Source organism: Aedes aegypti, chromosome 2 (assembly GCF_002204515.2).
Source record: "Aedes aegypti strain LVP_AGWG chromosome 2, AaegL5.0 Primary Assembly, whole genome shotgun sequence".
NCBI classification, from domain to species: Eukaryota; Metazoa; Arthropoda; class Insecta; order Diptera; family Culicidae; genus Aedes; species Aedes aegypti.
The window spans coordinates 197,916,697-197,988,785 of record NC_035108.1 but is presented as its reverse complement, the minus strand read 5'-3'; the positions used below and the strand labels follow the sequence as shown (position 1 = coordinate 197,988,785).

Below are 72,089 nucleotides of genomic sequence, written 5' to 3'. Positions count from 1 at the left end.
AGTTGCTACTCCGTGATTGACCAGAACAATCGAAGTTGCACAGAGAATTAATAAATGGGGCTTGGGATTAGCTTACCATTCTTCAATGTGCACAAATCGAGAGCTCAAATTTAAAAGTCAATAACGGCGCCGGCCACGTCCTTACGGTCATCGGGGAATGGAAGGAATGTTAGTGTGACTTCCGTTGTTACTAGAGACCGAGATCACCTCTGCATCTCCACGGTTGTCATGGAGAGGATATTGGGTTAGTGGGATAAGGTAAAGATCTGGGAGTCACCAATGTTTGGTGATGCGAGCCATGATATAATCACGCCTAACCGGATTCGCGAAATAATTCGATAATCGCATTAAACGCCGAACAAGTGTTCGTCACTCGCCCACGCAAGAGCAAGCGACGCGATCAATAGATCAAACACTACTAGCGATCCGCGGCGCTTTTTCATTTCTCTGAGCGAACGACGCGCGACAAGTTTGATCCTGCCCCCACCGCCCGCCCCCGCAGGAGCAAGCGTCAAGGTCGAAGGATCAAACACTACTTACGAACCGATCACTTTTTCACCGCTTCACTACCGACGCGCGACATGTTTGATCCTGCCCTCATCACCCGCCCCAGCAGGAGCAAGTGTCAAGGTCGAAGGATCAAACACTACTCTATTCAAAAGATGTTTTTATTAATGACGAAAACTGAAAATTACATGTATATATTTTAAATTATATGAAACAGGAATAATGCCGACACTTGTAGTGACGAACTATACATAGTTTGTTTGAAAATTATATATGAGTATTACTGTGCATTTTGTCTCGATATGGTACAAGTTTTAAAAAATACGTCAACATTCACAATGTCGAACAATTCAAAAGATAATTTTTAATAACGTATAAAAGAGACAAATATATGTATATTGAAATTGTATAAGAAAAAAACATAATGCCGACACTTATAGTGACGAACCATACAAAGTTTGTTTTAAAATTACTTAAAAGTTACGCTTTCAAGAAAATATGTGTTATCACAAGAATGAAACGAACTCACCAGTTGGTAATCCATCCTCGACTGAACACAAAACTGATACTGACAGCAAAACTTCTTGGCGTCCCGAAAACAAACCGTCTTGCTTGTGCCTTCCAAATACCTACCCAGCAAGACGCTCCAAAACAGAAAAAAAAAATCTTAGGAGCCGAAAACACGCGCGAAACCGTGAGCCAAATCTATTGGACGACGCAAAACCGAACTGTCCTGCTTGGGCTTCACGAAGCACTACCCAGCAGGACGCTTGGAAACAGGAAAAAAAAAAAAAATCCGGCGACGAAAACATGCGCGAAACCGTGAGCCAAATCTATCGGACGACGCAAAACCGAACTGTCCTGCTTGGGCTTCACGAAGCACTACCCAGCAAGACGCTTGAAAACAGGAAAAAAAATCTCCGGCGACGAAAACATGCGCGAAACCGTGAGCCAAATTTTTCGGACGACGCAAAACTGAACTGTCCTGCTTGGGCTACACGAAGCACTACCCAGCAAGACGCTTGAAAACAGGAAAAAAAAAAATCTCCGGCGACGAAAACATGCGCGAAACCGTGAGCCAAATCTATCGGACGACGCAAAACCGAACTGTCCTGCTTGGGCTTCACGAAGCACTACCCAGCAAGACGCTTGAAAACAGGAAAAAAAAATCTCCGGCGACGAAAACATGCGCGAAACCGTGAGCCAAATTTATCGGACGACGCAAAACTGAACTGTCCTGCTTGGGCTTCACGAAGCACTACCCAGCAAGACGCTTGAAAACAGGGAAAAAAAAAAATCTCCGGCGACACTACCCAGCAAGACGCTTGAAAACAGGAAAAAAAATCTCCGGCGACGAAAACATGCGCGAAACCGTGAGCCAAATTTATCGGACGACGCAAAACCGAACTGTCCTGCTTGGGCTTCACGAAGCACTACCCAGCAAGACGCTTGAAAACAGGAAAAAAAAAAAATCTCCGGCGACGAAAACATGCGCGAAACCGTGAGCCAAATCTATCGGACGACGCAAAACCGAACTGTCCTGCTTGGGCTACACGAAGCACTACCCAGCAAGACGCTTGAAAACAGGAAAAAAAAATCTCCGGCGACGAAAACATGCGCGAAACCGTGAGCCAAATTTATCGGACGACGCAAAACTGAACTGTCCTGCTTGGGCTTCACGAAGCACTACCCAGCAAGACGCTTGAAAACAGGAAAAAAAAAATCGGCGACGAAAACATGCGCGAAACCGTGAGCCAAATTTATCGGACGACGCAAAACTGAACTGTCCTGCTTGGGCTTCACGAAGCACTACCCAGCAAGACGCTTGAAAACAGGAAAAAAAAAAAAAAATCTCCGGCGACGAAAACATGCGCGAAACCGTGAGCCAAATTTTTCGGACGACGCAAAACTGAACTGTCCTGCTTGGGCTTCACGAAGCACTCAATATTTCCAAACATTTTCTTGACGACAAACTCACGTAGCACATACCCTATGTCCATGAATGACGAGGGAATTAATAAATTACATATGTAATCGACCGCACGAATCTTTTTCTGCTGTAAAGATTTCCTTGTACCTTACTTCACCACTTAACTCTCTTCTACACTTCAATTTTCTTCTTTCATCATCAATTTTGGAAGATTTTCAAAAGGCCACATCTCAAGATGATAAAAAATAAGCCACAACTAGAAGGCCTCAACACATGTTAGAGTTAACAAAGGCGTCAACTCACTGGCCTCATCAGCGTCGGCCGGCGTTTATGGGCACAAATCAGAAGGGCTCAATACCTTTTGGTGAAATAAAAGCCTCATTTCCTTTGACTCGTTTTTTTATCAGGATTTTTTGCTAAAATGACAGTAATGAATATTCATTGCTATAAATCAGTTTGTTCAGCGACTTTCTGGACGATAAAATAACATGCAATGCATAAATTCAAAATATAAATTATATTTATTGTTTGACAAAACAAGATTGCGTGTTTCTCATTGTTTACTTTTTGCAGATGAGGCCTTTTGAATTGTTAGTCTTGAATTGTCAAAGAACTCCTTGTCGTAACCGGACATGGTGGATAGGCTCCTTTTTCAGTACCTGCTACTGCTGCTTCCGCTTGATCGCCGTGAAAATTATCCGATATGACTAGTGGCCCTGAAAAAGGGCTTTTTAGGATGTTTTTTTCTTAATAAATTGTAGCCCTGTTGGCAAAAAGGGCTGTTGCTTTGCAAACTGATTTCTTGAACATCGGACTAAATGACCAGAAGTTCTGAAAAGGACTGATGATTTACGTACTGTTGAATATTTTTTCTAATAACAGGCTCTGCGGCGTTGCTGCAAAACTCACTGTATCACTGATCCTCATTGTATCGCTTTTCTACTGAATTGCCGCCACCATGCTCCAACACTGTGTCACTGTGCGGGCTCAGCTCACTTTTCGCCGCTCCGCTGCTGCTATCCGCTTTCTCCTGTTCGCAGCTACTGCTGCTGCTGCTGCTGAGATGTGTCACTCACAACGTTACACTGATGAATGAGCTTGACTGATTTTTTTCTATTAAACTCATATATATTTTCATTTGAATTATTTTTCATTACAATTATTTTACCGAGGGGTCCTTCAGCTTTGATTGCAATAATTGTTTTTTGGACAGGTTGAGTTTTGTGGTTTTACCCTAGTATTGCTTGGCCTTATGGGCTCTGGTTATTTTAAAAATTAAAATTTGATAACCTAACTAATATTTAGAGTAAAAAGTTGATAACCTAAGGGGAACGAGGTCCCGGATGACGTGCTGGTCAGATTGTTGCCAACGAGCCCTGTACCCTTTTTTTTTTTTTTTTTTTTTTTTTTTTTTTTTTTTTTTTTTTTTTTTTTTTTACTGGGTTTTAACCATAATGGTCATTCGCCCAACAAAAGGAAACTTTATTTATTCTTAGATTTTATGGTGTACAATTTTAAATTTTCTTAATTAGTTCCGTATTTTTAATAAATTTCAGTACTTTCTTCTCTTCTTGTTCATTGTAGCTTAAAATTTCCCCTATTGTATTTGCTAATTCACAATCTCTTCTCTGATTTTCATATGCTCTACAATCTATGAGTATATGTGAAACAGTTAACTGTTCACCACAAGTTTCACACATATTGCTACTTCTGCTAAAAAGATGTTCATGTGTAATGCGGGTATGTCCTATTCGGAGCCGACTAAGTGCCCTTCTTTCTGTTGGTGAGTATCGATCAGGCCAGGCTGATGTAGTTGGCTTCACAATTCTCAGGAATGTGGAACTATTTCGCCATTGATTTTCCCATTGGTCTCTTAATATTTGTTTACAGCAACGCACTGCATCATTACCGGGAACGTTACAGGATAACTCCTCAGTATTGGTCACTCCTTTGGCTAAACGGTCTGCTAGCTCGTTACCAACAATGCCCACATGACCCGGAATCCAGCATAGGGTTACAGATTTATCTTTTAGTTTTTCTTCGATGTCCTGTATCCAGGCATGGTTGGACTGCCCTTTTTCTATTGCTTGTAGTACGCTGGCAGAGTCGCTGAAAATTACGCAAGGAGTTGTGTTAACAACTATATTACGCAGAGCAAACAGAATGGCCATTGCTTCAGCTGAAAAAATTGAGCACTCCTGCGGAAGTTTCTTGCTAATGGATGTGGCTTCATTGTAGATACCTAATCCTACGGAGTCAGCATTAACTGAACCATCCGTAAAAATGTGTTCAAACAAAACATATTTGGTGTGAAGTAGGTTTGAAAACAATTGCCTTGCTTTAACGGGCGGATCTCCCACTTTGAAATCCTTTTTGATTGACCAGTCTATTGTTATTTTTGGTTCGTTCCAAGATCTGTTTCTCAGTCGCGTCTGGTATGATAAAGAGGGTAGTGATTTTCCAGTTAGGTTTCTGAACATAGCCATTGCTCTCTGAGTTGATGGGAAGCTATCTCCATTTTCTTGTGTGACTGAAGTACGGTTCTGGAATAAGATGTTAGCCTTTTCCAAAAGTCGAATTGCTTTACTTATCATTGTGTTAACGACCACATGATTGAACGGCAGTTGTCCAGATTCTACCATAATAGACTCTATTGGACTAGAGCGGAAAACTCCTGATGCGTTGCGGATGGCAGCGTTGTACAGAGGTTGAAGACTTTTAAGGTTGGTGCAGCTACCAGAACTCGTGAGACTTATTCCAAATAACATTTTTGGGAGTAGAACTGCTTTAGTTATTCGCAGTAGTATTTCTCTTGTCCCACCATTCATTCGATTGCCAACCGTCTTTATAAAGTTAACAATATTTTGCGTAGACTTTCTAATTTCCGCAGTGTGCCTTTTAAAATTGAGACGCTTGTCAACCTGCACTCCAAGTATTCGCGTGCATTGCAATTCTGGGATTTCTTGTTGATTTATCTTTATTGCAGGCAATTCAGGGTGTATCCGTTTCCGACATATATGCATGTAACTGGATTTTTCTGGAGATATAGTCATTTGGGTTGTGTTGGCCCAAATTCCTAGCATTGTTGCGGTTTTTTGAAGTTTCTCACGAGTCTTTTTTGCATCCTTATCGAATGCAAGAATGAGAACGTCGTCAGCATAGACGTAAATTTTAACTCCTCTTGGTATGTGTTCAAAAACTGATTCCATAAGAGTCATAAACAAGGTTACTGATAGAATTGACCCCTGAGGTACTCCAGTCTTCTGTGTCTTAAGCGTGGAAAGCGAATCTCCAACAATGACGCGGAAATTTCGCTCTGTAAGGAAGTTCTTAACAAACAGCAAAGTTTTGCCTCTAATGCCCCAGTTGACTAGCTTCGACACAATTTTTCCTCTGTTGGCCCTATCGTATGCCTTCTCAAGATCTATTGTGAGAATCTCGCTGTGTTCACCGCCGTCGAAGGGTGGACGGATTTCTCGTTCGAATGTAACTAGGTATGTATCTACTCCTCGGCCACTGCGAAACGCGAATTGGTTGTTGTTCAATAGCCGATTGTCTTCTATATACTGTACAAGCCTTCTGTTGACCATTCGCTCCATGGTTTTGCCTAAACAGCTCAAGAGTGTTATTGGACGCTGATTTCCTATCTGTTTTGGATCTTTTCCAGGTTTCGGCAAGGGTACGATGAGTCCTTCTTTCCAGGATAGTGGTATAGTTCCAGTGCTCCAGATCCGGTTAAATCCTTCCAGTAGCGTGAGCTTTATCCGATACGGTAGATGGCGTAGCATAGCGTAGCTTATATTATCGGGACCTACAGAAGTGTTGCCTCCTTTGTCTAATGCCCAGAAAAGTTCTTCGATTGTGAAATCTTGATTCAAAGTGTCGCTCGTTCCATCATGGAATGGGATTTCATCTATAGGTCCAATTGTTTCATTTGGCATCGTTGCTGCTGATATGTTTTCAAAATGGTCTGCTAGATGCTCTGCTATTAGTGACGGTTCTTCGATGGCAGAACCGTTAACAACTAACACTTGATTTGGATGGTAACGTTTCCCACTGAATGCGTTTACTTTCCTCCACAGTTCACTGGACGGGGTTTGAGAGTTGAAGCTAGATACAAAATCATCCCAGGATGTTTTCTTTGCTATACGGACGATATGTCTTGACTCGTTGCGGGCGTGTTGAAATTCTTTCAATGCTTGTTCTCTACGTGGGTCATCGTCGGCAATTCGCTTAAGATTTCGCAACTTTTTCCGCCTATTTTTGATAGCTTTATGCACATCACTGTTCCACCATGGCATTCTTTTGTTTCCGATCTTACCCGATGTTCTTGGAATGGTATTCTCGGCTGCATAGATGATATGTTCACTAAGCTGTTCTATGGATGGATCATGTTCTCTAGGAATGCGCTCTAGTAGTATAGCCTCAAATTCGTCCCAGTTAGCTTGATCGTGCATCCATCGTCTACGTCGGTGAAATTTCGGTTTTTCGAGAGGCAAGCTGATCACAATTGGAAAATGGTCGCTAGTATGAGTATCTGGTTCTGCTTTCCAAAGAAGCTTAGATGCAAGATCATGAGATATAATTGTGAGATCAATCGCTGAGGTTGTTCCGGTTCTTGGATCTAGTCTGGTGTGCTCTCCATTATTTAGTATCACAAGATTATGTTCGGTGACGAAATCTTCAATTACCTTCCCCTTTGCGTCACACTTGTTGCTACCCCATAGTTGGTTGTGTGCATTAAAATCGCCAAGAAGCATGAAAGGACGAGGCAATTGATTGATCAAGGCGTCTAATTCCTCTGCCAGCTCTCGCGGACAGGTGTGGCACTGAATATACACAGATACGTACGTTACGCTAATCGGATGGTTGACTTGGGCAGCAACTACCTGAAGAGGCGTGTTTAGCTTCAAGAACTTGCAAGATGACGACTTATGTATGGCTAAACCTACGCCGTTTTGAGAGTTTGAATTTGGCCCTGGTCGGATTGACCATACGTATTCGGCATGGTGGAAATTTTTCATTAAATCTAAGCGCGAAAGGCGAGTTTCTTGTACTGCTATCACGATGGGAAAGTATTTCGAGACAATAAGCTGTAACTCTGCGTAGCGTTCTTGGAGACCGTTCACATTCCATTGGATTGCAGCACATCGATTACTGTTGAGGTTGTTCCTTTGCCCTGTGGAGAGAATCGTTGGGTTTTGAGTATGCATCTCACTATTAGGGACACAAGGCGGGTCGCTGGAGTGATGAATACTGCGTTGGTTGTTGTTATTTCTACTTCCAATCGACGATGAGCCATCTATCTGGCTATTGTGATGGAGACAGGGCGATACTGGAGCTGGAGATGTGGAGAATAATTCTGGTTGAGGTGATGCTGGTTGCTTTTTGTGACCTTCAGGACGGCGGGGATCGCTGCCGTTTCCTATCCATCTATCGCATCGCGTCGCTGAAAATTTTGACAAAACTGCGTCGCTAGTTCTACGTATGTTGTGTGTTGTACTTGCCTGGGGGTACAGGCCCCCCACACCTACAGCCACCGGATTAACTGGAACTATCTTGGTCAGTTTCGGTGTGGGGTAAGGCCTAGGGTTGTACAAACCCATGGAATCGCTGTTGCTGATGATTGGTGGTTGCAGGATGAATGATCTAGGAACGGGGTTCAGGAAACTGGTGCTTGTCTTACGCTCGATGTTGATAAAATTTTCGGGACAGTCATAGTAATTGGTGTTGGGTCGGGTTTGACAGGCCGCACTGGGGGATTCATTGTCTACGGGTTGGGGTATGGCGTCCCGGACAAATCCTCCATCCAGTTGCGCTCCCTCCTTCGGGAGTGGTGCACAGTTAAAAATAATGAAGATTACACGTCATGTAAACTTCATTTATGCGATGTAAACATGACGTCATGTAAATTTCAGTTTGAAATCATGTAAAAATGTGTTATATGTCATGTAATCACTCAGAATCCTGCTAGATTACATGACATATAATTGAAGTTTACATGACATATCATGTAAATATCCATGATATTCCACGCTCCAATTATGTGCATTATATGTCTCAGAAATTTACACGTTTCGTTCGAACTGTGTGGGAGTACTGCACTTTCGTCACCACCAAACCTGTAGTGGTCGATGTCATTGCTGGTCGAGATGTCTTGGTAGGTTTCGGTGATGAAGGTTGGACTACTTTCGTTAAGATTGTTGGTTGTGTTGATTTCCATAAATACGTTGGATGAAAAGTTGACTAGATTCAACGACTTCATCATCCAATATCTCAAGCGTTTCCTCTTGCATCGTCATCGTGTTGTCTTCATCATCGGTTCTTATTGGTGAGAAACTGGGAATCGTTCTTTTCGGAGGCGGGCTCATTTCATTAGGATTTCGTTTATCATTTGTTGGAGCAATCAATGCAGCTTTTTTATTATTTTTCCGTTTATTCGATTGGCTGTTATTGATTGCGGAGCAGTTGGGTACATTTTCCTGCTTTGGAGCAGTGTTTTGTTGCCGGGCAACCGTTTGTGGCTTCGTCTGTTGAGAGATAGCACTTGAGACATACGATTCCATTTTGGTAAGTTTGGCTGTTAGTTGGTCTACTTCGAGGCTTTTTTGTTTCAGGCACTCCACTAATTTGGCAATTTCTTCGTCCTTTTTCTTATCCGATTCTTTCAGCGCCTCCAATTTGGTATTATCGATGAGAGATTGTGCTGTTACTTTTGCGTAGCTACCTGAACCATTTTCTAATCTTTTTCTAGCTTCAGCGTAACTTAAGTTGTGACTGACCTTCAGACGAATCACGTCGCATTCCTTTCGATATACTGGACACTTTCTGCTGCTAGGTCGATGCTCTCCCTTGCAGTTGCAGCAATGCGCAGGCTTAACACACTCTGTTCCTTCCGATGTGTCGTGCTCGTCACTACAGTTGTTGCATCTCTTGGGCCCTGGGCACCGTCTGCCTACGTGGCCGTACTGGTAGCATCCGTAGCACTGTGTCGGATTTGGGTAAAAAGGGCGCGTAGGAAAACGAAGTAGTCCTACTTTCACGTGTGCGGGATATGTAGTTGTGCCGAACGTCAATATTATTGCTGGAGTATTGACAATGTTACCGTCTTGTTTCCTAGTTATCCGTTTGACCTCTTTCACACCTTGGGCTTCGAGCTTCTCCTTCAATACTGATTCTTCGTACTTAATCAAGTCGAATGTTGAGATCACACATTTGCAACGGTTCAGCAACGGGTGGTATCGGATCGATATTTTTGTTCCATCCATCAGACTCGTCAGTGACAACAACTTTTCTACTTGAGTAGGATTACGCACTTGTAAAACGTAGCGAGATCCCTGGTTCTCGGTATATGCTGATTCGATCTGGCCTACCGCCTGCTCGATTGATGTTCCGATCAACCAATGGTCTTCGGGTAATGGAAGAAACTTTCCACCATTCACTTCTTTTCCGGTCATCTGCAGAACAAAAAGTCGTCCGAATTCATTTCTGCGGTCCATGTATTCTGGTAAACGGGGCCCTGCAGCCCCGGCAGGGTCACCCCCGCTGTTCCAGGGCATTTTTACTCCTCCCGCACTGATCTGTTCGGTAATTCAGTTCCCATATGGAAATGGGACACTTCAAGTTGGACAACAGTCACCTGTTGTCTACCCCAAGAGAGATCAGTGAAGGCGATAATCACGATTTTGTAAACAATTTGTGTTCAATTTTGGAATCAATTTCAGCTCGGGTACGATATTCACATACACAGTCTCGGTTGCCTTTAATACAATAGCGATGCTTTTTTCCGACGCGCGCGTCCGTGAAGCAAAATTGTTATTTTAACGCTCAATCCAACTCTTATGGATTTGCAATTGATGCAACTAATGCGAGATAACTATATTTTCCGTTTGTCGAAGTCACCGTGAATTATTTTATCGAAATTCACAAGAAAATTGTACCGTGAAAAACGATGATATCGAGGTATACGTTAACAATAGCTGTGTTCAACGAGCTGCGGAGCCCTGTACCTATCGATCGAGTCACCAAAGCGCTCATCGAGTTTTTTTTATCTCGGAGAGATGGTGGGCCCCAGTTGTTTTTATTCTCGGAGGACTGTCGAGGATCATCCGAGGAAATTTATTCTGGGTCATTTGGAGTCTCGGGAGACAGATTTGTTCCGCCTGAGAATGTTGATTATTCGAGTCAGTTGGTGCACGGACGGGGCTGGGGGTCTAATGGCTACCGCATCTGCTTCGTAAGCAAAAGGTCATGGGTTCAATCCCTGGCCCGTCCCTTTCCTCGTACTTTGTAGTTGTATCTTTCATTTGCTTCTATCTACCACTCTTAATATATCACAGTTCCTAGCATTTGCTAGAACCCGAGACGGACAGAAATAAACCGTTTCCCTACACTGATACAAGCGTTGCAGTAATGAGGAACATGAACAAGTTTTTAAATTTACTATTTCAACCATGATTGAGCTATGATGAACGCTTTTATTAGCGATTTGTTCCACCTCAATGGATCATTAAAGGTAGTTTTGCCAGTGCTCACCGCATCAAAACAAAGGCGACACTGTATACGGGTTTTAACATTGTGACTGCATTGCTGTTCTGTCAAACACACAAGGCTACGGTAGCGCTACCTATGCTTTCCATAGCGGCCGTTTTGGTAATTTTAATGATCCATCTAACCGCATCGCTAGCCGTACGGTAAGCGTTCGCGCCCAGCACTGTCCCAGTGAGGACGTTAATGCCAAGAAGAATAAGAAGATCTCCAACTCCACCGAGAAGTCGTTGGGAGATCGGTGTAGGTCAGCTGCATGTTCAGAGACAGCAGCTTCGTGTAGGCTAGGAATGTTTAGCTTTAGATTGTGTGAGCTGACGAAATGCCGACCTATCTCAGCAGCCTTCTCCGCAGGGGTTATCAGGCGATCCTTAGAGTGTTTTCCGGTGTTGTCTAGTGGGATCAACGGTGGAATTGGTCTGGGTTTGGTTTTAAGAATTTTGGTCATCTTCCAGAATGACCTAGCACAATCTGGGAGAGAGCGGATCTTTTTGGAAAAATCTTCTTTCCTAAGGTCCACTATTCTGGCTTTGCTGATTTAGGATAAACGATTGACTTCGCTTTTTAACGTAGGCAGACCAGTGCATTGGTACTGCCTACGTTTGGTGTAGCGAAAACGAATGAGATCTTTGGTAACTCGGTCAATAGAAAGAGTGTTGCTGACCAGATGCTGGTGCGTGCTGCTCTCGGGCCACGGAGATGGTTTCTTCGATGCTCTGCAGCTGCCGGTCGATGCCTTCAATGAACGCCAGAGGAGCCTGGTATCTAATGTTGGCGTCGACACACCGCTGAAATCGACCCCAGTCGACACGGGGGTAGTTGCGCCGGGTGACTCGATGCCGGTTGACCAGGGAACTTACTTCTGCCACCACCGGGTAGTGATCCGAGCTGAGGTCCTGATGAACGACCGGCTGGGAGATGTTGCCGTCCATGTTGGTCAGGAAGACATCGATAGTTGAGTGGGCCCCGATAGAGGTTTCCACCAGAACACCAACGGCCTCGATGACTTGCATCTAAAAGCTCCTCAGAGTAATCGCAATGTCTCCTCCTTCAGGGAGGAGTGCTGAGGCCACTTGGTCCAGGATTCCCCCATCCAGGAGGGGGTGGTTTCTGCATCGGTGGAGCAGAAGCGGCGGCCGCGAGGCGATGCTGAACGGAGGAAGCCGACTGGTGGGATGCCTTGGTGGAAGCGGTGGCAGATTGGGCACCTGGTAGCGGGGAGTTGTCAGTCAGCGGTGGGGTGGAAGGCGCTGTCGTCGCTTCTTGGTTGGTGTTTGCTGGCGGATCGCCAGGAACTCCGCTCGTTTGGGGCAATTACGGCTGCTGCTCTCGTAGTTAGAATCGCCATGGTGATGGATCCCTTCTCCAGGTGGGCCGGGTAGAGGTTGTCCCGATGAACAACGACCAATCAGAAACAAGCAGCGAATACCAATCAGAAAACAAGTTATTACACAGTTCGAACGAAACGTGTAAATTTCTGAGACATATAATGCACATAATTGGAGCGTGGAATATCATGGATATTTACATGATATGTCATGTAAACTTCAATTATATGTCATGTAATCCAGCAGGATCCTAAGTGATTACATGACATATAACACATTTTTACATTATTTCGGGCTTAAATTTACATGATTTCGTGTTTACATGGCATAAATGAAGTTTACATGACGTGTAATCTTCATTATTTTTAACTGTGTACGACCAATCAGAAGCAAGCAAAGTTAAGCAACGAAGGGAAACGAATAAAAGATATAATTCAATGTTTTCGTCCCAGAGTAATGGCATGGAGGCTTCTAACTTAAAATGATTGAGGATTCTTTCACCGGGAAAAGTATTTTAAAACATTATTTAACATTTTTCATATCTGTTTATTGCATCGCTATCTTATCCTACACTCTTACGTTTCTTCATTGGGTAATCTTCATTAATTCCTTGATATATTTCTTCAATATTTTATCTGTGTTTTGGTGTCATATTGATCCAAAATTAAGCTCGTAAAAACTTCATGGAATTTTTACAGAATTATAATTTGAGGTTTTCAAGTTATAATTTATTTATTGACGATGAACCTGGCACAATGCAAAAAAAAAATGCTGGAATGCGCGCTTTCTTTCAAAGGTGAAATGGATAATGCTGAATATTGCATCAAAATTAGTAATCATTTTAATACTTTGGACAAACTGTCTTATTAGCAAATTGTAGCTCAAGCGATTCAGGTTAGAGAGCAAAGAGCAACCTCAGGGATGTCAAAAATATTTGGTTGTGGATGCAGTGTTGCCACATTTTTCCCGATTCTTATCTGTGTTTTCGGCTGAAAAATCTTTTTTATCTTAAGTCAACCTCCAAAAAACTTGGTAAAAATCTGTGTCGCAAAAATATCCAAAATTTTTATTTTTTAGATCAGAAAGAATTTTTGCAAACGTGTTTTAGCTGTTTTCGGCATGTCAACATTTTTTTATTTGAACTAATTCATCTAAAAGTACGTTAAAAGCAGTGATGCATTTTGAACTGAAAGCGAGCCAAAAGTGAACGGATCCCGAGCCATATCTGCACTTGAACACAGTAGTCAATGAACTTACGAGCAAGAGCCTGCCGTTGCTCAAGAACGGCCCGTTCAGTTCGCAATTATGATTGGAGCTCCCATATGGGAAATTAGTTTATTAATCGGCGTAAATTATCATGAACAGAAAAAAAAATTCAGCCCTTGATATTATGTATATCAAAAATATAACTTTGACATAGATTTTTGTTGTAAATCAGCCAAAACTAATTGGGTTCAATTCTTGGCTCGCACGGGTTCATATTTTTGAACTGATCAATGTTCAAGCCTATACTTGATCGCTGCGTTCAATAAAATGATCTGGAACGCGAACTGAACGCGTTCAAATGCATCATTGGTTAAAATATTGAAATTTTGAAGTTTTTGAGAAAAACTAAACAGAGTAATGGCAATTCTGATTTACATCTTCCAAAACCGTATCATAAACTTGTGAAATATCCTAAAATCTTAAAAAACGTTTTTATCCCAAAATTCTGTGATCTGTGATCACAGATATCTGTAGGCAAGAACAGGAAAACATCTGTGTAATTACAGATAAATCTGTGCATGTGGCATCACTGCCATGAAGCAACATATCTATGGTATACCAGATCACTTTCGTTCAAAGTTTATCCCTCCCATGTTTGCAAGTAAATTCGGGCATGTCAGCGAGAACCGACAGTTCTTCACTGATGGGTCAAAAATGGATGATATCACTGGTTTCGGTGTTTACAACGTTTTTCACAGCGCCTTCTTCATGCTTCAAAGGCCATGTTCTGTATATGTTGCTGAGCTAGCAGCTATACATTACGCCTTAGAGTACATCAGTTCTCTCCCACCCGAGCACTTCTTCATTTTTTCCGACAGTCAAAGCTCTCTGGAGGCTGTTCGGTCAATGAAGCCGGTGAAGCACTCAGCGTACTTCCTGAATAGAATACACCAAGCGTTGAGTGCTTTGTCAAATCGCTCTTACACTATTACCCTAGCTTGGGTCCCTTCCCATTGCTCCATTCCGGGCAATGAGAAAGCGGACTCTCTGGCTAAGGTAGGCGCTATAGAAGGCGATGTTTACGAGCGTCAAATCGCCTTCGATGATTTTTATGCATTGGCCCGTCGGGAGACCTTGATTAGCTGGCAACAGAAATGGAGAGACGGAGAAATGGGTAAATGGCTGCATTCCATATTTCCACAGGTATCGAAAAAACCATGGTTTAAGGGGTTGGGCATGAGCCGTGATTTCATTCGTGTCATGTGTCGGCTTATGTCCAATCACTATTCGTTAAGCGCGCATACCCACCGTATTGGGCTCTCAGAAAGCAATCTCTGTGTTTGCGGCGTGGCTTACCAGGATATCGAACATGTTGTGTGGGGATGCGTTGAGCATCGTGGCGTCAGATCTGAGCTGACTGAAACTCTCCGGATCCGAGGAAAACAGCAGAAACCTGTCAGGGAAGTGTTGGCGGGCCTTGATTTAGAATATATGAATTCAATCTATCTGTTTTTGAAGCGTATCAATATCCGAGTTTGATTGTGTTCGTTCCCTGTCTTTCTTTTTCCCTTTCAAATTGTCCTCTTCACGCCGTGTCTCCCACAAACCGTTTCTGTTTAGTTTCATTACAGATCTGGACATCCTGTCCCTTCAAGCTTCATCAGCTTAGTAGTCTAAATAGCTTAAGAAATCCCAAAAAATCCTTTCCTTTCCTGTTACAAATGTATTCACTAACCTTAAAACTTCCGCATACTAACATAGTTTTTAAAATAAGTTCAAATTTCGAAAAATAAATAATGTAAAAAAAAGAAAAGATTTCGGCTCTGTTATGCCCTACGGCGCCTGAGCCTGCCAAATAAACGAGATAAAAAAAAAAGTTTTTCTGCTGTTATACGCATAACTGTCCTATGAGATTTTTGTCCATTTTGATTGTTTGCCATCCTACAGTTCATTTTTATGGATAGTTTCAGAGAACCCTTACAATAAATTTACTATGGAAACTCCATGAAAAGCGAACCAAGTGCATTAATCCCATTATTGAATTCCAACGCATAACTGTCACACTATAAAATTCAAAGCGCTGAACCCGAACAAAATATTTAGACGCAGTTTTCTATAGTCTGTCATTAAGGAATATCCTTCTGAAGATCTTTTCCTCACGTTCGCATCACATTCCATGTGAAACACAACCTGTTGTATTCGTATTCTGATGGTGCATGCATTTTAACTCTTACGTAACTCATGTTGAATTTGATTGAAATTTTCAACCCAAAAATTTTATTTCTCTTCCATTTTTTAAACAAACTTTCCTAAAATTTTTCTGGCCAATTACAAAACTCTTCTAGTTCTTTCTACAATCACGATGATCGATTCTGGAATTGCGATATATCCTCAATTATGCGGGGAGTACAGTATTTAAATAGTCAGTATAATCTTTAAGCTCCAAAAGCGGCTTGCGGAATATGAAAGGAAGATATCGAGATATAGGGGAAATGTATGCAGAATAAAGGGACCGAAGAAATCATCGACAAAGAGAGAGATATCTAGATATAGAACATCAAGATGTGGAGAGTTGACTGTATATAAATATTTATTTCGAAAGCCGTGGCGTATGAATATAACATTTAGTCGCATTGAGTCAAGGAGTGTGGGTTCGATTTTCGCTTTAGTCTGGAAATTTTTTCTTCAGGAATGTATTTCGACTGTGCCACTGGACGTTGCATACTAGTCCGTTGTCTAGCGTGGTGCTTGCTTCAAAGGGCAAATCGTCCACTGGAAGCATTAACGTGTCGATGTATTTTTAAACAACTCTATAGCATTCAGTTTTGTCCAAAGTTTGATTATACTGCTTTAAATGCATCTTTCTGCGGAAATATGCACTGTGCGTTGGTGCATGCTTGTTTGTTGTCTAGTATTTGCTCAATTACAGTTGAAATCAAAAATAAAATGTTAGTTATGTTGAACATAAAACATTATTTCAAAATAAAATATAAGTAATAGCTAGATAAATATATGATTTCTCTCGAAACTATGAAAAGATTTATATTTACATATCTAAAAATACATTTTATCACAGATACAGCTTTTCTATTGCATAAACCCGAACAATTCCCGATACATCAATGAAGTCGTTTCCAAAGGAATTTTTCCTTCCTTATTCTTTGCCGACAAATCCGCACCGTTTTCAACCAACATCTCCACCAACTCCCAATCTTCATTCATAAAGGCATAATGCAAAGCCGTGTTTCCATCGTCGTCACTACTGTTGATCTGTGCTCCATGATCCAGCAAAAGTTGTACAGATCCAACATCATGCCCGTACCATCTAGCAGATCTGAATCCATTAATCAGCACCAACAGTGCGTTTCGTCCCCATTGATTACGATGATCTAAATCCACACCTTTCTCGAGTAACTTCCTCATCAAGTGTACATTCGGACGTTCCATGTAGCTGCACAATCCAATGATCGGGGTATAATCGTAGTCATCTTTGTAATTGTAGTCCAGATCGTAATCGAACTCCAAAAATTTTTCTGTGATGAAAATGTGAGCACTTCCACAAGCTTTACAAAACAGACGAGAAGCTTCCTCTGGCGAATACTTGTACAGGGAATCAAATATGATCTTGGTGGTCTCAGGGTTACTTTCCAGGAAGGACTGGTAGTCACAACTGAAGAAGTCCCGAGTGGACGCCAAAAAACATTCCAAGTATTTATGGGCGTGGTTTTTGAATGAAGGCAGCTTGTGCATCAAAGGTAACAGTGCATTGCCCATGCAAACATTTCTATGACGCAAATGGCAGTCCAGAGCGTTGTTCCCTTCGTTGTTAACGACTTCTAGATCAACGTTATGTTTCCTAAGGATATCAAGACCTGTGCAACTGCCAATCATAAATGCGGTAGATTCGCCTTTTTCAGTGAGCTGATTGACATTTGCACCGCACTCAATGACCCTTTCCAATAAAGAACACAAGAGATTTCGATCCATTCGTAGAGAGCAAACCTTATGCAGGACTGTGTACCCCTCGGAGTTGGTTCGATGCACCAAGGATGGTCCCTCGGGATGTTTTTCGATAATAAGGTTGAACATATCTAGGCTTCGAACGTAATGGATCGGCAGATTTCCTTCGTCATCCTTGGCGTCAATGTCACAACCAGCATTCAGCAAGTCGATGAACCAAGATCTGTTGTCCTTATCAACGGCAAAATGGAGCAAAGTAAGACCTTTGATGCCTTTGATGCTACTTAGTGGTAGAGTTTTGTCCTTCCCTACGATCGAAGATTTGTTGAACTCCAAATCGAAATTATGGAATGCTACTTGAAGATCTGAAATTGATAAAGAAAAAAGTACTACTAAGTTTGGGAGAAATTGAAAACTACTTTAAATTTTGAGCAATCATTCGATGTTTTGAATCAGTATACCATGGAGTATACGTCTGGAGAATTATCAAATTCATACTTATTTACATCACCTATATTTGTTTGGGTGGCCGAGTGTTTAGAGTTCGCGGCTACAAAGCAAAGCCATGCTGAACGTGTCTGTGTTCGATTCCCGGTCATTCCAGGATCTTTTCGTAATGGAAATTTCCTTGATTTCCTTGGGCATAGAGTATCAATGACGAAGAAAGCTCTCAGTTAAATAACTATGGAATTGCTCATTGAACACTAAGCTGAGAAGCAGGCTCTGTCCTTATGAGGACGTCATGCCAAGAAGAAGAAGAAATCAGTAAAAAGTTATTTTTGATCTTATTTACTCCACTACTTCGAATATTTTGTTTACCATGAAATTTACGTCGTGTGCAATATTTCTTATTCTCGAGCTGGAGACAATATTCAAAAAAAAAAAAAAATAATTCCAAGATTCATCACCGTAGCCCTGTCCACCTCTGGCTACGTCCATAATTTCACGTAATATCAAACAACTCACCATGGCCTGGATAGATTTCTGGATCTTTCTGTTTCTCTTCTTTGATCTCCGCTGCCAGCATAGGAAAATGTTCCGCCAGTATATCCCCATTTTTCCAATAAAACTCTAGATTGTTATAACTGCAAAACACCACATTTTCCCTCAACTTGTCCAAATTGTTCAGCAAAAACTTCTTGTGGTTCTCCAAAATAAACGTCAGTGATTCAAGCCGTTCGCTGGAAAACATCTCCCTTAGGAGGTTGATTCCTCCATCGTTCTCGTAAAATTGCTTCACTTCTGGGTGTAATCGGTAAGTTTCTGGCAAATTGTCAATCTTACCCATACGAATGAGCTCGTGAAGTACTGTAGTATCATTGTACGCTATCAATCCCAAAAGTTTTGGGTTTTTACGAATTTCTGACCAACAGTAGTCTACTGCAATATTTCTACACATCAAACAGACAAGAATGGTTACATCTTTCCATTGATATGATAAATCCAGCTTATAGTGTGTGATGTACTCTGCTATTTTACCTCGCATTGGTCCATTTCGCAAATAAGTCAGGCTTGACAAGCTGCTAAGCTCTGGATTCTCGTAATGGAATATCCTCTTAAATGCTTCCGACTCAGCTTCATTATAATACTTCATTCGATAGTTTATCATTTTCTGCATTACGAAATCAATGATCTCTGTATGATTCCTTTGCATGAGGACTAAGAATGCATTCATTTGATTGGAATTTCTTTGTGTGCAATCGAAGTCGTCGAAATGTTCAGTTAACAGCCAACGGATCGTGTCCTTACGATGATTCGCACATGCGGCCAACAGAGGACAGTGATCCGGTAGACTAAGCGCTGCTCCGAATTCATACAACTTTGAGACGACGGTATTTTTTCCAAGTGAAGCTGCTAGTTCTATAAAAGTTTCACCTCTTTGGTATGGATCTTTCTTGGCGCCAGTATAGTTCCACGATAGAATGCCATTTGGAAGCAGCTCTCTTACTGTTTTACAAACTACAAGTCGATTATGCTCATCTGCATGAATAATTGCCACTTCTTCACCATCGATTGGAGTTTGCAAACAGACAAATACAGCATTTTTCATGTCATTATCCTTCCCAGAGTTCACCTCCAACTCCTTACAACGTCTGCATTGCTCTTCTCCTACCGCAATCAAATTATGCTTCCTCAGCCAAATTTTATCTCCCGCGTTCCACTGGTACTTCTTTATCAAATAGCACTTTATTTTATCGAAGTCCGTCTGATAAGCAGCCACGTATGTATCAATCAGTGATTGGTCACCTTTTCGGATAGCGCAGTGTAGATAAGTTCCTCCCTTCACCGGTTCATAGATGTTGATCGGGGTGTCATCCAATTTCCGTTGTCCCGTAGCTTCGAACGCGTCAATTTGTTTCCGGCATGGTTTTACTTCGGGATAATCATCAAACAGGCCGAATCCCATTTCCAAATCTTCTTCCTGCTCTTCCATAGTTCCGGTCGAACACAAACGGCGATTACTACTTTCCAGTGTTAATGTTTCAATGAAACTGGTTTTATTTCTAGACAACTGTTTATACTAGACACGATTTATTGGGACAAAAAATAATCAGCGTTATTTCATAACATTGCAGATGGGTACTTATTACTGATACTGGTGAAATTGAATTTCCTTGTATTGAGAAATAATCGGAATAAACGATCAATCGTAGATAAATATTATGATATTTTTTATTGTTATTTTCGTGTCCGTGTGAAAAGCAATGTTTCGTGTGTGTAAGTGTTGCCGTTCAGCGTAACTATCCCATGTATCGCATAGAACGGAGCTCATTTTGTGCTGTTCTGTATTTGTGATGCCAACAGTTGAATTTTGATCAATTCACTTAAACCGCATAAACATCTGTTATCTGTGATAAAATTAAGCTTCTATTAACGTTTTGCTAACGACCCGACCAGACGGAAGAAACAAGATTATAACAGAATGTGTTCCCCTGATATGATTTTTTTTAATATCACCAGCTCTGCCGTTATACGCATAATTGTCCCATGTTCCAAAATATGCAATTGAGAAAAACGCGTTTAAAGATTTTAACACATTTAAGCCTCGTATTGACCAGGTGTGTGGTAAATTTAATTGAAATCTTCACAATAGTATAAAGAATAGCGTGTTTATTAGAGTCAAGAGTTTGTATTATGGGAATAAAGTAAATTTAGCTACGAAATTTAAAGTGGGCCTGTTATGCCTAGAAATAGGGGGACACGGGGCAGTATGGACACCCTAAGGAATTTGCCTATTTTGACTGTATAAACATGAATATTATACTGTTTTTTATGTGCAGTCTGCTGTTTAAAGTTCTTGAGCATTTGTTAAACATGGTTACATAATCAGGAAAAAAATATTTTGTTTAAAAAAAAAGGTTTGAAAAAAGCTTATATTTGGTAGTCGCCATCAAGCTAGCGGGGCAAAGTGGACACCCCCATGGGGCAGTATGGACACCTCAATGTTTATAGGAAAATTGTCCTGCGATCGTTCTCAAAACCTCGAAAAATGAAGTACATATTCAGGATACCATAGTGACAGGTCACTGTGCCACTGAAAATATGATTAAAATCAATTTACGACATTTTTTGTACAGATGCTTTCAATATTGCCTCCAGGTTAGTTTTAATCAAGAATTGACGATTTTCAACCGATTTGTTGTTCCACTTCATAATTATTGCATTGAATGCTGAATATTTTTGGATGATTTTGAGTTTGAAGTTATATTTCTTCCTCTTTGAAGTGCCAGCTCTACTTTGCCACCCGGTGCTCCAACAGTATAAGAAATTTCCATATAAGTTTTTCAATGTCTTAAAGTACCAGAAAAAAATCTACTATATTTTTGAATATAGCATAAATAATTGAAGATTCAATCAAGAGCTACATTATAGGTCAACTTGCAGTCATTTGCTTCTGAAACCTTATTTGGTGAGGTGTGAATGTTATAATTTTCGAACCAAATAAAACCATGCTCAATTTTTTGATTTAAAATCAATGTTTTGAATTTTTTTTCTGAAATTTTAGTGGATAGTTTACTCTTCCGATAGGCAACTGAAATATTGTTTGCATTGAAAGTGTAAAAGTATTCGCCTATGCAAAAATACAGGGGGTGTCCATTCTGCCCCGGGTGTCCATACTGCCCCCGGTACCCCTACGGGGTTTTTGGTGAATTTCTACGCATAACAGTCCCACTGAGAGTAGTGATCAATAATGTGCTAAACATACTGCTGTGGATGACCGTTCTTACGTATAGATTGTACCGAATGTAGAGGACGTATATCCTCAAGACTATGTTAAGGCACCTAATGAAGGCTCAAGTGACATGTGCCATGCGGAGCCACGTGTGGAGAAGTGAAAAAAAAACGATTTTATAGTTTCCAAATTTGGGATGGAAAGCAAAGTTTTCTGTATGTGTGATAGTGAGAAAATGTATGAGTTAGTGAAAGAAAGAGTGGATGAGTAAATAAGAGAGTTTATAAGATGTAATAAACTCCTAAATCGACTCTTCCAGCTGCAGGCTTGACAGAAACTCATCTGCGAATTCAAGGTTATTCTGCCGAGTTAATATTTAACTCAAAATTCACGACACAAATCTTCACACGATTTGACATTTCTTTGGATTTTGTTTGCAATACATACCATGATATTTTTGATACATCGCAAATTAAGTTTTAGAACCAACAACATATTTGCAACTTGCACCGAAGAGCCAACTATGCGCAATAACCCAGTATGTGGCCAGGTCATCCTATTCTTCTTTTGACTTGACTTTGACTTCGTCTTGACTTCATCAAGTTTGATATGTCGCAAGATAGGTCTCAAGACCGCCAATATAATGGCTACTTCCTCTGGGGAACAGGGTATCCAAAACAACCTGGCATGTTATCAAGTCATCCAGGAACCTTTGAATTACCCTTTTTTAGCCTTGATTTGTGAATTTATGAAATTTGATGTTGCCAGCTTGGTTTCAGAACCGACAGTTTAGAGGCCATTTCCCCCAGGAAACCGGGAATTCAGAACAATCCGACATGTGGTCAAGTCATTCGAATACATTTGAACCACCTGTAGACATAATTTGCAAATTCGTGAAAATTGATATGTCGCAAGCCGATTTCAGATTCGCCAATATAATGGCCACTTCCACCAGTGAACCGGTATTCGGACCAACCCAGCATATGGCCAAGTCATCCAAAAATGGTCGAAATATTTTTATTTGGACTTGGTTTGCTAAATTATGAAGTTGATTTGTCGCAAGCCATGGACTTGAAATTAAAGTAATTACTGATTCTTCAAGTGAGATTATTTCAGTATTCCTCGTGATGAATCCAAAATTACGGTGAATTTCTAATCGATGACGGCGGTTCAAAAAAATTGAAAATAATTGTGATTGACCCTGAAAATTCAACTGAAGTTCATTAAAAAACCGATGGGAAATAATATTATTAAATTGAAAATTTCAATCAAATTTGACGTCAGACTCGCATGAAACGGGTTGTGTTCCTCATGGGATGTAAAGTCAACGTAAGAAGATGTTCAAAACGATTTTCACAAACACCACCTAATTCAAAACTCACAACTGAATATTTTGTTCAAGATTAGCGCAGCGAATTGTATAATGTGACAGTTATGCGTAGAAATACAGTAGTGGGACAGTTATGCGTGGAAATTCAACAATGGGACAAATTGACTTGGCTTGCTTTTCATTGATTTTCCGAACAAAATTAATTTTTGTTAAGTGTTTTCTAAAACTATACCTAAAAATAAACTGTTTGATGACAAAAAGTCAAAATGCACAAAAAGTAACATGGGACAATTATGCGTATAACGGCAGAGCTGTTCTAGAACATGTACCGTTATTAGTTTAAATAACAAAAATTCTAACAAAATTTGCACCAAATTAAATTCAAATATAACAAACCCTGTTACAATTATATCAAAATTATTATAGAATGTGTTACAAAGATGTTACAAAATAACAAAATTATTGCAAACTATGTTACTGTTTATGACATCGGATGCTATTTGAAACTAACTTATAAATGTGATGTCAAAAATATAGCAAATGTTGTTATAACTGTGCTACTAAAATAATAACAAGTTGAGAACAAAGCCATCTTGATAGCAGAATTTTATCAACTTCTGTTATTTTTAACTGCTGCTGATAGGAATGTGGTATAATTTTGTTATGTGGTTCTGGTCGGGGACATACTACTTAACCCTAGCAGTTTAGAATTATTACAGGTGAGTTGATTAATGAGATGAGATGAGATGGTGAATAGAAAAAAACAACGCTTTCAATAAATTTAACCTTATTTAACTTAAATATATAACACATTGGTGGTGGCAATAGATTGCAACAATTTTTGTCTAAAATTATCAATAATTTTATACGACACTTGTTCCAATGTTCCAACATTGGATATTCTTTGTAACTCATTAATACTATAACAAGGAGGGAGCTTCAGAATCATTTTCAAAATTTTATTTTGAATTCTTTGATCAGCTTTTTTCCTGGTATAACAACAGCTAGTCCATATCGGTACAGCAATGTATCGTTTTTTTTTTGTAATGTGCGTATACATTTTTATATTTGTTTATATTGGCTTGATAAAAAATTGACTTGCAAAAAACACATTGAGGGCATTGAACCTCAATGTGATAGCATGAGCCCTAGATACTCATCTTCATCTGAGCAATTAATTGAAACCCCTCTCATCGAGGCAACATATCTACTTAAAGGTTTCAAATAAAAAGCTTTTGGTTAATGTGAGAATAATATAAGTTGAGTTTTGGAAGCACGAGGAGAAATCCTCCATTTTTGCAATTATGAAGAAAAATAAATAATTTTGTTTGGAATCTTCTACAGATGACACGCAGGCTTCGTCTTTTGGTGGAGAGGCCTCTGTCAGTCGCTAACAAAGACTTTTGACATCCCTGAGGTAACTCACGTCAGTCAGATGTGAATATTTTTTTTACTGTTGAAAACGTTTATATTGCAGTTATATCTGCCCAGACAACCAGAAGTCGCATGAAAGTTTATGATGACAGTAATGACTCGTTTATTCATACAAATTACATCAAACTCGTAAAACTCGGTGGATAAAATTGTCAGACAGATGAGTTTCCTCGCATAAAACGTTATTTTATGAGTTCATCTGTACATTTTTTTCGTCCCGTTCACTCGTACAAAGTAAATCGAATCAATCCGTTGCAGCTGTCAAATCAACATTTGTTATCATAAGTTAGGGGCTGTCCATTAATTATGTAAGGGTTTATGGGGGAGGGTGGGGGGCGGTTTGAGATTTCTTACGCGCCATACAATTTATTTATAATTTGCATACAAAAAATCTTACCATGGAGGGAGGGGGGGCTGAAAACCCCCGAAAATTGTCTTACGTTATTTATGGATCGCCCCATTAAGTCGCATAAGATCGCAGGTTAGTTCGGTAGAAAAATTTTGCGCTCGCATTGTATGCTATTATTCATCACATGATATATGCACGAATATCGCCTCCACTTTTTTACGTAGAAGACCTTTTCGCGACATCTTCTTCTTCTTTCTGGCGATACGTCCCAACTGGGACAATGCCTGCTTCTCAGCTTAGTGTTCTTATGAGCACTTCCACAGTTTTTAACTGAGAGCTTTCTTTGCCGATTGACCATTTTTGCATGTGTATATCGTGTGGCAGGTACGAAGATACTCTATGCCCTGGGAATCGAGAAAATTTCCCTTACGAAAAGATCCTCGACTAGCGGGATTCGAACCCACAGCATGGTCATGCTGAATAGCTGCGCGTTTACCGCTACGGCTATCTGGGCCCCTTGTTCGCGACATCTTATAAGTAAAATTTTGCACATGCAAAGCCTTCAGGTGATTTGGTTATACGTACATTTTGGATCCAAACCTTGTAAGTACTAAGAGGACCACCTGATTATTGAGCTGAAATCGAATTCTGGTTTACTTCTGCGTCCATGAGTCCTCTCGTGGTGTAGAGGTAACTCCACTTTGAACTCCACATTGTTGTTCGTCATGTTCTTCGGGCTGACCGGTTAGATGCCGAGGTCTGTCTTGCGATTCCTTTTGTTCGGTACACAGTAGCCCCGACGACCCAAAGCCGGCGGTTCGTCGTGGTCGATACTTCTCGGCGTAGTTCCCGACGGTGAAGCAAGCCTACTCCGAAGAGGAATATCTCCCGAAGCCAGTAACGTTACGCGTTGTTCAAACTTCGTTGTTGGTCAGTAGAGTGTGGCGGTGTCTCCTCAATGTTTGGGCAATATGGCGACTCTGCGTGTCCGAATTAATGGAGATACTTTCTGAAACATCCATGACCTGATAGGAACTGTTTCAATTAGAAGTTTACCTCTTCATGCTTCCTATTCATCCACGTCGACAGGTTCGGAATGAGCCTGTGAGTTCATATTCCTTTCTCCGCGCAGTCCCACTCGTGCTGCCACCTCCCCATCATACACACATACCTTCCGACGTTGACCTCCATCTGCTGAACTGCCTTGCAGTTGCTGACTAGCAGTACCTCTGTTTCGCAGTGAGTTATCTGCAGTTTGACTTCGCTTATGCAGCCCACGATTGCGTCAATTGATTCGATAACTGACATCTCCACTTCTTCTAGCGTCTCGCCCATCACCGTTAGTGACATATCATCCGCAAAACCAACAATCTTCACCTTCCTGGGTAGCCGCAGTGTCAAGACTCCATCGTACATGCCGTTTCAAAGAGTTGAACCGAGAACCTTGAGGGTCATACGCTGTCACTTACATTGACTTCAGCTCTTTGTTTGTTTTGTACACCAAGATTCTGCTCTGGAAAAAAGCTCTTCGGGATCTTACGCAGATAGTCGGGGACCAGCATTCTGTGCAGTGCTGCGACGATGGTCTCCCAGCTGGCGCTGTTGAATGTGTTTTCCATATCTATCGTGATCACGGCACAGTATTTCGATGGTCCCTACAATATCGAGTAATGGAGAGTTGACTGCATAAGGAATCGAAATCATTCATCAAGCCATTCATGATTTTTTTTATCTAAGGTACCGCGGGGCAAGTGAGAATACGGGGTAAGTGGGGCGTTTCGTCATAGCTCAACTAGGAAAAGTTTTTCATGGGGGTATTCTTCTAGAAAGTTGAAGATACAATGACAAGGAATGTGTTTAGTACTAAACATATTGTTATTTTTATTACCATGTGGTTCATGTAACAGTTGTCAGTTCAGCGCCATTTTCAACTTGCATGACAAATTGTGACACGTTCCACGTCTTGCATTGACTCGCAAAAAATAAATGTGTTTTAAATCGAATTTCCATCAGTATGCTATAATTTTGAGTATTATTACAAGCTGCTAACGATAAACCAGTATTTTGTTTTCATTTCATATGAAATTTTCGAGGGTCTATCTTACCCCAGAATATATTTGTACCTGGGGTAAGTGGGACCTATCAAAACAAAAACCAGAATCAAAAGTTTTCGTACACGTTTCATACATTCTCCTAGAGAGTAGCACTAAAACATTCAAACAAATGATTTTTATCAAAAAAGATCAACCTCAAATTACGTAATTGCATAGGAGGGAGAAGAAAAGTGTTATTATTCTTTATTTTTAAATTTATTTTTTATTTTTGAAATACGACTTCAAAATTGAACAAACACACAGCTGAAATTTGAAATGCATCATGAGAACGATTACTTTTCTATGTTATTTGAAATTTATTTGTTATTTCTACCAAATTAAGTAGTGATGGAAAACAATTCCATCCCATAAGGTGGTTTTCTGCCATGCATATAAATAATAACAAAACATATTTATAATTTCGTCAATTATTGATTGTTTATGTTCTACATTTTAATTAACAACTTATAAATGATATATGTTGAACATGTTTAATACCTTTTTACGCTTTTATTGAGGAATTTTCAGTTAATATTAAATCTGAGGTGACATACTATTAAATAAAGGGTTTCTTCCTAAATCGTAACGTATTTTATGGTTGATCCCTTATGTACATTAAATATGTACTTAAAATTAAAAATCTATGAATTATCAAACCTATTATTGTAATGGTTGACTTACTGATGTGGATTGACGCATGAAACTGGATGTGTCCCACTTGCCCCGCTTAGCGAGGCAAGTGAGACCATTGGCTCATTCTAAAACTTTCTTCCAAGGTTTTCACAATTTCGAAATTATTCGATTAGTTTCATGCACACACCAGCAAATATGTTGCCAAAACGTGATTGTGTTGTTGGCTTTGAAAAATAGTGACATTTGAAAATTTGATTGAACAATTTGTTTGAACTATCGTTTTTTTCGTTCCCACTTGCCCCGCGGTACCTACGGTAATACGAATTTTGATCGCTGGCTAATAGGGTCCTAAATCCCTGTCTCAATTTTGGTGCCAAACGCTTAAGTTTAGGCCAAAAACACATGTTTACTCAATTTTCTAATGTTTTCCGTTGGTTTAAGCCCAAAAAACATGTTTATAGATTTTGTCACATCCTTTGTCTTAAACTCAAATTTTGAGTGTATTTTGTTTTCCGTGTCCCTTACGAAATGTCAGATAGGAACAACCCCAGTGGTCGAACTACAACCCCTGTGGTGTTTTTGTCGACTAAGCGAACGTCAAACATGATCTTAAGTGTCAAGGTTCATTTATGGACCCAATTTTTAAATTAAAGTTTAAACATGATATAGCCGTTATTTGAGCAAGAAAAATTGCTAAAGTAGTTGCAGTAAGATGCTCTTTTGTGTTATTGAATAAAAACAAGGTTTCATTAAAAATTTTAGGACCCAATTATTACTTTTGACAACAATCAAAATATTGAGATCAGTTCAAATAGGGCTCCAGGAGTATTTTAGGGACAACCTCCTTCAAAAATTCCTTCAAAAATTCTTTCGAAATTCTCCAGTGACTCTTCCAGAGATTTCTTCAGGAATTCTTTCGGAGATTTCTCCAGGAAATTTACCAAAAAATCATCCAAGATAAGCTCAATCGTAATTCCTACAGCGTTTTATCCAGGGATACTGCAGGTATAGGCTTTTGTCAGAGATTCTCAGGAAGAACTTTTGTTCACCATGGGACATTTTAGGCCAGTTCTGATAGGGCTCCAGTAATATGTTTAGCAATGCCTCCGTGAGTTCTTGCAGGAATTCGACAAGTAATTTCTCCAATAATTCCAGGGATTCTACCAAGAAAATGTATAGGGATTCCATTAGGAATTCCACCAGGTATTCTACAACTAAAGAATGCCCCAGGAATTCCTCAAGAATTACCTCCAGGTTACCTCCACAAGGAAAATCGGTACATACCTTACTTCAAAGGTTCCTGAAAACATTCTCCAGGTATTAATTCTGGGCCCCCAAAATCCTCTGGGGATTCCTTCAAGAGTTCCTCTTGAAATTCCTCCAAAGATTCTCTAATGAATTCGTGCAGGAATTACATCAGAAATTATCCTAAGAATTTCTGCTGGGATGACATTAGGAAAATCTCTTCAAAAATTCCTCCATTAAAATATCTACAAACATTTCTTTTGGAGAACATCTTCACTGATTCCTCATGAGATTTCAAGGATTGTTTCAGAGATTTCTCCATAAAAATCGCTTAAAGGAGTTTTCCACAGATTTCTCCAGGAACTCCACGTGCAAAATCTCTTCAGTGGTACTTCTTGGGATACCTCCAGAGATGCCTTCAAGAGTCTTCTCATTCTTCTTGGCATTAACGCCCCCACTGGGACAGAACCGGCTATTCAGCGTAATATTCTAATGAGCACTTCCACAGTTATTGACTGACTGCTTTCTTTGACTAAGTTGCCATCTTCGCATTCGTATATCGTGTGGCAGGTACGATGATACTTTATGCCCAGGGAAGTCAAAAAAAAATTCCATTACGAACAGATCCTGGACCGACCGGGAATCGAACCCAGACACCTTCAGCATGGCTTTCCCAGACAACCAAAATGTACGTATAACGAAATCACCTAGATGCCTTGTATGTGCAAAATTCCACTTAAATGATGTCGCGAAAAGGCCTTCTACGTACAAAAGTGGAGGCGATATACGTGCATATATCATGTGATGAAAAAAAGCATACAATGCGAGTGTATAAATTTTCTTCCAAAATAATCTGTGACCTTATGCGACTTAACATATGATAACAAATATTGATTTGACAGCTGCTACGGATCGATTCGACTTACTTTGTACAAATACCGCATAACTCATGATCTTGCCCTATAAGCCATTGGTAACCTTATGTGTAGTTTGTTGTTTCTGAGCATTTGAATGGATCTACACGTTATTTAACAACGCAAGGGCGAAGAAAGGATCATTATCTACCTGCCAGTGATGTTGGTTTAGATGCATTTTCATTAATTTGTTCAGAAACAACGAGTTACACACATGGTTACCAATGGCTTTTGGAGCGTTATCCAAGATTATGCGAGAAATGTGCGGGACGAAACATAATGCACAAATGAACTCAGAAAATTGCGTTTTATGCGAGAAACTCATCAATCTGATGATTTTTGTCCACCGTGTTTTGCGGGGTTTTTTTTTTTCACCATTCGTTTATTTATTAGGCTCATGCGGTTTTTAAAACCTTTACGGAACCGATCATCAATGCAATAATACATGAGAATTATTGAAAAAACATCATTTTTACTAAACTATCTATTGCCCTTTCGAGAACTTTCCTTCGGCGGGGCGGGGTCGACTGATCCTGAAGACGCAAACTGGGCCCGTCGCTGGCATGTCACCAGCTTTTTCTTCTGCTCCTCCATCACGGCGTTAACATTGTTCACCAATTGCGTGGCAATTTGGAATGCTATATGTTCGCTAGATGTAGTCATCGTCGATCTCCGGTTTTTGCTTATCTACTCGCTGTTTCTTTCCGATTTGTTCTTTCTCGGGTTCCGGAGGTTCTTCGAGAACTTCCTCCTCTATGACTTCCTCGATTTCATCCTCAGTTGCGTTTAATTCCTTTACCAACGATACCCGAGTTTTTCCGCAGGGCTTCTAGCATTGCGGACTCTGACTTATACTTGATGCATATGCTGCGATTTTCCGTTAGCTTGTAAACGGTTTCTACATCTAATACATCAGCGTGTATCTGCTTCACGAACTCGGCAATTTCAATCCATGACGGTCGTGGGGCATCGATCGAGAAACGAAACTCGACCGTGTTGATAAAAATCTCGCACATGCTGAACGATGTTGTGTATCTATTTGCACAGCAAGACAGCAAATCGCAAACTGAAGGAGAACAATCAACTCAAGCGAACAATAGCACCGAAAACAGTGATCCGGTTGTATAACAAAATCCAGTAGAGCTGACCTGCAGGCGCGTACGTTGTATACGACGGGCAGCGAGCAACTGTGTTTTGCGGGTTTGATGTAATTTGTGTGAATAAACGAGTTATTACGTGAACTTTCATGCGACTTCTGGTTGTCTGGGTTGCTTTGTAGCCGCGGACTTCAACCACTCAGCTAAGGAAGGCCTTCAAGAGTCCTTCAGTAATTAATTAAATTAAAAAAGTTAATAATTCTTCAGTAATTCCTACAGGAGTTTCTCCAGGGACTCCTCCGGGATTTCTCTAGGAAAATCTCTACACGGAATTCTATATAAATTGTTCCAAGGATGAGCTGGTAGAGAATCGACTGTATATTTTAAAGAAATATGCATTTCGTCCACGCAAATTTTATTATTAAAAACACGTTGAAACAAACACAAAACTGCGTAGCCGAAAACCATATATTCCAGGGATTTTTTAGGAACTCCTACAAAGATTTTCTTGAGAATCCCTCCATAAGCCCCTGCAAGGTTTTCTGCTGAGCTTCTCACAGGAATTTAACCGCGGATTCCTCTAGGGATTACTTTAGATTTTTTCTAGAGGTTCCTCCATGTGCAAATTTATGTTAGGAACCTATCCAAAGATTGCTTAAAAAAACTCCTTCACGAAATGATTTCCTGCAGTAATTCCTAAGAGAATCATGAGAGGACTCCCTGAGGAATTTCTGGAGAAATCACTAGTGAAATATCTGAGGTAAACCTTGAAGCAATAGTTTGTGTAACTTGGAGAAATCCTTGAAGACATCAAAATGCCTGGACGAATTACTGAAGTTATTTCTGATATCCTGTCGGCACCGGCCTAGAAAATCTGGTAGCGAACAAAAGTTCTTCCTCGAGGTATCTCTAGGAAAACCCTGACGGAATTGCTGAGGAAATTACGGTAGAGCTCATCTTCGAAAATTACCTGGTTAAAATTCCAAGAGGAATCGCTGGAAGAGTCTTTAGAGATATTTCTTGAATTTTTGAAGAAAGGTTTTCTTGGAAGATTTACTGGAGCCCTGTTTGGGCTGGTCCCAAACATTCGATTTCTAACAAAAGTTATAATTTGTCAGCGGTAAAATGTATTTTTACTCATAGGTTACTATGAATTATGACAAGCCGAATGACACCGATAGTTATAATTATTTCATGTTTGGGAGGCCCATATAGCCGTAACGGTAAACTTGCAGCTTTTCAGCAACACCAAACTGAGAGGCATGGATTCGAATCCCACCGGTCGAGCATCTTTTTGGATTGGAAACATTCTCGACTTATTAGAGCATAGAGTATCTTCGTACCAATCACACGATAACACATGTACATTAGAGTGATGTTTTCTCCCCTATGCTTAAACGATTTTAATTATGGAAAATATCATCCTCCCAAAGTTTGAAGTGATTCGAAAAAAAAAATTGACTATGCACACGCCATTTGAAGCTTATATGGAGATTACTATGCTAAACGCCAATCTTTTGTGTTCATCCCTCTATAACTTCGTCATAATATTTTATGGAAAAGTGAACAAATTCTTCTAATGTGAAATTCTCCCAGCTACAACTTTGCCGAAGACCACTTTTTGATTGGGCCTCAGGATAAATTGTTATTCATCATCATAAAGTTGGTTTGCATGTAGCATGTTTCACCAACTGTTCAGCAGGCAACAGTGGTGCTCCTGGCGGGAAGAATAGATCAAAGTAATCCGGGCTACTATGTTCTACAGAAAAATAGCAGTGTTGCTCTGAAAGTAATTGAATGATCATCTCTGCATGATATAGGCAGTGCTGGGAATGGTAATAGTAGTAGGCTTGACTTTTCGCGAAAATCACGTGGCTCTCCCAGTACACTAGTTCAAAAACGTGAATCTCATCAAGTAGCCTCTGTTGGGTGCACGATTTTTCTAAATCATGAGTGTCATTGAAGGCTCTAAATGCGGGAAATGCAGCGGGAAATAGAACATTTTTCTACAGTAATTTCGGGTTGCCCTTAGCAACGGGTGTTTTGCAATTTTCAAGGCATTTGCCTACAGCAGCGATGGGCGTGAGTTTCACTGGCTTCGCTGACTGTGATTGGCTTTGTTTGGCTACTGTAGAGTGAGTTTCAGATTTTTTCCCAACCCTGGATATAGGCTTTGTTATCAAAAACAACAAATTATCCTTACGTTCCATCGAAATGTGGTCTTCGGCAAAATTGTAGCTGGGAAGTTTTCACATGAGATGAGTGTGTTCACTTTTCCATAGATTATTATGACGAGCAGTTAGAGGACTGAACACAAAAGGTTTGCCTTTGCCATAGTAATTTCCATATATACTTCAAATAGCGTGTGCACAACCAAATTTCTTCCGAATCACTTCAAATATAGGGAGGATCATTTTCATCATAATTGACATCGTTTAAGCATAGGGGAGCAAAAACTTCAAAATTTTCATCAGTCTAATGTACATGTACACACGTTAAAATAGTCAATCATTAAACGAAGCTCTCAGTAAACAACTGAAGACGTTCTTATAAAATACTAAGCTGAGAAGCAGGTTCTATTCCGCTTGAGACGTAATGCAAGAAACAAGAAGCAGAATGTTTGATTTTTGGTATGGTATCTTTTTAAATCTGGATGAAAAATCATGACTTTTGACCTGTCGCATGATATAACTATATGATGTCCACTTGGAAAACGTCCACATTACACCCAACCGAAACCAGTTCCGGAACACTCCGACCAAATCCGTCCAAATCTAATTGTTGATCCTATCGATACATGAAATTCTGAATACAATATGCCCCAGTTCCTTCTGAAACAGGTTCCAGGTGCCCTTGAGCCCTTGTGTGCAGAATGGCCATGCTAACAAAAAATTGTCAAGAATTCCATTTTAGTGTTTCATATCTTCTATATAAAGTTAAAAGAACAAAATCAGTTCAAAAATAGATTTTTAGAGCATTTCAATGGATCATTTTTTCAACCCTTAACGAATAATGTGTCACTTTTTGTAGCACCTCTTCTAGAGGTCGCTGAAAGACTCTCATGGCGTGAAAATGCCCGTTTTCAGAAGTAAGGAAAAGTCAGGCATATACCTTTTTTTTACAAAGTTACAACTCCTTTACCAAAAAATGACCCCAATGCATAAAAAAAGATTAACCATTACTAAGATCTTGACCGATTCCGTCCAGAAGTTTCTGAAACTTTGGTTCCAAATGACGAGAAAGTTAATGTTTAATTCGCCCATGAATGCTTATCGCACCTGCATCAAAAAATCGTGCGTGCAACCTTTCGTTAACTGCTTTTAAATAATCCAACATCACTAAAAATCGCTCATTCCAGTTGGATCAACACATATAACTTTCCCACTAACTTCTCTCATTTCCTGGCAGGGATGATCAGTGCAAGTGAAAAAATAAACTCATACTATTACAAGCTAAGTCAATGCACGTGCAGTACTCACCAAAGAGCCAATCGTCTAACTTCATGGATACACTCGAGCTCGAGCAGAATGAAATGATGTTATGAAATGAAAATTCACATCCTATCACAAATACTACTCTTCACCTACATATTCAAACACCTTGATAAAATCCACCCTCACCGAATGTATAAGAATGATTTTGGAAGAATTGGATTCAAATTGCAATTTAAAGTTGGCACTGCAACAACGTGAGTGAGAATTTGCAAAAACTGAAAATGGAAAGTTGGGATTTCTCACATTTTGACGATTACATTCTCGACGAAGAACAAAGTGAAAGTGAAGAAACTTGTAAAATTGTGGTGCCCAGGATATTGGCCGATTGCTACCGAATAGGATCAACAGGCAACGTTTTCCACCGAGCCATCCGAAAAGGCAACGAGAGAGAAATTCAAGCAGTGCTGGACGTTTACAATGCAGATTTTGACAAGATTAGCAATTATTTGGTGAAAAATATCAATGGGATCGGGATGATAATATTTGGATGAGGAAAACTAATTTGATAGCAATAGACGAAGACAGTTGTCGAAAGTGTAAGGTCCTGGAAGAGAGTTCAGTTGATGTTGGCCAAGATTTGGAGTGCGCAATTTTCGTTGTGCTGAAGTGTCCCATCAACGATGAAGAAGTTGCTGTTTTGCATCCCACTGAGGAAAATCGGATCGATTTGTTTCGATTGGTTCGAGAGCTTCTTCCCAATGGATGTCTTTCGTGGGATTATCCCGGACTGCAGACGGATCCGAATGGGAAAAATGAAACATACGTCGAGACGGCTGCTTCTTGTGGAAAGCATGATTTGATAACACGATTGTACGAGCTTGGAGCTGCACTTGGTGTGCCAGGACACAATGCGTTGGTGGCTGCTTGTAAAACGCATCAAGCCCAAACAATTCGCTGGCTGCTGACTGAGCATTTCGATCATTTCGATTTCACGCAAAGAAACGAATCCCAAATAAATGGATTTCACATTCTTCTGGAAAGGAACAAACACGAAATGGTAGATTTTGTGTTGCAGAAAATGATCGACTACAGGAAGAAGCATCTCAACGAAACAGAATCGCAAGCATTCAATAACATTTTTCACTACGAAGAGTACGACAGTTCATCGACGCTAACTCTGGTGAGAGCGGGTCCAGCTCGTAAAATAGTTGAAGAGTATATTGTGAGGTACAAACTAGATTTATCCTACCAGTTCAAAAATGTGACAATCTTACGTTGTCTACTGAGTAGAAACTTGGCTTTGGACTATTGTTGGGAAACGATTCGGAGTAATCCAAAGCTCTTGGGGCTGTCTGTGAATGAAGAATCCACAATGGTACACGTGTGCATTGAATATGGACACTTGGACATCCTAAAAGAAATGTACGAGGCCCATCCGGAAGTTAAACGGTATTTTGAAACCGATGGCAGTTTTGGTTGTCTACAAGCGCGGTGTTTCGAAAAGCGCCACGAAGCAGTTGTGTTTATACTAGAGAACCATAATAGATTTTTCCTGAAAGATTTGAACAAAATGAAAGAACTGATTTCAAACATCCACTATAATCAGGATGTTTATGATATTGCTAAAGAATTATTGATTACTTATTTGCCATCGCTTCGAGCTGAATTGGATGAGGAAAAGGAGAGAGAACCGGTGTTTTATCCTGGAGATGGTAAGTATTTATTACTTCTTCCCTTCTATGGAAGTTTGCTTTGGAAATTTTCTATATTTTCCAGGATCCTAGCGGTGGTAATCCTTCTTTAAAAAAAAAAAAAAACAGAACGGACACCGTCTTCAGCCATTTAGCTGCACAGACTGTAACTTAACACTAGACAACGGACAAGCATGCTCCAGTGGCACAACCGTGAACCATTCCTGGCGAAAAGTTTCAAAGGCTGAAGCGGGAATCGAACCCGCACCCCATGACACGATGCGATTAAATGCCTGACGACACTAACCGCACGGCCACGATGCCCACCGTCTTGGACACCGTCTTGGGAAAAAACCTCTTAGGAAGTCACGTCTTCTTCCGTTTATTAACTTAACATGGTATCAACAACAAACAAAAGGAAGGGTGAATCTCTGAATTCACAACTTCCTTCCAAAAAAGTGGGATTTAAAATTGTCACTAAACGTGGCAAGAATGGAAGAAACCCGGGTAGAGGAGAATAGCAAAAGAATAACAAAATTTACCATTAAAATAGAATGTTTGAATAGCAAAATTGAAATAAGAGATAAAATAACAAAAATAATAACTAAGTTTGTATGGCATAAAAACTAAATAATATCATACTTTGCCATTGTAATAACAAAATAATAGCAAACATTTGGGCAACCGTTATTATTATGTTATTATTTTGATATTGATAACAAAATAATAGCTAAATAAGCTATTCACGCGTAGATCAAAACAACGGTAATTTTGATTCTTTGATTTTAATATCTAATTTTAGCATTATTAAAAATAAACTTCTCGCTTTCCTGCTAAATTTTTTTAGCTTTTTGAAGCTTTAATGAATATCATACGAATAGTAAAATGAGCTATTTTATGGCAAAATTTGATATTGGTTTGTTCTCATGAATTATTTAAATAATGTTTTCAAATATCAAAATAATGACATGTTTTACTATGATGGTGATGTTTGCTATTCTTTAGATATTTAATGTTTTTAGTATTTTTGCACAAATAACAAGTTTTACCATGGAAGTACATTTTGTTATTGATTAGTTATTACATAAATTTCAAGTATAACATATCAATGACAAATTTTGCTATGATCTTATATTTTGCTATTGTTGAGATATTTGATGTCATATATTAAAAACATAATAATGGTTAAACTAGATATGATTGCAAAATTTGTTTTTTTTTTACCATTATTTTGTTATTCACCTCTACCCGGGAAGGACGTTTCTCCGGAATGCGAACTTTCTTCCAAGGGTGAAATGAATAATTGTATCGAAATGAGCAATCAGTTCGATGCTCTTGACAAATTTTCCGAACACCAAATCGAAGCAGCCTCTAGCCCAGGCTCTTTGATTCAAGTGAGGAAGCAAAGAGTGCCGCCTATCGTGGTCAGTTGTTCCGAATTTGGGGGATTTAGGCAGGAGATCTTGAACTCCATTATGGGAATCAAGGTTTCCTTCCAAATCGCAAAGAAAGGAGACTGTCGCGTTTTGTCGGAAAATCATAAAGATCGCGAATTTCTTCTCAAGCATCTTGAAGAGAAGAAGCACATTTTTTTTTGCTTATGACGACAAAACTGAACGTTTGTTCAAAATCGTCTTGAAAGGTCTCTCAAGTGACTATAAGTCACCTGAAGAGATCAAAAATGGAATTAATGATTTACTTGGTTTTTCCCCAGTCCAAGTAAACATTATGAAAAAGAGAACCCAATCTGGCATTGCTCGGAAACGGCTTTCTCAAGAATATTATTTAGTTCACTTTAACAAAAAAGAACTAAATAATATTAAAGCTTTAGAAAAAGCATGTTCGATGTCCGTGTGACATGGGAACATTTCTAGAAACCTGGAAGAAATTACCAGAACCTCACTCAGTGCCGTTGGTGCCAAAAGTGGGGTCATGGTACAAACAATTGTCGCATGGATGCTAAATGCATGATTTGTGGAGGTTCTTCTCACGCCAAGGACGTCTGTCCAGTGAAGGAAGATACCACCAAGTTCATGTGCTCTAGTTGTGGGGCTAATCATAAGTCCAATTTTTGGAATTGCCCTTCACGCAAAAGAGTCATTGAGGCTCGTACCAGGCAGATAAAAGATAATATCCGTTACGATAACGGTCGTTTCCGGAATTTGCCTGGTAGAGTATCGAACAATGCTCATTTTTCAGTTAACGATCGCTTGATTAGGAATCGTACCCATCAGGAAGATCATAATCATGCTCATTCACAAACTAATTTAAATCCGCCGGGTAGCCGTTCGAATCTTTCAACTTCGAATGTATCTACCCACGGAAAATTCTTTGCCAATATCGTAGCAAGTAATTTGAACTCCTCCCCTATTCGTTCCATGAGTACACAGCTAAAAATATGTTGTAAATTTAAGTTTATTTTCATGCACATATTTGGAGCATCAAAATAAACCTAAATTTCAACGAACAATCCATTATTTTTCAATCGAATTCACTTTAAATTTACACGATCATGTAATATTCAACCATTTAAAGTTGAAAATTGAATGTATATTCATTTAAATTTACATGATGCTGTAACAACACACGAATTTGAATTATTTTTACAGTAGACTTCAATTTACATCACATTAAAAATTAAATATTTTTTTCTGTGTACCCATTCTACTTGTTTCAAATCAAATGGATAAAAACCCTACCGCCACAGGTAACTCCTACTCAGCTTCTTCGTATACCGAAAATTCTAATGGGAAATCATCAAATGTGCCCACTTCAAGTGATATGTCTGCCTCAGATTTTAATTTTCTAACTGAACAATTGAATCTAATGGTTGATGCAATGTTCAAAGCCACCACTATGACTGAAGCAGTCCAAGTTGGTGTAAAATTTACAAATCAAATTGTTATTGGATTCCGTTTTTCTAATGGATCCTAATAAAAATTTAAATATTTTAAATTGGAATGCTCTTTCTCTGAATGGTAAAGAGGACGAGCTGTTTAATTTTCTTACAGTTAATAACGTGCATATAGCAGTTATTACCGAAACGTATTTAAAACCTGGATCTAAACTCAAAAGAGATCCTAACTTTTTTGTTTATCGTAATGATCAACTTGATATGGCATGTGGGGGAGTTGCAATCATCATTCATAGGCGTATAACACATCAACTGTTTTCGTCATTTGAAACTAAAGTTTTTTAAACTTTAGGTGTTTCTGTTGAAACACAGTCTAGTAATTATACTTTCATAGCTGCCTATTTGTCTTTTCAATGCTCTGGGCAGCAAATTAATTTGCTCCAAACTGACTTGCAAAAATTGACTCGCAATAAGTCAAATTTTGTTGTCATTGGTGACTTTAATGCCAAACATCGGTCATGGAATAATTCTCAAAGTAATTCCAACGGCAGAATTTTATTTGATGAGTGCTCTTCAGGATATTTCTCAATTCAATACCCTGATAGCCCTACATGTTATTCCTCTTCTAGAAATCCATCTACGATTGAGGTGAAGCCCAAGCAGGACAATTCGTTTTTGCGTCGTCCGATACATTTTGCTCACAATTTCGCGCGCGTTTTCGTCGCCGGAGATTTTTTTTTCCTGTTTCGGAGCGTCTTGCTGGGTAGTGCTTCATGAAGCCCAAGCAGGACGGTTCAATTTTGCGTCGTCATATAGGTTTTGCTCACGGTTTCGCGCGTGGTTTCGTCTCCGAAGAATTTTTTTCTGTTTTGGAGCGTCTTGCTGGGTAGGTATTTGGGAAGGCCCAAGCAAGACGGTTTGTTTTCGGGACGCCAAGAAGTTTTGTGTTCAGTCGAGGATGGATTACCAACTGGTGAGTTTGTTTCATGCTTGTGGTAACGCATTTTTTCTTGAAAGCGTAACTTTTAAGTAATATTATAACAAACTTTGTATGGTTCGTCACTATAAGTGTCGGCATTATGCTTTTTTCTTATACAATTTCAATATACATATATTTTTCTCTTTTTTACATTATTAAAAATTATCTTTTGAATTGTTCAACATTGTGAATGTTGACGTATTTTTCAAAAACTTCTACCAAATCGAGACAAAATGCACAGTAATACTCATATGTAATTTTCAAACAAACAATGTATAGTTCGTCACTACAAGTGTCGGCATTATTCGTGTTTCATAAAATTTAAAAAATATACACGTACTTTTCAGTTTTCGTCATTAATAAAAACATTTTTTGAATTGTTCGACATTATAGATGTTGACGTATTTTTAAAAGCTTCTACCAAAAACTTCTCGAGACAAAAATACAAAACTAGCTTTAAATATAAGTCGTTTATTTCCCCCTTGTCCATGGATCGCATCATCGACCAGAGGTGACTCCCAGATCTTTTCCTCCCTCACTAATAAACACCCTTCCCGTGGTGATTGTGGAGATGCAGAGGTATTCTAGGTCTCTAGAAGAACAATTATTACACCCTAACATTCTTTCCCCATCCCAACCCCAAATCAACAGAAAAGTTTAAAATATACATAAAAAAAATAAAAAAGTGCATAAAAAAAACAAAATTTTCCATAAATAAAATAATTTTGAGCAATAAATAGATTGAAAAGTGCAATAGAATCGACAATAATCTTACTAAAAAATATTGAATTTTACATTTAAAAACCTCAAAATGACCCTATTTTCTTCACAAAAAGCAAGAAATAATTATAAATTTTCCACAAAAAAAGCCAAAATTTGCAATAAATAAGGGGCCGTCCATAAATGACGTAGCATTTTTTCACTGATTTTTCACACCCGCATCCCCCCTCGTAGCATTTCGTCACAAATGCTGGTACTCCCCCCTGGAAAATACGTAGCATATCAAGCACCCCCTATTATTTGTTTTAATTGTTTTCCTTAGTGACTGGGTTGAAACAAAAAATTGGAACTGAAAAGTTTAATACACCCGATTCTGTTTTTGCACGGGGGATGCGTACCGTGCAAAATAAGTTTTCAGTTCAAAATTTCAAAAACCGTGTAAAAAAAGTAACACAATTTCTCGGCGTTTCATGCAAAAATAAGGTTTTGATGGAAAAAAATGTATGGAAACTTTTTTTGCACGGCCGTGTAATAAAATCCGTGCAAAAACAGAATCGGGTGTACAAAGTTTGATATTAATTACTGACTGAAATGGAAGGATAATCTAATCTAACAGTTTCATATACAGTAGCGCTGAAAAGTAATTTGGAAAAGTTTTAAATAAACATTTTCCTTGGTTTTGGTTTCCAGTTTCATATAGGCTAAATTATATTACTTTTGCTGTTCTTACTATAAAAAACAAGTTTACTATAAAATATGTGAAAAAAAATTTGATTAGATTGATGAAGCTCGTTACTGTCGAGTTAGGGTCCAATATATTTTGTAATATATTGAACAAAAATTTCGTTATATTAGAGGATAATTTTTTAATAATTAGGTGTTAGGAAATAGATTTCAATAAAGATGATCAAGAACATATATTAATTTGAAAAGAGTCATCGTTAATATTATCCAATTTCAAATCATTTTTGCAAACAGTGGCCAGATACATAAAAGATTACACTTGAAATATTTGGAATGTTTAGAAATTTTTAACGATTATTATAAAAAAAAATAATCTCTATTTAGATTTGAGTTGAATTTCATTATCGTTTCCATACTGAAACAATCTTACACAACCTATAATTAAACAGTTAAATAATAAAAATTCTTCAAATTAACAAGTTATTAAGAAAATTTAATGATATGGCAAATTTGATAACATTCGAATCTATTATCCTCATCAATATTCAGGCTATTCCAGCAAGAGTATTGATATATCAAAACAAATGATGAGTTGATTTGGTGGAGATCTTCTGCAACATTGAAGGCATAATTCACGGAATAAATATTTGCCAAGAATAGTTTTATTTTCTTGTAATACTAAAACGACTGACTTTAGGTCATGTTAACAAATGGCAAAAAAATATACTCCAAGTAGATAGAGCATTGATTTTTAATCAATTTAATAAACTTTTATTTTGTTTATTTATAAATTTATTAATCATAATTTGATAACCCAAGTTTAAAAGTAAAAAAAAGAAATTTGATAAAAAATAATTGTATGCATTTTTTTCAGCGCCTTTCTTTTTACGGACTTGATTCAAAATGCTACGTCCACTAGCTAGGACCCCTCCCTCCCCCTCGTCACACTTCGTCACAAATTAGGAAATACCCCCTCCCCCCCATAAAAAGCTACGTCATTTACGGACGACAATCAATACATGGAAATGTTGTAGAAAATTCCAATATTTAAGTAAAACTTTCCATCAAAATAACGTAATTTTCCAATAATGAGTACTGTGCAACTGAGTTCATGCAACTACGTCAGTAGCCTAACAACACTTAGCGCGCTCGGCAAAGTTCCATCATGCCGCATAAAGTGTTGCCACAAATGATGCTTAGTTTGTAAACACCAGCTCCCTGGCTGGTGGGGCATGAGAGTATAAGCTTCTACCATCAATGTAGTTGGACATAACCCAAGCAGTGACATAAGTGTTCCTAATATTGGAAGATTAGATATCCCATGTTCCATGTGTCCGAAATAATTAAAATTGTAGCGCCTAACGATGGGGTGTATTAAAAAACATTTTTTTGTGATTTTTCGAAACCTCGCCTCCCCTCCATTTATGATTTTTTGTATAAAACATTATTTTTTTCTATATGGCAAGAAATATTTTTTTAAACAAGGCCAATCTCCCCACTCTCCCCTCCCCTAAATTCTTACGTAAATAATTATCGAACTCTAAAATGCAATTACTACATCTACACACAACGACTAATTAGCTCCAATTGTGAAAACAATGCTTCAGTTTGACTGAAAATTTATGAAATCCATTACACACATTATTACTCATTATTGGAAAATAACGTTATTTTTATGGAATGTTTTACTTAAATATTGGAATTTTCTACAACATTTTCATGTATTGATTGTCATTTTGAATTGCTCAGTTGGGTTTGTTTATTGCAACTTTGCATTTACTGCTACTGCTCTTTTTGGTTTTTTGAATGGAAATTTTTGATTTATTGTGGGCGAATTATTATTTATTTATTGCAAATTTTGGCTTTTTTTGTGGAAAATTTATAATTATTTCTTGTTTTTTGTGAAGAAAATAGGGACATTTTGAGGTTTTTAAATGTAAAATTCGATATTTTTTAGTGAGATTATTGTCGATTCTACTGCACTTTTGAATCTATTTATTGCTCAATTTTTTTATTTATGGTAAATTTTGTTTTTTCTATGCACTTCTTTATTTTTTTATGAAATTTTTTAACTTTTCTGTTGATTTTACCCTTGTTTCTTTAATGGCAAATTTTGAATTTTTTATGGAAACTTTATATTTTTTTATGGGACGTTTATATTTTAGCCAATCTTAATCCTATTAGCTCCACTTTCATTTATTTTCGTGCCGACTGGAATAGATATGAAACATATATTGATTCTAATCTTGATGGTAATATTCCCTTACAAACAAAACTTGATATTGACAATTCTCTTGAAACTTTAACAAATTCCATTGTTGAAGCCCGGAGCAAGAAACGTTTTTCACAATTAAGAAACAAAAATTTTGAAAATAAGATTTCTCAATTGGACCCTGGCTCTAAGCCCTTTTGGAAATTATCTTAAATCTTGAAAAAACCTCAGAAGCCTATACCGGCACTAATTGCGAAAAAGCTCAAAAACTTGCTATGCAGTTTGAAAGCGCGCACAATTTTGATTTAGGACTTACTAGTCCAATTGAAAATCAAGTTACTGAGGACTTCGAAAATATTCTCAATCAAGAGAACGTTTTCGAAAATGCCTGGGAGACTGATTTGGAAGAAGTGAGAACTATTATTAAAAAATTCAAAAATATGAAAGCTCCTGGCGATGATGGAATTTTCTACATCCTTATCAAGAAACTTCCAGAAAGTAGCTTATCATTTTTAGTTGATATAATTAACAAATGTTTTCAATTAGTATATTTTCCTGACAAATGGAAAAATGCTAAGGTTGTTCCAATTTTAAAACCAGACAAAAATCCTGCAGAAGCTTCTAGCTATCATCCAATCAGTTTGCTTTCCTCCATCAGTAAACTTTTTGAAAAGATCATTTTGAACAGAATGATGGTCCACATCAACGAAAATTCAATTTTTGCAAATGAACAGTTCGGATTCCGCCATGGACATTCGACTACTCATCAACTTTTACGTGTAACAAATTTGATCCGTTCCAACAAATCTGAAGGCTATTCTACTGGTCTTGCTCTACTAGACATAGAAAAAGCATTCGACAGTGTTTGACATGAAAATTTGATTGTAAAATTAAAAAACTTTAATTCTCCAATGTTAGAATAATTCAAAGTTATCTGTCAAATCGTACACTTCAGGTCAATTATCAGAACTCCAGATCTGAAAGACTTCCTGTAAGAGCTGGTGTTCTCCAAGGCAGCATTTTGGGACCAATATTATACAATATTTTCACATCTGACTTACCTGTGTTACCTCAGGGATGTCAAAAATCTTTGTTTGTGGATGACACAGGCCTCTCCGCCAAAGGACGAAGTCTGCGTGTCATCTGTAGTCGATTGCAAAAAAGGTTGGATATTTTTTCTTCATACTTGCAGAAATGCAAGATTTCTCCTAATGCTCTCAAAACTGAACTAATAATGTTCCCACATAAACCCAAAGCTCTTTATTTGAAACCTTAAAGTAGACATGTTGTCACGATGAGAGGGGTTCCAATAAATTGGTCAGATGAAGTTAAGTATCTAGGGCTCATGCTAGATAAGAATTTAACTTTCAAAACTCACATTGAGGGCATTCAAGCCAAATGTTACAAATATGTCAAATGTCTCTATCCACTTATTAATAGAAAATCAAAACTTTGTCTTAAGAACAAGCTTTTGATATTCAAACAAATTTTCAGGCCAGCCATGTTGTATGCTGTACCAATATGGACTAGCTGTTATAATACCAGGAAGAAAGCTCTGTAGATAATTAAAATAAAATTTTGAAAATGATTCTGAAGCTTCCTCCCTGGTATAGTACCAATGAGTTACATAGAATATCCAATGTTCAAACATTGGAACAAATGTCAAATAAAATAATTAATAATTTCAGGCAAAAATCGTTACAATCTTCTATTGCCACGATTAATGCGTTATATGTTTAGGTTATGTTAGGTTAAGTACATTAAAAACGTTTTTTTTTCTCTTATAAGCAGGTGAAATCAACTCACCTGTAAAAAATCTGAACTGCTACGGCAAATGAAATATAATATGTTGTTAACAAAATGTTAATAACATCTTAAATTTGTTTTACCAAATTAGGATGATAGTGTTGTCTAATAACACAGAACACCTAGATATAAGAAATGAATGTAATGTTTGTAATGATACTAATAAAGAAATTAAAAAAAAAATTAGTTATCCGAACAGATTAGTGTGCTATTCATGATAGCTTTGGGGGTAGTACAGCCTCCTGACGAAAAATTGTACGGAGTTTGTCACATTCAAGATATATAGACAACTGGTGCGGCCCGCGGGCCACCACGGATTTACATGATGCATATACCAAAGTCATAGATAATGTGAATTTAAGTCTTTAAAAATGAGAAATCGGGTTTTATATTTATATTTTACGGAATGTAGGGTAACGTATATAACTTGGACATGCATATAATTTGGACAGGCTAGTCGTTGTATGCTCATTCCCAATGAGATGGTGAGGAATATATGTACGGGAAATCATGTATTGCATTATTAATATACTATGCTGCTTATTAATGATGACCATTCCCATAACAATTACAAATTGGCTTCATAAATATCAAAATTGTAAATTGTATCAACGGAACATCTGTGAAACCTACGAATGCAAGAGGATGTACATTTCATGAACATACATTAAATGCAATAATAGCGCTCAGAATTGGCATTCATAAAAAGTTTAAAAGTGGCAACATGATAAAATATGTCTAAAATTTAAGCTAAGTTCATCTAAAATCTTAACATGAGTATATAAGGCATAAATCAGATGATGTCCAAAATATATTATGGTTTTTGTTCAGTTGATATAGGGTCAGGAGGGGCAAGATGAGCACCCTAAGGATAAGCGCGATTTAAGCCTACTTAAACGTTATTATTTTGGTAAAATTGGTAACAATCCTCATCTTTTACATTATTACTTTGACCTCCAACCATTAAAAGTTTTAAAAAGTGATAAATAGTTTTCCAAATAACACTTTAAAAAATAGCTTTTTTATCATCGGTCAAAAAAACTGCGGGGCAAGATGGGCACCCCCATAAAAAGATGCAATTTACTAAAGAAAACTATTATTTTTCAATGCTTGCAATATCCCAAGATATTATCTTTAATATCTGATAATATTTATCTTCAACTAGCTTAGTTTTTAAAACTTTTATCAGAAAATAAATAACTTTTCATAAATTGCTAAGATTTTACTTGAAAAACGATTAAATTTGTTGTTTGTTTGTATATTTTTTAGAAAAATTGTTTTGTGCAAAGAAGATACCGTAAGTCAAGCTCACAGCTAAATGTGGTTCTATAATTCCACACTTTTACTTAATTTTGAACATGGTGCTCATCTTGCCCCAAGTGTGTAAATTTATTAATATAATCAAAACAATTGAAATATTTTTTAAATTTGATAAAAAGTTTTGCTCCTGATTATCTGCAGAAGATTATTCTATAACTATACGGCCAAAAACGTATGAATTAATTTGTTTACGCAACAAAAATATCTCTTTTAAATGAACAAATCTTATATGAAAAGGTAAATTTTTGGACTTCTATGTATTTTGGACAATATTTACGTTGTGCTGTTGATTTTTCAGCTGAAATTTATGGCCATCATATCAATTTAATGATATTCATCAGAACCCCAAATAATGTATTGAAAAAAAATCGGTAGGAACGACACAAACTAGGGGTGCCCATCTTGCCCCGGGTGCTCATCTTGCCCCACATTCCCCTAATTTAGCCATCTGATGAAACACACTGGAATGTTACACGCATGCATACTTGCAGGCGTTTTTCGTGGATCTGATGATATTTGCTTGCATTACATGAAATTATTGATTATCACTAATATACAGATCCGATAAGCGATAAAATACATAAGTCACATGTAAACTCTTAAAATTTTATGATATGATCGTCTTTTTAAGAAACCATTGCATGGATATTGAGATAACGCCCCTGTCCAAATTATATTCACATGAGGGTGTCCAAAATGTATATTTGGTGTCCGAAATGTATAACAGACAGGTCGCCAAAAAACGCTATTTTGGAAGCTAATACTACAGTTTGTAAGCTTTTGCTCCCCAGAAACTCAAAGTACAATGGGACATTAAGCATGTAAGTAACATAAGGTAATAATATATTAATATATAATACAGTTAATCAATCGTCGTTTCCAGACATATCCTTAGCCTGTCCAAAATACATAATTTACCCTAGCATGTGACATAAGGAAATTGACACAAAAGTTCTACGTTTTTGTGAAAATAGATTATTGAACGTAATACCCAATATAAATTAATTGAATATCAAATTTAGTTCTAGGACATGGTCTTCAAATGAAAATAAACGTATAATTGTGTCGTCGATTCGGTCACGTCATAAAATGTTTTAGGGCAGATTAGATTACGTCACATGCAAATTTCTATTTATTAAGAGTGTAGACATTATTAAATTTGAAACACAGTTTATTTAAAGCATAACTTTTTTATTTCTTTTTCAGATTTGAAAGCTGCATTTTGGAAGTACAACTTGGAGTTTGAAGGATCTAGAATCAGAGCAAATGATCCGACGCAATCGTTGAGCTCCGTACGAGGCTTCAAAGGCGTAACCCTGCTTCATTACGCGGTGGATAAGAATAAGATAGAATTGTGCCGTGTTCTCATGGATTCCGGCTGCGACATTGATGCAGTAGATGACGAGGGGAATCATCTCATCCACTTTGTGAAAAGTATTGAAATGCTTGATTTTATCATCGAAAGGTATCCTAGTGGACGATCCTTAACACATCGCACCAACACACACGGTCAAACTATTTTGCATCGGATTTTCTCCTTTTACATGAATTCTGAACCATTGAATGCACTGATGGAAAAAATCATTTCCTATGGCGCGGATGTCAACCTAAAGGATAACAGTGGAGAATCAATTGCATTTTTAATAGCAAGTGATAATCAGCTGGTGATTCTTGAAAAGTATAACCTCGACTTGGAAGTTGTTAATAACGCCGGTGAATCGGTCCTGGAAAGACACCTGAACTATCGACACGTTTGGTTAGCACAAGCTTTACTGCGTCGTCTTCACGAACGTCCCTCGTTCAAAGACCATGCCCACAAATACCTGGAACCGTTCATGTTCAGCAATCGTGATTTTTTCAGCTGTGATTATCAACCTTTCCTAGAAGGTAATCCTGAAACAACCAAACTTATTTTTGACTCGGTTTACAATCACTCCCGAGAGGAAGCCTCGCGACTGTTCTGCAAAGCTTGTGGCAGTGCCCACACATTCATTACGGAGAAGTTTCTCGAGTTCGATTACGACTTGGACTACAACTATCAAGATCAAGATGGTTACACACCCATCATTGGTCTCCTCAGCTATATGGAAGAACCCAACCAACATCTAGTGAAACAAGTGCTTGGAAAAGGCGTTGATTTGGAACTTCGCAACAGCTGGGGAAGAACTGCCCTGCTGATGTTTGTGGATCGGTTTGGATCAGCGAAGTGGTATGGCCATGATGTAGGCACGGTAGAACTGCTTCTGGACCATGGTGCGTCGATCGATAGCTGCGACAGTGAAAACGGAAATACTGCTCTTCATTACGCATTCCAGAATAATGATTTTTATGTTGCGGAAGTGCTGATTAGGCGTGGAGCAAATCTGACGGTTGAGAACAACGAAGGCAAGAAGCCACTGGAAATGGCCTCTGGACCGATCTATGAACTGATCAAATTCATCGAATGAGAAAATTGGACTGATGGAATTCTGTTGATTTGAGGTGCAATAAAAATATTGGAAACACTACTTAACTACGGTGATGAAATGTCTTACACTTTTTAATAATTTCTGTATTAGTATCATTGCAAACATTACATTCATTTCTTATATCTAGGTGTTCTGTGTTAGACAACACTATCATCATAATTTGGTAAAAAAAATTTAAGATTTTATAAACATTTTGTTTTGGTCGTTTGGCATAATGAGTCTGAAACCAAGAATTTCTCATTTTTTTTGTTTTTACGTTTCTATTGAATCTTTCTAATGACATAAGGCTTGTTTTGGAGTCAATTGATACGAAATGACACTTTATTCTGCAATCATTCGCTCTTCAATAAATTTAAGCATATTAGGAAAGTTATTGCCAATAGTATTTTATTATTTATCCAGAAATTACCCATCTTTCAAATATTTATACATCTTTTGAGTTTTCCTGCTGGAACATTTTTATATATTTAGCACAAATTTACCCTTCTTTTATTTGTTCCAATATTTTTCTAAATATGATGTAACATTATTATAGGTATGAAAACTGTTAATTTAAAATTTCAATAAATTTCTCCTTCTTTTATGCATAGGCTGCTCTTTGGAGCTACCGTTTTGATTCATATTACGGACAGCTTCAAATTCCGGACACTCTACTTTGTATGGGAAACATTTCACACGAAATGTTTCAATTTTTGCCGTTTAAAAGTTCTCGATTTCAAGGCTCGTTTTAGTAAGCATTTTCCATAAATATCTTTGAAAATTTATAATGCCCAACTACCTTAGATGTCTCTTTAGTGGTTTGACGATTTCAATTAATGATTTGACTGTTCCATTAATGATTATCATGAGCTGTCCGGAATTCGAATCAAAGTGTCCGGAATATGAAGCAAAAGTGAGGAAGCGTCCGGAATAAGAATCATGAAAAGGCCACATATTTTGATTTATTGAAAATTACTCAAGTTGCGGAAGCGAATTCTTTACCCACCATTCGAAAGTTAAGGGCTTCCAACGCTTGATAATGCTAAAGAATCATACAGAATGATTTATTTTGTATGCTCTCTGCTGGGTTAAACTTCACTGAGGCCTTAAGTGTCCGTAATATGAATCAAAACGGTATATTTTAAGTATTTTTTTGTTTCCAACTGACAAAAGGGCGTCAATCGATAACATTGATCTGCTCAAATTATCAGCGAAAAGAAAAATCAATTACTGAATTTACTTCGATGGGTTGTGCTACTTTTCCCCGAATGTCGGTTCTCCGAATGTCGTTTCCCCGAGCGCCAGTTCCCCAACTAGCCCACTTCCGTGAAAAGTTTTTATCACTCATAACTGTCGTAACTTTAAATAATTCAGGGTGGTGAACGAACTGATCATCTAATATGCACCCTTCTTTATGTAATTGGCGGTTCTTTCGAGTTTTACCGTCCTCAGTATTTTTGCCAACATGAGTATAGCCGATAATGACAGAATACTTCCTTCTTTTGACTGTTTATCGTTCTTTCTCGTCACCACTTTTCGGGGAAACTAGTAATTCGGAGAAATGGCATTAGGGGAAAAGTAGCACAATCACTTCGATGATTCTTAACGCACCTTTTTTTGTCTATTCGTTTTATTATGCCGTTAAAATTTTTGGCGCTCATTCTTCTATTGTTTAAATTGTAAATTTTGCCTTCTTTTAAAAATAGGCTGTTCTTTATGTTCACACTGTTTTAAATTTTATTATTTAGTAAAGCTTTTATAGTTTGCTGTTTTATCAATTCTTGCCATGTGTGTTGTTAGAATGGTAATTACTTTAGAATCTGCCAATATTTAAAATAAACTTTTTTGGGGCAAACGCGTGATCTAGTTTGCCACGCGCTGACAGCCTGAGTACCGGGCGTCAAAGTGTCAAATCAATTTTAAAAACCAAAACAATTCATTGGCTTATAACAAACAGTGAAAACCCTAAACTGAAGGTAAAAATAATTGAAATCAGTTTTGTAGTAACAGCGCTACTAGCGTTCTACTACTAATATTTCTATTGTTTGGTGTTCCCGCATTCAATATTTGCATTTCAAACGCACACAGCAATATAATAGCGCTAAAATTGTTAGTTGGGTAGATACTTAACTACATCTGATCAATTTATTGAAACCCGTCTCAACGTGACAACATGTCTACTTGAAGGTTTCAAATAAAGAGCGGGGATATTATTAGTTGAGTTTTGGAAGCATTAGGAGAAATCTTCCATTTTTGCAAGTATGAAGAAAAAATATCCAACCTTTTTTGCAATCGACTACAGATGACACGCAGACTTCGTTCTTTGGCGGAGAGGCCTGTGTCATCCGTAAACAAAGATTTTTGACATCTTTGAGGTAACTCAGCTAAATCAGATGTGAAAAAATGTATAATATTGGTTCCAAAGCCACACATAATTGTAAATGCGATTTGGCCCGTGACTCGAAAAGGTTGGGCAGGGATCATTGTATTGTTGGGTAGTAACAAAAATAGATTTGGATTATATAGACATCAATAGTATATTTATACAACTAAACAAAACATAATACTTGCGATCAAAAAGGTATTAATTCTCATGTTCAGAAAAGGAACTGGATCAAACGCACACTCATTGCATGAATTTGAATATCTCTCGGTTCCTATCAGAGGCCATTTCCAGAGGAATCTTTCCATCTTTGTTTTTTATCAAGCAATCCGCTCCGTTGGCTAGCAACGTTTCCATCAGTCCCCATTCTTCCATCTTGAAGGCGTAATGTAGAGCCGTGTTTCCTTTGTCGTCAGTGCTATCGACCTTTGCTCCGTGATCCAACAAAAGTTGAACCGATGAACTATTGTGACAATTCCCCTCCCGAAATCCATAAGCCAGTGCCAATAAAGCAGTTCTACCCGATTTATTACGATGTTCTAGGTTTACTTCTTTCTTGAGTAATTGCTGCATCAGGTGAATATTGGATTGGTCTGTGAAGCCGCATAGCCCTATTATTGGCGTGCTCTCGTTTTCGTTTTTGAAGTTGTAGTCCAAATCGTAATCGAATTCAAAGAATTTTTCTACAATAAACACGTGGCCAAAGTTACAGGCGTTGCAAAACATTTGAGAAGCGTCTTCTATGGAATGCTCGTAAAGGGAATCAAACATAGCTTTGGTGATCTCTGGGTTCTCCTCCAGGAATGACTGATAATAGTAACTGAATGTTCCTTGATTGTATGTCAAAAATCTTTGTAAGTATTTGTGGGCGTGGTCTTTGAAGGAAGGCAGCCTGGACATCAACGGGAAGAGCGCTTTGGCCATGTTCGCGTTGAATCGCAGATGGTAATTCAGAGCATTGTCGCCAGAGTTGTTAACAACTTTTAGATCGATGTTATACTTGCGGAGAACATTTAATTCAGCGTCGCTTATAGAATAGAAGAGAGCGGTTTCTCCTTGTTTCGTTAGTTGATTAACATCTGCACCACACTCGATAATTCTTTCCATCAGAGAACATTTATGGTCTTGGATCAGTCGAAGAGAGCAAACCTTATGCAGGACTGTGTTACCGAAAGAGTTAGTTCGGTGCACCAAAGATGATCCGTTGGGATGTTTTTCGATGATGAGGTTGAACATCTCTAGACTTCGGCGGACATAATGAATAGGTAGATTACCCTCATCGTCTACCGCGTCAGAGTCACATCCTGATTCCAGCAAGTAGACGACCAAGTTTTGTTGTCCTTGTCCACTGCATAATGAAGTAGAGTAAGGCCATAAGCTCCTCTGATGGTGTTGAGTGATTGAGTTTCATCCTTTACTATGATTGTTGATTCGTTGAATTCCAAATTGCTGCTTCCAAAATCGAGATGCGAATCTGTAATCGAAATGAAAAGTCAACATATAAAACCACTACCTAATATAGTACGAATACTCACAATTAACTGGATATCGTTCGCTTGTCTTCTTCCTTGCTTCATCGATATCTCTTTCAAACATAGGGAAATATTTTGACAGCAAAGTTCCATTCGTTTCATAAAACGCCGGATTGCGCACCAAAATATTTTTTCTTAGACTATCAATATCCTTGAACAAATAGTCCGCATGGTTCTCTAGAATAAATACAGCAGACACATGTTTACTGTAGATAAGCATATCCCTCAGCAAATTGATGCCATGTTCATTTTCGAAGAATTGCTTTACTTCTGGATGTGTTTGGTAGATTTGTGGCAATCCATCCACCTTTTCCATTGCAATCAGCTCCTGTAACACTGTTGTTCCGTTGTAGCTCAGTAGTCCTAGCAATTTGGGATTTTTCCGTATTTCTGACCAACAGTAGTCCACAGCAATATCCCTCAACATCAGACAGATAAGTATGGTTACACGTTGCCACTGGTATGACAAATCCAGTTTGTAATTCGTGACATATTCTCCAATTTTATCTAGTACCGGACCAGCTCGTGCAAGACCCACACTTGAAAGACTACTCGCCTTATGTTCATAATGGAATATTCTCTCAAATGCTTCCGACTCAGTTTCATTGTAGTACTTTTGGCGATAGATGATCATTTTCTCCAACACGTAATCCATCATTTCGGCATCGCCTTCTTGTATAAGGACCAAAAATGCATTTATGTTATATGAGTTTCTCTGAGTGCAATCGAAATGGTCAAAATGCTCTGTGAGCAACCAACGAATTGTTTCCTTGCTAACTGTTGAGCATGCGGCCAGCAATGGGCAGTGGTCCGGAAAACTAAGATCTGCTCCAAGTTCAAGCAATCGCGAAATAACATCAATTCTTCCTTGGGAAGCAGCTAGTTCTATGAATGTTTCGTCTCCCTCGTTTGTAACTCTCAGAACGCTAGTGTAGTTCCATGATAGAATTCCATTGGGCAACAGATCTCTCATCATTTTACATAATTTCAAACGATTGTTGTTGTCTGGATGAATAACAGCCACTTTTTCATTATCTACCGGTGTTTGTAGAACCACGAAGACAGCCTTTTCCATGTCACCATCCTTCGTCGCGCTCTTTTCTAATTCCTTACAAGTTTTGCACTGCTCTTCACCAACCGCAATCAAGTTGTATTTTCGCAACCAAATTCGATCGTCTACGTTCCACTGATACTTCTCCATTAAGTAATCCTTTATATTATTGAAATCAGCCTGATAGCCAGCAATATATTTATCTATCAGATTTTGATCACCATTACGAATGGCGCAATGCAGATTTGTTTCGCCATCCACTAGTTGATAAATATTCGTCACTTCGGACTGCTCCTCAGCTTCAAGCACATCCATATGGGTTGACTCCAATTTAATATTAGACTTTGGTTCGGGTTGAAGCATGGTTGTAACCGAATTCCAACAACGATCGTTCCTCAAGATACAATTTAGTACTGAAACTAAGTCTAGCCGGTGCAGCGCGCTTATATTATCAACTCAAGTTCATTCATGATTGTCGAAAATGCGTCTAAACTAAAGATGGTACAAACACATACTAACTCATGAAATTTCGGCACTTATACTGCCAAAAATAAATCAAATGAAACCAATAATATTAACCATGTGATGGAATACTATCCTAATCTTATTCTAATCAGAAATGAACCAATGAGAGTATATCTGGTGTACATTCTTATTGGGATTAAAACATACTTTCTCTAGTATTGGAGTAGAGCTGCAGATCTGTCATTTTTTCATGTAATGCAATAAATAGAGCTCCGAGTTTTCTCGTATTTGTTTCTACAGTGAAGACACGATTTCAGTAGCCTGCAAGTTTTTAATCTGATCTTATTGACTCTGACAAATCTTTTATTTCATGTGAATTTTAAAAATTGTTTTCAGCACTCAGCAGGTATAGCGGGGTTAGCAGGTTTAGTGGGAAAACTCCTCCTCAGTAATAAATATACGCAAAACTTGTAAAATTCTTTGGCTTTCACTAAATTCCTATTACATCTTGAGAACTAATTGAAAAAAGACAAAGCCGGTGCGCATCGTACTTCCGTGCTGTGCTATCTTGAAAAAAAAAAAACGTCTCAGAAGGTGTCTTCTTCTATCGTTTATTCTGTTTAGTGAACTGCAACGACGAACAAAAGAAAGGGAGAATCTCTAAATTCACAACTTCCTTCCAAAAAAAAAAAAAAGCGAGATAAAAAACTGTCACTATGTTACAACTTTTCATCCATCAACTTTTTTTTCCTTGTAGTATATCCTTCCTTGTAGTATATCTAGATGAGTTATGGCAAATAGTGTTGCCTTAAACAAAAGTTCATTGTACAGCAATAGTATTGTCTTATTGCTATATTGCTGACATCCGTTCGGTCTCTTTCCTGACCGACCGTCGACCAGTGCAGACGCACAAGAAGAAATCGTTAGAACAATAAATTAATCAATTAGCAGTTTTTAAAGTATAGTCTCGCGTGTGTGTTTTCATTACTTCCTCCCAACATTTCAAGTTGGCGACGAGGATTAAAACGTGATTAGTTGCGCGTTGTGTGTAGGTAGTGAAAAAAGTTGAAGTGAGAACGGTCGGTAACACGTGTTCGTGAACATAACCTTACATTCGATTAGTCGTCATGGCGAATGAGGCAGGTGAATCGAGTGGTGCAGTGAAAGTCGAGGCTGGCGGCTTAGTTCCTGTTGTTCGTGCTGGCATGTTTGGCCAAATCGAGCAATATGTCGTGGGTGAAAATTTCGAGGAGTACATCAACCGGTTGGAGATGTTCTTCTTAGTGAACGACACGCAGGACAATCGAAAAGTCCCCGTGTTAGTCACAGTCGCTGGTCCCAGTCTGTACACGATCGCAACCCGATTGTGTGCTCCGGAAGATCCTCGTACAAAGTCGTACGCCGATCTAGTCAAGCTCCTAAAGGAACACCTTGGCCTCACCACTAACGTCGTCGCAGAGCGGTACAAGTTTAGGAAGTGTGAGCAGCTTTCGTCCCAAAGCATCACCGATTTCATCATAAGCTTGAAAGCGACCGCGCAAACATGTGAGTTTGTTGTATTCCTGTCGGATGCACTGCGAGACCAGTTTGTCGCTGGTATTCGTGACCAGATTCTCCGGAAAAAGTTACTTACTGAACCGGGCCTAACCTTCGACAAAGCATGTTCGCTAGCTCGAAGTTGGGAAGCGGCTCTAAGTCAAAACAAGGAGATGTCAACCCAATCGCCGCAGAAAATTGGAACCACGGTGCCCCGACAGACCGTTATTATGTAAAAAAATTGTCCATCAAATCTGAGTACAGTGCTCGATTCCTGAGGTCATTATGCACCTTTGGACCAATTTTTTAAAAAATCCCTAGGCGGAATCTCGAGAAATCCTGATTTGAAGTTTTTGACCTCAAATTTCAATATAATTTATATACAAATTACACAATAGCGCCGGGAAAACCTAAAAAATATCTCTCAAAACGACGGCCAAACTGTTCTTAACTAGTATATAATTGTTATAGTGGTTATATTCATAATTATGTTTAACTAACTTAACTAACCAGAGTGGTTTGAGTATATTTTTATATGGCTTAAACCAGTAAGTTTAGTTCAATTGAATGAAATCTAAAAAACTAAATTTCAATATAATGTTGTTGTTATGTTCGATAAAACTAAAACTTTCAATGGTTAATATTATTTATTCACAGCCCATTTTCCGACTTTCACACTAAGTGACCAGCCCACTGAAGTCTGCCGTATTTTTTTTTTTTTTAAATATTAGCTTCTTCATACATATTGTACTACTCTTGATGCATACGTCTAGTTTGCCACCAAGTATTGTCCTCAGTACTTTACGTTACAATTAACGTATTCTGTATACTTAGCCACAACAGGGTTTTGACTGCACGTAGCAACGTGCAACAACTTCATAAAAAAAAAACAATAAGTACTACTAAAGTTTCAACATCACTGGGAGTCCTAGTTCTTGTCTTACTTAGCTTGTTACCATGTAATTTGTTTTTATACAATTCATTGTCATCTGTTTATTGATTTCAAAGTTGCGTTCGACTCAGTGACGCAAATCTATCTGTGGCAGGAAATACTTTAACATTAACTGGGAAAGCTGATTAAGCTGATATATACAATCAAGTGTATAGATTGCATACGAGGTGTTAACTTCGTTTGTGATATTACATGAATTATAAAAAATGCATTTTGAAATTTACTAGTCACCATTACATCCTGATGTATATACTTTTGCAGGCTTTGTAGGCGATGACTTTATTGGAATTGATCGCAGCGCAGTTGAGCGGGCTTTCACTATCTTGAAGACACACAACTAAGATAAGCTTGTGATGCCATTTAACCTACCAAAATGTACATGGTTGCATGAAGAGAAAGAAGCAGGTTCAGTTGTATTATGGCTGAGGCAGTGCTTGAAGGGGATGTAGTTGAAATTGTCGAAGAACCTTGGACGTTTGACAAGTATGTCTCCCGTGCAGTAAAAACACTTATTCTGGCTACGATTATCAACTTTTATGATTATTACGATTATTTACTTTTATTAGCTTGAGGAGAACCCGTTACTTGCAATGGCAAATTACATTTCTACACTGTTGCCTAACAAAAGCTTATCTAACTTCATCCATTCTCTCTTTCGTAAATAATTTCGCAATAATAAACACCACTGCAATGTTTCCATCTTACAATATCGCGATGCTTTATCGTAGAAAGTGAACTGAAAAGAGTTTCGAAAAAAATAGTCTTCAATAATAATAATTAAAAAATACATGATAGCAGGGCAAGAGAGTGAGAGTCCAAGTGATGTTAAAACTCGGATAGAACTAGGCATTGAAATTGTTGAAGACTTTGTAAATCTTAGAATACTTCCGACATGTGACAATGATGTTCTCCGAGTAGTCAAAATCATGTTGTGGATGAGAAAACAGAATACGTTAATTTTAACGTAAAGTTCAAGAACAATACTCGGTGGAAAGCTTAACGTATACATCAAGAGTAGTACAAGACGTACAAAGAAGCAAATAATATTAAGAAAAATTAATACGGCAGACTTCAGTGGGCTGGTCACTTAGTGTGAAAGTCTAAAAACAAGCTGTAAATAAATAATATTAACCATTGAAAGCTTTACTTTTTTCGAACGAAGCATCACCAGTAAATTGAAATTAAGTTTTTTTTTATTTCATTCCATTGAACTAAGCTTACTGGTTTAAGCCATATAAAAACATACTCAAACCACGCTGGTTAGTTAAGTTAGTTAATAATATTTATAAATATAACATCCATAACAATTATTTACTAGTTAAGACGACCAAACGTCTTTTTGGACGATTTTTTAGGTTTTCCCGGCGTTAATGTGTAATTTGTATATAAATTATATTGAAATTTTAAGTCAAAAACTTCAAATCAGGATTTCTCGAGATTCCGTCTAGGGATTTTTTTAAAAATTGGCCCAGAGGTGCAGAATGACCTTAAGAATCGAGCCCTGTACTCAGATTTGATGGACAATTTTTTTACATAATAACGGTCTGTCGGGGCACCGTGTGGAACGTTTCGGAAAGAAGTCCATCAGAAGCTAAAAGTCAAGCGAAGCAACCCAGGAAAGGATGAGAGCAAAACAAGTCGTCCGTGTCAGCAACCATCGAAACCATGCTTTCGGTGCAATCGTCTCCATGATCCAAACACGTGCCCAGCGCGGAGCTGGACGTGCTATTCGTGAGGAAAGGAAGGTCACGTGTCAACATGCTGTCGATCGAAGAATAAGCAAACCAAGAAGCCCGGAGGAAGTAATCGAGTCGCTGAGATGTCCGAGGCCGTCGAGGTTCTACGCCTGAACATGCTCGGTGGTCCAGTGGAAGCAGCAGCGTCCACGTTGTCGTCGTCGTTCGAAGCCAATTCAGCAGAGGAAAAATGCCAGTCTAACGTCAGTCTGGCAATCCTGGAGCAAGCAAGCAGTGGTCCAACTCCCGGATCGCTTAACAAGATGGATTCACCCGAATTCGTGTCGCTGGAATGCGATGGTCGTCGAATTGAATTCGAAGCGGACTGTGGCGCGTGCCGCAGCGTAATTTCCGCAGATACGTATCGCAAATTCTTCCCAAACCGTAAGATTAAAGGTACCTCATTGGAATTTGTATCCGTTTCAGGTCAGCGAATCAAACCGCAAGGTACGCTAGAGGTCAGCGTTACCGCTTCGTCCGGAATCCATGGTCGTCTGGAGCTGGTAGTAATCCGGACCGACAGAGAAGTCAACCCGTTGCTTGGTCGTGACGGTCTCGATCTGGTATTCCCGGACTGGAGAAGAATATTTTCTGGCAAGTCTGTGGGTAAGTTCGAACATTCCTTCGAATCAGAGCTCAAGTCGCGTTTTCCGAGAATAGTTAGCGAGTTCGCGAATAACGTCATTACCGGTTTCACCGCGGAGATAGTTTTGAAGCCAGATACTAGTCCCGTTTTCCATAAAGAGTATTCAGTCCCATTCCTACTTCGTGAAAAAGTTGAGCAGGGCTTGGAGAAGTTATTCGAAGATGGTACTTTAGTCCCCGTACGATCGTCGTTGTGGGCGAATCCGATCGTAGTAGTCCCCAAGAAAGATGGTTCTGTTAGGATTTGTCTCGATGGAAAGGCCGCGTTGAATCGTTACACTACCGTCGAACACTATCCTTTGCCAGTGCAACAACGAATCGCGGAAAACGAGCAAAGCAACAAACAAATCAGTGCGCCATCTGTGGGTTCGCGCGAACCTATCTCAACCGGCAAGCAAAAGCTCATCGCAGTCGACGAAGCAAGCAGGCAAGAAGAAAAAGCACAACAAACGTCGACGAAGCGAGTCAAAATCTCCCAAGGTGCGGCGCTCAGATCGGTTGAAAGGACAACCAAGGTTGAAGTATCCGAAATGAGAAGATAAAGTAGAGTAAGCTTTCAATATGTGATATGGTTGATCGAGTGATCAATTCACCTAGAAGCTTATGTAGCTTTTCTTAAGTCATAAGTATTGTAACGTTTTGAAAAAAAATATATTGTGAAAACGTAATATAAAGCCCGGAGAGCTGTAGTATATCTAGATGAGTTATGGCAAATAGTGTTGCCTTAAACAATAGTTCATTGTACAACAATAGTATTGTCTTATTGCTATATTGCTATATTGCTGACATCCGTTCGGTCTCTTTCCTGACCGACCGTCGACCAGTGCAGACGCACAAGAAGAAATCGTTAGAACAATAAATTAATCAATTAGCAGTTTTTAAAGTATAGTCTCGCGTGTGTGTTTTCATTACTTCCTCCCAACATTTCAACATTTCATTCCTCTGGAATTCTACGTAAAATGCAACTGACAGTATGTGGCGGTGCCATCTTTCAAAAACAAAACTCAGAACCACTCAAAGTTCTTCCCCAGTTCCAAGCCAGGCCATTCCTCTGTATTTCTCTAATAAACCTATCTGGAGCTGTTCCGTCCAAAAATCCTTTTTGGATTATTCAGGAAAAGCTTCCTTTTGCAATTTCTGTATGATACTACCTGAAATCTTACAGACAATCTTCCAAGATCCCTGGGAAATTATTCCGAAAAACCCTTTTGGAATTCTTTTTTTTAGAAATCTCTCGTAAATTCCTCTTAGTTTCTTTCGGGAATCCTTCTTAAATTATTATAGTTATCTCTCTGATCGCTCTGTGATTCTTCTGAAAATCTTCCTTCTCTTTAATTATCTCGCAGATTCGTCTTAGATTTTATGGAAATCTTTCCGGTTTTCCGTAATATTTAACTGCAATTTTGCCGATTTTGATGTTGAATGTTTCTATGATTGCTTTCCAGAGGGATGTAATTATTTTTAAAGATCTGGGATTCTTCTGAATATCTTTTGAGGATTATTCACAGAAATCTTTCGGGGTTTCTTACAAAAACCTCTCTGTATTTCTTCTGGAAATCCATCCGAAATTATTATATAAAAACCTCTTAAATTTTTCCAGAAATCCATCAGTAATTCTTTCGTGAGTGTCCCTGGGACTTTAATATATCTATTCTTCCACAGTCAGATTATCCCGTTCAAATTCTTGGGATTCTTCTGGAAATCCCTATAGAATACTACCGCAAATCATGTTGAAATTCTTCCAGATATCTCTTGGAAATGTATTTGACTTGTTTTTTGTCACTACTATGAAAAAAAATTGCAAGAATTCAGAAATTCTTCCGAAAACTCCTCAGAAATTGTTTTTTTTTTATCTTTATTAACGAGATTTTTAGCCCTAGGCTAGTTCATCTCGGGACCAACGGCTTTACTTCCCTTCCGAAGGAAGTCGTCACTGAATTTTTAATGACTATCTCGGAGATGGGATTCGATCCCAGGTCCTCGGCGTGAGAGGCGTGTGTTCTAACCACTACACCAGGTCCGTCCCCAGAAATTGTTTGAAGATCGTCCTGGTCCTTTTCTAGAAATCCTTATTTGATTCTAAAGTTAATTTCCATTTTTGATTTTTTAATTTCCATTTTTGATTCTTTAGTTAATTTTCATAAAACCACTCTTTTGAGTTTAAATGGAAATCCCTTAAGGAAACTTTCGGACAGCCCTCTGGGACTCTAATACCACTGAGATCCTCACGGAATTTTTTTCAAATACTCTTATAAAATTTGCTCAGAAATAGTTCCGGAAATTCCGTTAGAATTTTTTCCGTAAATCTTCCTGGAGTTCTTCCGGACATCGCTCTGGAAGTATTCCGGAAAATGTTCATTTATTCTTTCGTATGTCTTGGTAAACTATTCCAAAAACCCTGGAAATCTCCTGAAAATCTTATAAGGATTCTTCCGAAATAACTTTTGGGATTCTTTTGGATATCACTATGAAAAACATCAAAAAATCCGTTTGTAATTCTTCGATAAAACCTCATGGGACTCTTTCAGATTTTTACGATAATCTTTAAGTAATTCTTCCAAAAATCCACCCAAAACTCATTCAGAAATTTATCTGTGATTCTTTCACAAATTATCCCAAGATCCCAAAGAAATTCCTAGAAGGATTTTCAGAAGAATTCCAGAAATCTATTCGGAAAAGTCCTAGAATTATTGTCTGAGCAATCCTAGTGGTATTTCCGGAATACCAAAACGATTCACGGTAGAATCCCAGGAAAACTTCCGGTATCATCGTTGAATGATCTGGTTGATATGGTATTTCCGGATGAATCTCAGAAGCTTTACGAAAGAGCAGGAATAATTACAGAAAAGATAACCAGAAGAATCTCTGAAAGATATTATGAAGCCTACCAAGAAGATTTCCGAAAGAAATTCAGGAGTATTCCAGAAAAATTTCTAATAGAATCCTATTAAGATACTCGATAGAATAATCACATGAAAATTTCTTGAAAAATCCAGGAGGAATGCGCAGAAACATACCTGAAGTAATTCCGGATAAACTTATGAAAGAATCTTAAAAAATAATCTAGTACGAAGTATTCAGAGGATCCGTAGAAAAATTTCCGAAGGAATTCCATAAGGTTTTCCGAAAGATTCATCCAAAGATATCCGGAATAATTCCAACAGGATTTTCGGAAGATTCCCAGAAATACTATGAGGGTATTGACGAAAAATTAGGCATTTTAGAAGATGATTTTGGTTAGAATCCAGAGGCATTCTGGTTAGAATCCCAGGAGTATTATCGGAATAATCTTCATTTTTCGGAGGAATTCCAGAAGAATTTTTGTTAGAGCCCTGGAAAATCTTTAGAAAAATCCTCTAAAACTATCCGGTGGAATTGTATCAGGATTTTCGGTAAAAACTTCCGTAATACTGCCGAAAAAAATATAAGAATTTAATTTTCAGGATTTTAAAAGAAATCCTTAGGAGATACACGCAAATTTTAGAGGGATCTCTGCAAGAATCCCAAAAATATGAAAGAATGACAAAAAGAAGAATGACAAAGGGGTGTCTTGAAGAATCCTAGAAGTAATACCGGAAGGGTTCTATAAAATCCTTTAGAAGAATCTCAGAACTATATCTTCTGGGGTTTCCAGAAGAACTTGAGATAGTAGAAATAATCTCAAGATTTCCAGAAAAGTCTCAAAGGGGTTTTGGTGTTTTTCAAGAGAAATTCAAGTTCTGGGATTCTAGAGCAATTTCATTAAGAACAGTTAAAGATTTTTTTCTAATAGTATACACAATGTTATAATTCAAATCAATTTCTTGTGTAGCATTGGATTTCACTGTCAACTCGTAACATCAATATTGCAATCTATAAATCTATATGCAGGTGAATTTTCTGCACTTCCTAATATAGTAACAGTTCAAAAAGTAAAATCTCATTCTTATAGAGATATACATACATTTGTTATTTGATGACAAACACTTAAATTATCAAATTGTATCAAAAATTAGCAATTAAAATTAAAAAAATAATAATTACAAATATGTATTTGTATTAAACATTAACAATTTTAATTAGAATGAGCCTACTCCACATAAGGATGATTTGATTGGTTCGGATGATTAATTACAGGAGGATTTTGATCCTCTAATAGGGAATCTCTATAAATAATAATTTGATAATTTTTGGCAATAAATTAGAAATGAAAATATTAAGTCTTCTGTAATCAAATACTTGTTGAACTGCATGTCTAGTTATTCGATATTTCAAAATTTGTTGAGCCGAACATGATCCAACAGCGGGCATTGCGTCAAGTTATGAAATTTTTTTGTACTGCACAATCAGCATACACATCCTCCCCGTTTTGCTTATGTATGTACTAATTAGTATTTCAAATAATTTCAATTAAATTAATGTTGTTGTCTACTCTTGGACACGGCAACATGTTGCAAAATAAGTGGAGCTGCTTTCAAAACAAGAGCAGAGTAATAATAATAATAATCGGTTATTTCAAATCGTGTGTCAGTATCGATCCGTGCGTGCGCTTTCTGTGAAGCCGTCAAAACCAAGGGTGGAGAGCGGCTGTCAAATGGGAGTAAAATTGAAAAGCCACCAACATAAGTCCAGAACCAGTTTTGCGGCTTAAGGTGATTATAGAACAAAGCCACACCTCAAATGTTCGAGAGCACAAGACTTGAGAGCCAAACAGCGCTCCTCGTTGACAATTTATCCCATTGATCACCACCAGCAAGCAAGTAATTTGATTGATTTTCAAGTCTTGTGCACTTGAAAATTCGAAGATTGGCTTCGTTTTTTCACCTTAACGCGGTAAAGTAAAAATCAATATTCGCAAAATTACAGGTAATCAATGCGCTTGAAAGATTTTTTTCAAGCAGTTATTAGCTACATGCTACTGCAGTGCGCTGTTGGCATTTTAATCAGAAAATTTTGCTAAATTTCCAAAATGGATGTTTTCGAGAAAATTGATTACGCCTTGGTCAAAACAGACTTTTGTGCGCGTTCTTTCTTTCGCTCCCGTTCACAACGCAACAACTCAGCACGATCCACCTCGGGATGGATTGGTGAGCTGTCTGGTTGTTGCAGATGAACAACTTATCGTGTAGCGCGACATCGCATCTCAACTCTTCAAAGAAACGGCCAGTTGAGATTAACAACAGCCTATGAGTGTCAGCGAAGTGAGATGGTTCACTCCCGAGTGATGTGGATCACGATTGGGTTCGCGGCTTAAGCCAAATGGAAATGCGAAAAAGAGCATCCCTGTATCGGGTTACGCGGCATCTGATGATTGATCAGTTTTCATCTGGATAGCAGATACTGCTACCTAAATGTGAACAATAGGTGTTTACCGAAAACCTCCAATTCGTTTTAATAGGCCTAGATGAGGCAAACAAGGTTTGAAAGCGACAATCTTTTTAGTGAAGCCAAGTGGTTAATAAGTTCTTTAAAAAATTTAAATCAGTGATCATTAAAGTTTTGAAATCTTTTCGAAGTCTAATCATTGCTTAATCAAATTCGGTGATATTTACGGAATACTAATTTCGTTGTGGAACAGTTTCCCTTCTACGAAGGTTTTTTTCTTTCTAATACTCTGAATCCCTGAGCGGTAAATTGGAAAATGGCATCTGGCTGCGTCGCATGAATCACGAGTTATACCAAGTCTATAAAGAAATGGATATTGCTAAGCGTGTAAAACACGGCAGGCTGCGGTGGGTTGGGCAGGTAGCTCGCATGTCGGAGGAACGTCAAGCTAAACTAATATTCAGCAGAGAACCAGGGAGAGACCGTCGCCTTCGTGGAAGGCCGCGCACCAGATGGCTTTTTGAGGAGGATTTAAGGTCGCTTAACGTTCAGGGCGACGGGAAGCAATTGGCCCAGGACCGGATCCAATGGAGAAGGCTTCTACATTCGGAGTAGATTCAACCCAATAGTAAGGAATTCTCGCGTAACATTACTAAAGGACCTATGTACAATTGAGAGATTCTCTCCTCTCTCGTTCTCTTTCGATTATAACAGTGGAACACTAAAGATTTTGGGAACTTTTTCACTATAGATCGAAAGTCAATTTCCTTGACTAGCGTTTCATACAAAAAACGCAATAGATGAGATTAATGTGACTCAGTTATTAATGAAAGAGAAAGTAAACAAAGAGAGCCTCTCAATGTTAGATAGGTCCTTTAGTAATGTTACGCGAGAATTGTTGCCCATCAAGTAAGTAGGGCAAAATGGTCCAAAATGCCACTTTAAGGATTTGTGTCGTTTTCTCCTAATGAGATCCAGTAACAGTAACTTTACAATATTTGCTAGCTACCATCATGAAAACATTTCCCATATTTTAACTTCGTTTGGCAAAGAATACAAAATGAAACGATCTAGGAATGATTTAATGACGTGGGCTATTTTACCCCATCAGTGCGTCTTGGACCATGTTCCCCTATATGGGTAAATCCCTGAGCGCTAGAATCGCCACGCGTCAAGTGCTGCTCAAGTGAACACGCTAAGCCTTCTCAACGCAGTGCATGTGTTAAAACTACACAGAATGAGGCAAACAATGCAGGACTCTCTGGCTGAGTGAAAATTCTGTGTAAGTCGCACTCATGCTATGTGTAACCGATGTGTTGGCCATTGGCTGTGCGCGGATCGATGGAAATGGAACTGTCAGTCATCTCCCGCGCGGCAGCAAACAGTTGGCCGTTGGTAAGATAGGGAGTTTTCAGGTATTTTTTCCAGCGAAAATCCGGAAGATGGTCGCAAATGAGAAAGTTTTTCCCCCATTTGCTTCCGCATCGGCTATTCGAATGAAAAAATCTCTGAAAAACTTTAAAATCGGAATGTTTTTTTTAATGTTTTCAGAAGTAAAACAAACATGGAAGCGAATTCCACAGTCCAAGCGTTCCTCCTCTGTGCGCATTTCACTCATTCGGTTTGTTTACCACCGTTTGCACACAACTGTGTACAGCCCCCTTTGCACAGAATCTATGCTGCATGAAGAGAGGCCGATTTTGTGTACTCGGCACTCATTTCTGAGCGGATGAAGTTTAGCGTGCGCGTCGTCGTTTGCTCGCATTCAAACTCTCATCCCATCGGACACGCTAAACTTGCCACGCTCAAAAATGAGTGCCGAGTACACAATATCGGCCTCTCTTCATGCAGCATAGATTCTGTGCAAAGAGGGCTGTACACAGTTTTGTGCAAACGGTGGTAAACAAACCGAATGAGTGAAATGCGCACAGAGGAGCAAGGCGCAAGTATGCGGAATTAACTTCCATTTTTGTTTTGCTTCTGAAAACATTAGAAAAACATTCAAATTTTAAATTGCAAGTTTTCGAAAATGCCTGGGAGACTGATTTGGAAGAATTCAAAAATATGAAAGCTCCTGGGAAAGATGGATCATCCTCATCAAGAAACTTCCAGAAAGTAGCATAGCAATCTAAGTTGATATTTTTAAAAATGTTTTCAGTTGGTATATTTTCCTGAAAAATGGAAAAAAGCTAAGGTTGTACCAATTTTAATCCAGACAAAAATCCTGCAGAAGCTTCTAGCTATCGTCCAATCAGTTTGCTTTCTTCCATCAGTAAAATTTTAAAAAGATCATCTTGAATCTAATGATTGCCAACATTAATGAAAATTCAATTTTTGCCAATGAACAGTTCGGATTCCACCATGGAAATTCGACCACTCATCAACTTTTACGAGTAACAAATTGCTCTTTATTTGAAACCTTCAAGTCCATATTGTCACGATGAGAGGGGTTCCAATAAATTGGTCAGATTAAGTTCAGTATCTAGGGCTCATGCTAGATAAGAATTTTACTTTCAAAAATCACATTGAGGGCATTCAAGCCGAATGTAATAAATATGTAAAATGTATTTATCCCAAAACAACAACAAAAAAATATGAGAGTGGAGCCTAACACAGAACACCTAGATACAAGAAGTTAATCTAAAGCTCAAAATGATACTCATAAAGTAAATAAAATCTAAATATTTTTGTTTGTTGAGAGGATTGAGTTGACACGTCTTGTCTTAGGTTTCACTAAAAATCAAATGTTAGGGGGAGATCCCCCAGTACCGGACACTTAAGCCACTAAATTCATAATTCGAAAACTATTGATTTTATTGGTTCGTGTTACCCATTTATGATGTATATTATCATTTTTATAGTGTACAAAAATAAATTTGAAAATATAAATATGAATTTTGACAATGCATTTTGATGATGTATTTTAGTACCGAATTGATCGATCTTGAAAGGTGGCACCCAATACCGGACACGATCTGGAAATGCCTCGAATTCTGCAAATTCGAACATCATTGAATGTGAACACTATAGGAATAGTTTATAATTACCAATTTAATGCATTTGCAACATTTACAAGAATAATTTGAGTTTTTCTTAGTTTACAAGATGCCTATCAAATACCTCTTCCATATATGATGAAAAATAGCACATTTTACGAAGTTGTTCTAAATGTACATTCTTTTTAATTTTATTGCATGTTTGATACCATGATCGACGGAACCCATGAAAAATGAAAGTATTTTGAGACACTGACGCAATAATTACAAAGAGATCATATAACAAATCAAGCTGTCCGAATCTGAGGGACAGAGGGTGCTTAACGAAAATTGTAATTTGTCCATATTTAGTTCAATTATGGTACAAAATACATTCATACTATCAAACTAAGATTATGTTCGATCATGCTTGCGTGATCCAAAGTATTTTTTCATATTCGAAATAATTACTAAATAGGCTCAAAATTAAGAGAATACGTCAATTTTTTAAAAATTTTCAAACTTTTTAACTTTTTTAAAAAGGCATGTATATTTCAAGGATGTGTTATTCTACGCAAACATTAGTCTACATAATAGCTTTCTTTTCTACTAATACACCATCTTGATTGGACCACGATTTCTCAATGTTTCGACTTTGCCCGGTATTGGGTGCTGTCCGGCACAGGGGGATCTCCCCCTACGTTTTATCAAACTTCGCATGTATTTTGAAACTTTTTGAAGTTATAAACATTCCGGTATGTGTGGGTGGAATTCAAAGATTCCAATTGCAAATACTTAATTTCTCATTTTCAGACAAACTCAGTTGCCTTGTTTACAATCTTTGATTTCATAGTATGTGTGCCGCACCTGTTCCTATTGGAATCCTAATCAGTTAGATGATTCACTAATTTTCAAATCTCTAGTCAAGTAATGTTTACCCTATCTTTCCGGTGAAACATGATAAAATTTCATGTACGAACGTGTCTAAAAGTAGTGCCACCAAATGCATCGAAAACGATACTTTCCGGCGGACTTGGAATCCTATCCTCTGCACTATGCTGCACTGCGAGGTGACATCAAACGCATCGGTGAGTTGATTTCCACCGGACAAAACTGTTTCCGGGCCATTCAAGATGGGGAGACGCCTTTGCACATTGCCATCGCCGAAAGACAAACAGAAGCGGCCCGTTTGCTGTTTCAGGAATTCCGGCGACAGTTTCAATTCGTGGAAGAACGGTGCGGATTTGAGATTCCAGATAACTTTTGGAAGGAAGAATGTGCTTTGATTGCCATAGGCGACGATCAGATACGACATGTGAAACAATTGGAAGGAAGATCTGTTCCAACAGAAAATCTGTCAGAACAGTTGCTTATTGTAACCAAAAGTTCCATTGGAGACGAATTGACGGTATTAGAGAAAGGAAAAATACATCTTGGAAAACTTTTGGAATTGGCCGAAATCCTGCTTCCAAATGGAATGGTTTCGTGGAACAGCACAGGGCCTACTGGAAATTGTGAGACGTTACTCATGCTGGCAGCCTATCACGGAAATATCGAACTATTGGAACAATTGATAGAGCAAGGAGCAGACCTAAGCTTGGCAGGGCCAGGGAAGAGAACGCCTTTTCATGCAGCTTGCGATGCTTCTCAGCAAAGAGTAATCGAACTACTTTTGTCGAAATATCTGGATCAATTCGATCCTACGGCTGTGGATGAGAACGCTCAGCATGGTTTGCATTATATTTTGCATCGAAAAAACAGAGACAGCTTCGAAATGGTTGCGGAAAAAATGGTAGAATTTAGAGTTCGGAAATTCGGAGAGACTGCTTCTATTGCTTTCAATGAAATATTCAAGCTTGAGAATGAAGATTGGCCATATTGTAGCATCTGGATTCAATTGGATGCTGTGTTCTGGGACAAATCGATAGAAACTGTATTGGATCAATATCAGTACGATCTCAGATATCAGTGGAAGGATGTAACAGTTCTGATTGATATGATAAGCTACAAGAAGGCCAAGCGATTCTATACACAAGCGATTAGAAAGAACGTAGAACTACTGAATGTAAGAACATCGAATGGATTCACAGCGTTACATGCATTGATTTGTGCAAATGAAAGAAAACTGGTGAAAGAGCTGTATAGTATTCATCCAGAAGTTAAAACTCTTTTTGAGGGTGAATGTGCATTTTCAACTCTGAAAACTATTATGGACAAAGGACTTATTGAAATGATGAAGTTCGTTTTGAGCAACCATTCCCAGTTCTTTCAAGAGCATATTAGTAAAATAGAAGAGCAAGTAATCCAGGAATGTAATTCGGCAAATTATGATGATGCATTTGCAATACTATTAAAATTTCTGCCGATCTTGAGTGCAAGTATTTCCGAAAAGCAACAGCAGTTGTACAAGTTTTCAATGGCAGCAAAACATGGTAAAGTAAAGTTTAAAGCACTCATCTTTTACGTATCATAATAAATATTCATTTATTTTCAGAGTTCAGCGATACCTATGATCAACTGTTACGTGACTTCAATGCAACTCATGACCGTATCAAGGCTTCTGGTAGAACATTAGACAACTTCGGCAAAGCTGTTGACAGTTCGTTCCTCAACCAGGCAATTCAGGATAATCAAACTGAACTAGTCGAACAACTCATCGATTCCGGAGTAAATTTGGACCAACTCGATAGCGATGGGCGCCATGCGATTCATCATGTGAGATGCCTGGAAATGCTTGATCTACTCGTTGAGAAACACCCAAAAGGTTCGTCATTGGTCAACTTCAAGAATCGGTATGGCTTGACGTTGCTTCACACTCTCTGTCTAAGCAACGCAGACTGCAAACAAGAACTGATCATTGCTTTGTTGAAGTATGGAGCCAATTTGAACGAGAGGACGAATGACCAGTCAACTGTTCTTCACTACACCAACGATGAAGATTTGTTCAATTTTTTCACTAAAACCATAGAATCGTACGGATTTCCTGCCGTTGACTTAGAACTTCGAGACATTGATGGAAATACAGCTCTTCACAATCATCTGCGTTGCTCCAAAGTTACCATAAGTTCAATCATGCTACGAGCGTCCAAAAGTTTTGTTAACTTCAACAATAACGGCCATTCATATTTGTCGTACATGGTGCAATTTGAGCGACAAAGTTTCAACACCTGGCTACAACCGATCTTGGACACGTATCCGGATAAAACGAGGGAAATGTTCGAAGCAGAGGTCAAGCGGTCACGGAATCGTGCGTCGGAACTATTTGTCAAAGCGTGTGCTCAAATGAATACGTATTTAATTGAACATTTCTTGCGAATGGATTTGGACTTCAACTTTCGAGATGGAAATGGAAGAGTAGCTTTACTTGAATTAGTGGAAGGTGACGAATTTCCTTGCTCAAATATAGTGTTCCAGCTGTTGGAAAAAAGAATTGACGTTAACGTGCGGAATAAACATGGGCAAAATGCATTAATGATTGTGACGAACCATATCGATAAGCTGGAGGAACCAGGATTTCTGACAAAACTTGCTACGAAATTAATTGAATGTGGGCTGACTTTTGAGCACGTGGACGATAAAGGAGACTCATTGATGCATTACGCATTTAGAATAGCGGATTTTAAACTATTACGAATTCTTCTACAAAATGGTGCAATCATTTCTATTTACAATAAAGACGGCAGTAGACTGTATGAAGTTGCAGCACCGTGTATTTCATATATCTTCAAAGGTTTACAAATAAATGATGCTACGGACATGTAATAACAATATTAGTTTTATTCTGGTCATATGTAAGGTTTGATAAATAATATAAATGAAAAAGCTAATCATAATATACTCTGTGCAAAAGTTTGGGATTACCACCTAAAAACCATACAAGATTTAAAATTTTGGTCGATCCAATGCTAAGAAAATTAACCTCGTTTTTTCAGTGCAATTATAAAAAAATGTCACAACTAATTTTAGTAAACAAAATGCAAAAAATGTTTCAGTTAAAACATAAACGAAGTAATATTACCTTTTTGAATGAGTCATAGAGAGTATTAATTGAACGCGTGTTCACATAATTATGGACAAAACACAAGTGTATGTTTTTAGGGGGAAATCGCAATCTTTTGCACTCTAATGTATGTTTAAAACTCTGTACAAACAGTTAATCACAGCCTAAATTCCTAGCATTCTGTAGGTCAAACCTCGGTTATATTCTTCGTCATCGTACATCACTTCGTCGTCAGAGCATAAAGACTCATTCAGCATCTTGTTGTGCAGTTCTTCTACTCTAGAATCCAGTTCTGGAAAATGCAATATCATGATATCTAACGACTCGCCAAAAATACTTTCCGGAAGGATATCCTCCATGAATAAGTTATCCATTATTCGTTCAGCAATCGATTGGATGAATGATGGGTGATTTTTCAAAAGAAACAAAAGCATCTCAGTGTGTCCCTCAATAAGAATACTGGCCACGCATATAATTGCTCCATCGCATTCGAACAATGACGTGCAGCGGTCTGGGAATGTTTCGTAGAGTTCCTTGACAAATTCCAACTCGTTGGACCACATCAAGCAATGCAGTACATTGCAGCCGTCTCGATCGGCAAGCGCGAGTAATTCTG

At 38.3% G+C, this 72,089-nt stretch overlaps 5 protein-coding genes across 5 annotated transcripts; 2 read left to right on the top strand and 3 right to left on the bottom strand.

The window, feature by feature from the left end:
• Positions 1-16,385: 16,385 nt before the first annotated feature.
• Positions 16,386-20,092, bottom strand: LOC5578870. The gene is made up of 2 exons (XM_001664031.2): positions 18,445-20,092; positions 16,386-17,843 (listed from the first exon to the last, which is right to left on the bottom strand). The coding sequence occupies exons 1-2, from the start codon at positions 19,910-19,912 to the stop codon at positions 16,606-16,608; spliced, it is 2,706 nt and encodes a 901-aa protein (XP_001664081.2). The 5' UTR covers positions 19,913-20,092; the 3' UTR covers positions 16,386-16,605.
• A 14,089-nt stretch (positions 20,093-34,181) lies between these two features.
• LOC5578869 lies at positions 34,182-48,965 on the top strand. Its single transcript, XM_001664030.2, has 2 exons — positions 34,182-35,893; positions 47,654-48,965. Exons 1-2 carry the CDS (start codon positions 34,729-34,731, stop codon positions 48,892-48,894), a joined length of 2,406 nt encoding a protein of 801 aa, XP_001664080.2. The 5' UTR covers positions 34,182-34,728; the 3' UTR covers positions 48,895-48,965.
• Positions 48,966-51,412: 2,447 nt separating this feature from the next.
• Positions 51,413-54,915, bottom strand: LOC5578868. Its single transcript, XM_001664029.2, has 2 exons — positions 52,813-54,915; positions 51,413-52,751 (listed from the first exon to the last, which is right to left on the bottom strand). The coding sequence occupies exons 1-2, from the start codon at positions 54,221-54,223 to the stop codon at positions 52,561-52,563; spliced, it is 1,602 nt and encodes a 533-aa protein (XP_001664079.2). The 5' UTR covers positions 54,224-54,915; the 3' UTR covers positions 51,413-52,560.
• LOC110675157 (serine/threonine-protein phosphatase 6 regulatory ankyrin repeat subunit A-like) lies at positions 51,521-52,513 on the bottom strand. Its single transcript, XM_021839546.1, has one exon. It carries the CDS (start codon positions 52,511-52,513, stop codon positions 51,521-51,523), a length of 993 nt encoding a protein of 330 aa, XP_021695238.1.
• A 13,258-nt stretch (positions 54,916-68,173) lies between the features above and the next one.
• Positions 68,174-71,367, top strand: LOC5578867 (putative ankyrin repeat protein RF_0381). Its single transcript, XM_001664028.2, has 2 exons — positions 68,174-69,905; positions 69,968-71,367. The coding sequence occupies exons 1-2, from the start codon at positions 68,477-68,479 to the stop codon at positions 71,233-71,235; spliced, it is 2,697 nt and encodes an 898-aa protein (XP_001664078.2). The 5' UTR covers positions 68,174-68,476; the 3' UTR covers positions 71,236-71,367.
• Positions 71,368-72,089: the final 722 nt, after the last annotated feature.

What these genes read in the sequence shown, in the direction of transcription:
- LOC5578870 (XM_001664031.2), bottom strand. Translation starts at nt 19,912, where the DNA reads ATGGAAGAGCAGGAAGAAGATTTGGAAATGGGATTCGGCCTGTTTGAT. An exon ending in AGAAATCTATCCAGGCCATG is followed by an intron (nt 17,844 to 18,444) that starts GTGAGTTGTTTG and finishes TATCAATTTCAG; the next exon opens with ATCTTCAAGTAGCATTCCAT.
- LOC5578867 (XM_001664028.2), top strand. Translation starts at nt 68,477, where the DNA reads ATGCATCGAAAACGATACTTTCCGGCGGACTTGGAATCCTATCCTCTG. An exon ending in TTCAATGGCAGCAAAACATG is followed by an intron (nt 69,906 to 69,967) that starts GTAAAGTAAAGT and finishes ATTTATTTTCAG; the next exon opens with AGTTCAGCGATACCTATGAT.
- LOC5578869 (XM_001664030.2), top strand. Translation starts at nt 34,729, where the DNA reads ATGAGGAAAACTAATTTGATAGCAATAGACGAAGACAGTTGTCGAAAG. An exon ending in GGTGTTTTATCCTGGAGATG is followed by an intron (nt 35,894 to 47,653) that starts GTAAGTATTTAT and finishes TTTCTTTTTCAG; the next exon opens with ATTTGAAAGCTGCATTTTGG.
- LOC5578868 (XM_001664029.2), bottom strand. Translation starts at nt 54,223, where the DNA reads ATGCTTCAACCCGAACCAAAGTCTAATATTAAATTGGAGTCAACCCAT. An exon ending in CGAACGATATCCAGTTAATT is followed by an intron (nt 52,752 to 52,812) that starts GTGAGTATTCGT and finishes TTTCGATTACAG; the next exon opens with ATTCGCATCTCGATTTTGGA.
- LOC110675157 (XM_021839546.1), bottom strand. Translation starts at nt 52,513, where the DNA reads ATGTTCAACCTCATCATCGAAAAACATCCCAACGGATCATCTTTGGTG.